The sequence below is a fragment of the Nannobrachium achirus genome (genome assembly GCF_963921795.1).
Source record: "Nannobrachium achirus genome assembly, chromosome: 11".
In the NCBI taxonomy this organism is placed as follows: domain Eukaryota; kingdom Metazoa; phylum Chordata; class Actinopteri; order Myctophiformes; family Myctophidae; genus Nannobrachium; species Nannobrachium achirus.
Window position 1 is genome coordinate 40,999,043 of NC_137820.1, and position 72,089 is coordinate 41,071,131.

The window sequence follows — 72,089 nt, forward strand, 5'->3', positions numbered from 1 at the left end:
TTTTCATACACGGCACCCCTGAGTTACTCTGTTAATTTTTTTAATCTTACATCATCACGGAGAAATATCCGTTTCCATCAGAACTGACTGAAAATAAAGTTATACTTGACGCTTATAACCACTTGAACCTCAGCATGCTTATTCTGGGGGAAAGGTTCACCAAAAATAGCCAATCTACAAGTTGTGACACGTTGTGAGCTTGTAGATCTGCTATTTTTGGTGAAGAGAGTTAAAAAAATAAAAAATAAAACTCATCAAGTAAGTAGGCTACAGTGCAAATCAGGTCTGTTTTACTAAGCATAGTGAAGTGATATTGATGTAGTGATATTGATGAATTCCAAATCTTATCAAATTATCTCGCAGCACCCCTGGACTGGCATCACGGCACCCCAGGGTGCCCCGTCACCCACTTTGAAAACCCCTGCTGTACTTGGTGCGTTCTTTTATCTTCACCAAATCTCTTATAGATAGCAGATCTACATCTTACTTGTGAGCTTGAGTGGCTATTGTTGTGTTGCTGACGGTCTGGTAGACATATTCAAATAATTTTTTTAATAATAGTGTGACCTTTGGAGGTTGTTGTAGGACGATAATTAATTTTGACACTGACTGTAAAATGTAAAAAAAAGTACGTACATACTGACACTCACACACACAAGCACGCACACACGGGTGCATGCACACACACACACACATGCACACACACACACACACACACACACACACACACACACACACACACACACACACACACACACACACACACACTCTCTCTCTCTCTCTCTCTCTCTCTCTTCTGCCCGATTTATGATCCTACATAAGGATTTGCCTTAGAAAACAGCAAAAGCTGTCCAACAGCGCCCTCTAGTGTAAGATAACTTTATGAATCTGAAGGTTTCAACTGATTAGGTTAATCTGTGCATTTATTGGTGACTTTTGTTATTATTGCGACCGTCAGGTCGCAGTTACTATCAAAACCTCCACAAACTGTGAGTCCGTCAGTCAGTCCGTCCGTCCGTCCGTCCGTCCGTCCGTCCGTCAGTCAGTCAGTCTGTCACACGTCACATGTCACACTTTTGCCCTGCTCATATCTCCGCAACCGTTGCCCCGATCCATGCCAGATTTTGCACACACACTCCTTGCCTGCCAAACTACAACCTCCAAGGACCCCCGGAGCTCTGGGGGACCCCCAGATGTAAAAAATGACCAAATGTGCAAAAATGACCAAATGACCACCCCAACGGGGCTGCTCACGGGGAATTCCCGGGGACCACCGACTCCTGGTGCTCCAGAACGGATGCAAAAGTGGTGGCGCCCCCAGTGGAGGACCCCCTGCCACTGCAGCGTACATAAAATGCCGTAACTCGGGCTAGGAGCAACCGGGAGAGCCGGGGCCGGTACCTATTCGTCCGCCTCGGTGGCGCGGAGACCCCACCCCTCATTTCTCACATGGCCCTCTTCTAGCGCCACCATGTGGCGGATTCTTGCAAAACACATTTTTGGACACTGCTCCTACAATTTTTGCCCTAAAATCACTCAAATCGGTACACAGTATGTCTACACTCATGTCATCAACATGGATCTGTCCCATATAGCGCCACCTTCAGGCCGATTTTTTCAAACACATTCTTGGACACTGCTCCTACAGATTTTGCCCTATAATCACACAAATCGGTACACACTATGTCTACACTCAGCGCCACCATCAGGCCGATTTTTTTCAACCACATTTTTGGACACTGCTCCTACACATTTTGCCCTAAAATCACGCTGCGACCTGACGGTCGCTTATCTCCCGATTAAGGAGTCTTACTGGTGTATTTAGTGGGGGGAAACCTTTCGAGCTTCTTCCTGGTGAAGTGGCCATACATTCCATAATGGAATCTATACTGTTCTGTACTGTAGGCCTACTGTAAATATATTCAGTCAGTTGAAACATTGCATCTAAGAGAAATAGCCTATATTCATCTTAACCAAAATATTGTACTGGGACCTTACATTAACCCAATTACATCCAGAACTACAAGCTAAACAACTCGCACTGCAAGGCATTGTGAGCTTGTAGGTCGGCTAATTTCACAATCTTAATAGGCCTACTATACGTATAATATTTGACAATTTAGACAGTTTGGTAGGCCTTCTTCTGGATAGACATATACCATGGCCTAACATGAGCGAATCTAGCATGGTTTAGAATTCACAAATTCTAAAAAGAAAAAGAAAAAAAAAGTCAGATCTGAAGGGGAGGAGGTTGAGAAGGTCTCCAGTTTTAAATTCCTCGGCTCGCAGTGCACATCTCAGAGGACCTGACTTGGAGCATCAACAGTCCAGTCAATTTTCTCCATTGACTTTAATCAAACATTTAATGTTCCCCAAATATGGAGATGACTGGCATCATATACCAATATTGATGACATCAAGGATCTCCGTATATGGGCATGAAAGGGACAGGGACTGAGACTGACACAGAGATCTCCATATATGGCCATTAATGTATTTTCCTCTGAGGAGTAACAATGGGTAACATTCAAGTGGTCGAGAAGACGGAATTAATTTGCGTCACACTTGCAATTTCTTTCTAGTTTAATACATTCGTAAGATTTATTGTATGTCTTATGGATGTTTTTATTTGAAAGTAGACTATGATGACTTGACTATGACAGACTAACAGTTTATGTTGCTCTATCTGTAAATCTGTATTGATGTTGCTATTTGTTATGCACTAAAACAACTTGTGTTGTTCCATACAGTTACAAAAAACATCTCATCTTTAAGTTCCTATTTATCTGTATCACAATGAATACTACATTTTCAACGTTTAAAAGAAAACCATCAATGTTATATTGTCATTAAAATCCTTTTGCCAAAGATTATTGTGTTTTGACAATTATTTGGGGGCCCACTTGCAATATCCTCATGACTAACTGCTTTAGAATATCTATCAATTTATGATTATGATGTCATGACTGATTATATGGTGATCTGGATCTTAGGGATGGATATTGGCAAGGATCTCGCGATGCAATACGTATCACGATACTTGGGTCACGATGCAATAGTATCACGATATATTGCGAATCTTTCTGATACAATACTATTGGGATATATCAGCTTTAAAAGCTGAAGGCGCTGCTCTAATGTTGTTGTTTTCGTTGTTCGCAGCCATTTTCTCGAGAGACCTCACTCACTGAACCGTGGGAGGGGGAAGTAGCTACTATAGTACAGCGACATCAAGAGGCAGCGGAGTGTCAGGACTGGACTTCTACCAATGGTTCCTATGCATGGGAACATATTTTATTTTCCTCAAAGTATCGCGATACTATGGCCTGAAGTATCGATACAGTATTGGCAAATAAACTATCGCAATGTATTTTCATATGGATTATATTGCCCACCCCTACTGGATCTCCTGATTGTTTTTACGTTTATGTATGTTTATTATTGTGTCTCTTAACCCAGATATAGAACAACATGAAGAAAATATTTTTCACCCAGTCAGATTGTGTTGTAGGAGGCATTAGCAGATGATAATAAAGTGCAACATTTTTATATTTTTGTAAGGTTTTATTGAAATGTTTACAACGTTGGGTGAAGAGGGCAGCAGAATTCCCTATAGGCCATGTGTACTCATTGTCTGAACAACATTATCCACGTTTTTACTTCAGTATAACAATTAAAGGTGTAGTTCACCCCTAAAATTACTTTTTTTCTATGGATTACTCACCCCATGGAGACATGAGTTCAATAATATTTTAGTTGTTTGTCACATTCCTAAGACAATAATTTGATTACAATAAATTTACCCCCATTGATTCCGGAATCAATGGGGATAAATTTAATAAAATCCAATTTGTGTCTTAGGAATGTGACTAATACAAAAACATATCATTGAACTCAAGTCTCCATGGCGTGAGTAATCAATAGAAAAAAAGTCCTTTTGGGGGTGAACTACTCCTTTAAGGGTTTGTTTGCATGCTGATAGCTTGTCACCCTGAACAGTAGATACTATGAATTATAATAATAATTGTCATATTTTTATTGTTGATGATATTTTATTTTTATAAGAAATGAAAAACATGCATCTTCAGCATCTTCCCAGGGTGGGCTATATACAGAAGGTGGCTTTGCATATGATTTTGTTATGACATCGTTTCACATTACTTGTTGTTCACAGTGTAGGAAATAGAAAACAATCTGTACAACACTGTTTGTGTGAGTGTGTTCTTCATTGTCGTCATCTAGAAACCAGCTTGCAGGTACAGACTGTGTTCATTTGCAGTGAAAGTCCGAGAAACAGTTCTTGACGTCTGAAAAGCAGAGACGCACATCACACTTGCGGCATTGCGTGGTGGTGTACCCATTAGGGCAATGCCTGCAGCGCCCTCTCGTCGTCTTCATTGGTAAATGCCCAATCTGGTCCTGGCGTACATCCAGTGGCAGGTGTCCACATGATCTTTTGTGCGGGGCGCTGGTTGCTCCAGAGGATGGCCTCTTCCCAGTGACTGGGCTTCCATTGTCTGAAGATGGTCGTCCTCTCTTTGGAGTTTGTTTGACTGTGTCCACCTGATTAGAACAAAATCAATTAATATACATGTCAAAGAAACATTACACACTGAGATATTGCATACATCTAAATCAGGGGTCTTCAACAGGGGGTCCGGGACCCCTAGGGGGTCCTCAGAGTTACTAGAGGGGGTCCTCCAAATCTTTGTGCGATATAAACTTTTTTCTCCTTTTTTATATTAACCACTTGAACCCCTAGCATCCATATTCTGAGAACTTTAGCAAAAAATAGCAGATCTATAAGCTCACAACGCCTCGCAGCGCGAGGTGTTGTGAGCTTGTAGATCAGCTATTTTCGGCAAAGAGGTTTGGTGTAGAAGGGGAAAAGAGCAGACTAAGTACAGAGTGAAAGGTCAAGTTTATTAAGTATTGACGGTTAAATATCTGAAAACACAAATTGACATATGACTCCAAAATACACTGATGATTGTGCTGTCAAACAATGAAACTATATGGAATCAATGAAAAGGTTGTGGGGTTCCCTGCTTCACCTCTCTCAGTTAAGGGGTCCTCGGCCTGAAAACTTTGAAGACCCCTGATCTAAATATTAAAAAGTATGACACGTGGTAAATAACAGAAATTGATTCGTACCAGAATGAGAGAGGCTGCTAGCTGTGCCTGGAACCTTCTCAGGTTCAACTCAGGTTTTTCCTTCAGAGCTTGGCAGTCCCGCTTGTAGAGGAGCCAGGCGTTGACCACAGCAAGCGTGATGGTGTGCCAGAAGAAGTATGTGTACCAGCGGCGGGATTTCAGGCGGTACTTGTATTTTGCTGTGAACGACGAGTCCAACAAATCCACGCCTCCCGTGTCTTGATTGTAGTTGCCCACAATGTACGGCCTTTCAACTTCAATGTGGGTCTTGTCCACCGAATCGTGCTCTTCTGGAACCACCTGCAAACCCTTCTCTCTGAATGAATCAAACCATGGTCTGATTTTCCAGAGTTTGTCCTTCTTTTCCGTCTCGGACACTGTCAAGTTGTTGACTAAATGTAAGGATGTCAACATAGACTGGAATCTGTTGCGCGGCATCACATCAGCAACAGGGGGGTATCGTGTCTCTGTCTCCCAGTACATTCGACATGCATCCATTTGTACGAGGCCCATCCTCAGATACATGCCCAGCATCTTCTCTATTTCCTTTGTATTGGTGTTTACAGATGTTCCCTTTGTCTGACGGCTGTATTCATTTGTGTTCGTTACCAGAGACTGAATCATGTCTTTGGACACAAACTGGCGGAAGTATTCCAGCGGTGCTCGTAGGGAGGTCACATCTTCAGTGGGAGGTGGACCAGAAAAATCAGTATTGGGGCTGGTAAAATATTTTTTCTGCCCGCGATATCTTTCACGGGGCTTGGCATATGTGGCCAGGCGCGGCTCAATGTCTGCATTGGCGGGGCAGTCAGCGGGTGGTTGGTTTTCTTCATCCAGTTCTCCACAGGGTTCTTCATCTGAGTCTTCATCAGTTTCACCATCAAATTCTATTTCCACATCACTCTCTCCATCCTGGACAGCGTCTATGACATCCTGCACACTGTAGTGATGCTGTCTCCTTGACATTCTGAAATGAGGAAAAATACAATTGGATCAGTATGGGTGGTGGCTGGTGGGGCAAAATGATTCCACATTACACTAAAGTAATCTACACAAATCAAACAATACTGTCTGACTGACTACCAGTGGTGGAAAAAAAGTACTACTTTTTTTACTCAAGTAAAAGTATCAATACTGCATTATAGAAATACTTTGTTACTGGACTTCAAAATGTACAAAAAAAGTACAAAAATATTTGAAAATTACAGATCTAAAAGCTCACGACGTGTCGCGTTGCGACATGTTGTGAGCTTGTAGATTGGCTATTTTCAAATAGCCTATGTATAAGAGAGGGCAAGTGGTTAATGTATGTTTTATAATATTATAATTTATATCTGCAAAGTAACTATTGTAACTAATGTTTTGTAACTAATGTTTTCAAATAAAAGTAGTGGAGTAAAAGTACAATATTTGGATCTGAGATGTAGTGCAGCAGTAAAAGTATTGGAAATTGGAAATACTCAAGTAAAGTCAAAAATTTCAACTGCAGCTTTAGCATCACACTACACGACACTACACCACACCACATAAAAATATCTACATTTTCCATGACACGAAAGTACCCCTATCGGTAAGAAACAAATTTACCCACAATATAAATGTGTATTACAACTATGCTAATTATAATACACTATAATGGATAATTGATGTAATTTGACCACAAAATAATTATAATAGACTATAAAGTATTAATGTATTACTATGATAACTATAATACACTATAATAGATTATAATAGTGGTTATAAGACAACATAATCTATTATCATGTATTACAACTATCCTGGTGGTCTAAATGAAAGTCAGTGAGTGATCAGTCATTATGAAGTGTTTGGCCCAGTTTGGCCTAGTTCAGACCTACTCTAAAGACCATTTTCCACAACGGTGTGGTGTAGTGTGGTGCGACTGCGGTGTGGTGCTAAAGCTGCAGTCGAAAAGGGGCTTAACTTTTTGGTACCCCGTTTAGTACCACTTTCACACCAGTCTACCGAGGTCCTTGTAGTGGAAAACCTGGCACAAGTGGGCAGTGTGGACTGTGGAGTGGTGTGGTGTTGGGCCATGTCAGTGGAAAAGGGGCTTTAGTTACTTTACACCACTGCTGACCACCCTATTACCATCCTAAATAGCCGGGGAGCCACAGGCCCAAAAGCTCAAAGAATAGGGTTTTACCTGTGATGTCATGACATACTTTTTATTTTTGTTTTTTCTATTAATTTGGTCATTAAGGTACACAGAATGAGAGGCCTGCTCTGCCGGAAACTCTTCAAAAAAAAGTTATGGCCATTTGTATATTCACTCCATCGACTTCAATATACAGGAAAGAAACACACCAAAAAAAATATGCTTTAAGTAGCATGTGAGGGGTCAAACTAGGGGTTCCTGATAATTCTGAATCCATTGCAAGCATTTGTTTTGCATGAAAAACATTCCTTGGGCTAGAAAACGGACCAAAATAACGGTGAAAAGTGATGACTCATCACTTTTTACAGGTTTGAGAGGCTGAAATCTAACCCAAGGAATGTTTTTCATGCAAAACAAATGCTTGCAATGGATTCAGAATCATGAAGAACCCTTAGTTTGACCCCTCACATGCTACTTTTTTGGTGTGTTTTTTTTCAGTATAGTGAAGTCAATGGGAGAAAAAAAATTCGCAGTGTCTCTGGCAGAGCAGGCCTCTCATTCTGTGTACCTTATTGACCAAATTAATAGGAACAACTAAAATTTGGTGTATGTCATGACATCACAGGTCTTCTCTCATTTTGGCACAGTGGCTCCCCGGCTAAAAGGGAAATTCATGCAGTCCCCCATTCAGGACCTTGCATTCCTGAGTGTACATGTTCTACCTGTACACAACACCATCCCAGAAGAAGAACAAAAGAACCTGTTTTACCAAGTAGCAGGAGGCATATAGTACCAACACCATCCCAGAAGAAGAACAAAAGAACCTGTTTTACCAAGTTGCAGTAGGCATATACCCAGCTACATTAGCAATCTGCTGCGCATATGAAAACATCCACCCAGAACTAACTGTTTTTGAGCAGTGGTCACACCACTCCTATCTATCTATCTATGTATGTAGCCTGAGCATGATGCAATACCGCTGGTGACCAAGTGGCGCCAAACAAACACACACGCAAACGCACAGACATATGACCCTGAAATATACTGACACACACACACACACACACACACACACACACACACACACACACACACACACACACACACACACACACACACACACACACACACACACACACACACACACACACACACACACACACACACACACACACACACACACACACACACACACACACACACACACACACACACACACACACACACACACACACACACACACACACACACACACACACACACACACACACACACACACACACACACAACCGTTCACTTCAAACTTTGGATTTTTTTCTTCTTTTGCATAAGTAATGTGCACAAACACAAGGAGAACTTTGAACTCAGCTTCTAGGATAATGTGTTTGGATTAGAAATTAAAGTAAAAATACATATATTTCCTACACTGTGTAATAATTATCTAGAAATGGAATGTGTAGAAAGTGTGTGTAATTTAGAATATATTGTAGATCCCTGACAAAAGCCTAACCCTAAACCCTGACAAAACAAGTCTAGACTACACTTAATATCCAGGTATGTAAACTGGCAACATGCTATTTTCCGCCTGCCCCAAACATGTGGCATGACTGGCATCTAAAACATTGTGTAATTTATAGAAAGCTAAGAAAACTATTAAAGGCATTTTACTTACTTTGATTTGGTTGATTTGGTGATCTGGTCCAATGAAACAAAGCGTCAACACTCTGCAAAGTTATGCAAGTTGTGGTAGATTCAGGACCTTGTGGGTAGCCTACTTATAGGCCTATACAAATGTCCTATCCAATAGCATTGTGAGAATGAACAATAGGAGCTATGCATGTTAATGTGGTGGGGGTGTTGTAATTCTGAAACAGCGGCTGGAATCCATATAAAAGAATAGAAGAGGGAGCCTGACAATGGCCAAAATGATTATTTTATCTTTTTTTTTTTGCTTTTTGTGGTCATATTTTGAAAAGAAACACATGAAGCTTAATTTAATTGTTTTATAAAATATTTTCGAAACATTATTTTTATTTGAGCATCCGTTTTTCAAGAAAAAGTTGACTATAGCTCCTTTAACTGCTTTGCTGCAGCACAACTTGCCCAGTTTGGGATATAATAAACTGTCTGCCCATGTATTTTGTTCTATTCTATGTATGTTTATTGTCTCTTAACCCAGATATAGAAACACATAAACAAAACATTTTTCAACCTGTCAGTTGGTGTTGTAGGAGGCATTTGGAGGTGATAATGAAGTGGAAATGTTTTAGTCTATATTTTTGTAAGGTTTTATCTGAACAACATGGTCCACATGTTTTTTTACATGACTGATTATTATGGTGTTCTGGATCTTGTGATGTTTGCTCTGGTCTATGTATGTTTATTGTTTCTCTTAAGATGTCTTAACTGCTTTGCTGCAGCACAAATTGCCCAGTTTGGAATATAATACACTTAACTAACCATGAACTTTTTATAATTCTCACAAGGCTGTAATTTTGTCTGCAGACCACACTGAACCTAGCCTACACTGAACCCATGGCACACTAGGCTAGAAAGAACAATTGTGCCATCTGGTGGTGGCGAGCAAGTGTTACAGTTATGTACAAGCTCCACCTCTTTACTTCCTTTGTAAAACGTTGTTATTTACTGGAAACAAATAGACGTGTTGTTTAATCTCGTGACTTAATATGAGTTGGAATATTACCAACTAGGACTACTATAAAAGCGAAAAGGAAAAGGAAGTAAGGCATGGAACACAACACAGCAGATGACGTTTTGACGTGAACTTTGATTCTTGAACTGAACTGACAGACTCAGTCCATGCACTACTGAAGTCCATGCACTACTGAAGTGACACTGTTGATCGACAGCAACAGCCTACTGCGTATTCCCAGGCTCACAGCTCAACATTTATCCTGCCACATTTCTTTCTACCTTTTAACTTGTATTAGACTTGATTGTTTGAAGATGGAGAAGACATCAACTCGCCCTTTGCTCTCTGTGCAGCCGTTAAGGGGGCTGGTGGATGAAAGGGTGACTGTACTGGTGCGGAACATGGCACCATGTCAACACCTGACCCTACACTCTCTGCTGCAGTCAGATGATGGGGACTCCTGGGAGGCTTTTGGTCATTACACCAGTGATGCCAGAGGAGATGTGAATGGTAGGCTTTAATTAAGCAATGGTGTGAAAAGTTAAGCAACTCACTTGTTCTTTTTTTTTTAAGTAAAAATGTAGAAATACTCTGGTACAAGTAGAAGTATTGTGTTGGTATCATTCTGAAATGTACTTAAAGTACCATAAGTGGGCAACTCATTGTGCTCGAATGTCCAATTTCTCAAGTTCAGAATGTATAAATATCTTTAGAAAATAGCTGGCTATTTTCAAATGGCCGAACTGTTGTATGTTTGGCAATAATAATCAAAATCTGCATTCAAGTAGCCTATTCAAATAATTGTAGTGGAGTAAAAATACAATATTTGCTTCTGAGATTTAGTGGAGTAGAAGTAAAAGTACTGAAAGTTGGAAATACTCCAGTAAAGTAAAAGCACCTCAAAACTACTTAAATACAGTACTTGAGTAAATGTACTTAGTTACTTGACACCACTGATGGTAGGCATTAATGAATGCATTATAAAGTAGGCCTGTCTATCAAGGTTCCTTGCTGTAGTGGAAATGTGATTTAGGGATCATGGTAACAATATTGTATTGGATTCCTTCCCATGCTTTATAGTTGTCAGCGATGTGTGTTTGGGGGGGACCTATGATGGAGTGGAACCCATGGGTCTGATTTGGAGCATGAGACCAGTACCAGGCAGTAGAACTGGACTACGGTAAGCTAATTCATTCAGTAATGGAATTCAATATAACCATATAAAAATACATCCATCCATCTTCAACCGCTTATCCGGAATCGGGTCGCGGGGGTAACAGTTCCAACTGAGACCTCCAGATTTCCTTATCCCGAGCAACTTCCTCCACTCCCGCAGGGAGTATACTGAGACGTTCCCAAGCCAGTTTGGAGATAGAATCCCTCCATCTGGTCTTTGGTCTGCCACGGGTGCTTTTCCCAGTGGGACGCACATCGACGACCTTCCTGGGAAGGCGCTCGGGGGGCATCCGTACTAAATGCCCGAACCACCTAAGCTGACTCCTTTCCAAGTGTAGGAGCAGCGGTTCTAATCCAAGTCTCTCTCGGGTGACTGAACTTCTCACCCTATCTCTAAGGGAGAAACCAGCCACCCGTTGGAGGAAACCCATTTCGGCCGCTTGCACCCGAAGATTGAACGAAGATTGCTCGGTAGACAGAGAGCTACACATACATCTATATAAGATATATATAGATCACTTGCATTATGCCATGTAGATATTTAAATCGGAAAACCACCAATTTTCAACATTGAACTATGTCATTTTGTGAGTTGTGTGGAAATAAGAAAAAAAGTCCCCCCCCCCTCCTTCTGTGTTGCCTAGAACTGGAGGATTGATTGTGGGGTTTGGCTTGCAAAGTACACATGACCCCACAATCAATCCTCTGTACAGTATCAGAGTCATGGCGGTCCTTGAAATCTGATTATGGTATGAGAACCACCGGTATTCAGTGATGTGTTCTAGATTTTTTTAGGCCATACTATAATTATTCGGCGCGTGCAGACGTGTTCACTGTTCACAGAATGAAATATCTGTGTGTCACTTATATATGCATGCATCCACACATAAGTGAGAGCATGCAGTAAGACTGGGTATAATTACAATATGCTTTGTGTTTCTAATGTTAATCGCCCTGCAACATACTTCATTAGTATTCATTGTCAGGTCTATTGTTAAGTTACTGTGTGAATTGCTTCAATACTAACGACTGCGGCCATTCATTATCACCTCAATAAGACAATACTGAATAGCCACACTTTCCTATTGAATAGCCACACATTCCTTCACATAAGACGATAGGCAACATTACCACTTTTTTGCTGCCCCCACCCCCTCCTGTGTATCAGATCTCACTACGTATGGTGCGTTACACAGTAGAACACACCCTGCTGGTATTGTAATTAGTATGGCAGAAGTGAAGTCCACATCACTAGCTCTGACAGTGTGAACAAAATAAATCATAATGTTTCAGAAACGTTTCCAAATGTGATGGAACCGATTCCCCTTCCTCGATGTTCCAATTCCTCTGGTTCTGGATCTCAACCCTAAATCAGTGGTTCTCAACCTTTTCAGGGCCGCGACCCCCAAAATAATCATATTTTAACTACCCCCCTCCCCACCCTGACGAACACTGTAAGAGTTGAGGCTTTACATTTTATATGACATGGTTCTATTGTGAAAATAGCAGATCTACATGCTCACAACGCCTCACAATGCGAGGCGTTGTGAGCATGTAGATCTGCTATTTTCACAATTTCTCCAATGTATAATTTGTCATTTTGGAGGTATTAAAACGTTCTTAAATTGTCAGATACCCTCTATCTATACACTTAAACTTTATGTTGGTTTGTTCACTCTTGAGTGAGAAAACAATGTTGCACATTATGTTGATCATCTGGGGACCCCCCCAAAATAATGTGGGGACCCCCCTGGGGGTCCCGACCCACAGGCTGAGAACCACTGCCCTAAATGACGTAACACGTCTCTTGAGTGAATACAGGTTTAGGAAACAGCATGTCCAGAAGCCCACGGTGATCACCATCTCACTGTACAAACACCATGTGAGTGAGGGCTTTAAGGAGGAGGCAGCCTTAGCCAGCGTTATCACAGAGCGCTGGTACCTGGCTCCTGGAGTCCGTAGGGTTGATGTCACCGAGAGTGGACTCACAGGAACCCTCTTTCTGCCACCAGGTACATAAACCAGTGGTTCTCAAACTTTTTGGGGGCTCAGGGCACCCCTGTAAATAACTGTTTCGTCCATGGCATCCTGAATTACATTGTTGCTTTACAGTACATTACATTTATGTCACAAGGAAAACCTGGGAGAATATCTGTTTCCATTAGGACAGATTGGAAATTACTTTTATACTTGGTGTTTAATCACTTAAACCCCAGCATCCATATACCCTACATTCACAAATAGCCGGTCTACAAGCTGGTGTTGTGACGCGTTGTGAGTTTGTAGATCTGCTATTTTTGGTGAAGAGACTTGGTGTACTGTAGGCTGAAAAAGATCGCACCAAGTACAGTGCAACTCAGGTCTTTTTTACAAAGTGTAAGTGGTCATTTTATCAAATATTATCAAAGTATTCTGCGGCACCCCTGGACCCCTAGTTACTCCCGGTGATCAGGTTGGTGCCTTGCATGGTTTCCACCGTCATCGGTGTATGAATGTGTGTGAGAATGGGTGAATGTAATGCACATTGTAAAGCGGCTTGGATAAAGGCGCTATATAAATGCACCATTTACCATTTACCTCATTACACAGGTACTGTAAATTCATTCTGCCCACAAGTGATTGTTGACTGGTTTGGTTTGGTTCTCTAAGGCCCTGGACCTTTCCCAGGCATGTTGGACTTGTGGGGGGGAGGCGGGGGGAGGCCAGAGTATCGCTCTGCCCTCCTGGCATCTCATGGCTACGCGTCTTTCACCCTGGATTACATGGCCCCCAGAACCATTGGAGGCACAACTGCTCATGTGGGGAACGACTACTTTGAGGTACGTACCGTAGGTGTTTGTGTGGTTTTTATGAGAGTGTGAGCATGTTAGAGTGTGTTTGTGAGGGTGTGTAGGTTTATTGCGACCGTCAGGGAGCAGTTTACTATGAAAACCCCCACAGGCCGTCCGTCACACCTTTGTGACCATCAACAAACGTCACACCTTTGTTGATGTTTAAATCGAAGAGACTTGGTCAAATACTTCTGTTGGTTTCTGCACTGATCATTTATACAATTCAGCTGTGTTTGCTCGTGTCATCATGATGAGGTCATAAATCAGCCATGCCCAAATATAGATTTTACGGGTTTACATGGTTACTCAGTTATTCGTTATGTGAAAGTCCTATGACGTCTATGATATCTGACATCATCATACATACATTCCCTTTTATGCCCATAAATGGAGATCCCCTCTGTAGAACCAGCCACTGACATCACTGTAATGTCAGGGGAACCAAATCCCTTTTATGCCCATATATGGAGATCCCTGTGATGCCAGGGGAACCAAATCCCTTTTATGCCCATATATGGAGATATGGAGATCCCCGTGTTGCCAGGGTAACCAAATCCATTTATGCCCATATATGGAGATCCCTGTGATGCCAGGGGAACCAAATCCCTTTTACGCCCATATATGGAGATCCCTTATGTCATCAATATTAAGCCCATATCTGTGAATATCTTTGGGTACCAGATGTCTCCATATATGGTTAAATGGTCCGATATACATCACTGGCCAGAAGACCAAGAAATGGTGCAACCTCGCCCTTTGCTTTTCTCCCTATAGGCATCTTACTGGTAGGTAGTTTAATGAGGAATGCAGTATGGTGGTAGGTAGGTAGTTATGGCCTTTGATGTAAGATTTTCACTTTCTAGGATAACTATATTTGCTATTCCCAGATGATGCCCTTTTAGGGTACCCCTCATGCCCATATATGGAGATCCCCAGGCTTTACTAATTAACATAAGTTTTATGCCCATATATGGAGATCAGTGTCCCAATGTCATCAGATATATGGGCATAAATGGACACAGGCAAACTAGATGGGCTGTATGGATATCCAGATGTGTGATGTAAGTGTTTTATTCCAAATGTGGCACCCCACAGACATATTTCCAGAAACAAAATCCCTTTCATGCCCATATATGGAGATTTCTGATGTCATCAATCCCAGGCCCTGTAAAAAACATGGTTGCTATGGAATGAGCAACTTATGTCTCCATATATGGAGATTCAACTTCAATGAGTAACCATGGCAAACTGTCAACTGCCCGTATGTCTTGATAATTGGTAAAACAAACTTTTGGCCTATTTGTGGAGATAAGCGACCAACGGTCGCTTATCTCCCGATTAGGGAGTCTTACTGGTGTATGATGTCTATGCAGTACAGCATGATTGCGACCGTAGGTCGCATTTACTACCAAAACCTCCACGGGCTGTCTGTGCGTCAGTCAGTCAGTCCGTCAGTCCGTCAGTCACACTTTTGCCCTGCTCATATCTCCACAACCGTTGCCCCCATCCATGCCAAATTTTGCACACACACTCCTTGACTGCCAAACTACAACCTCCAAGGACCCCCGGAGCCCAGGGACCCCCTGGGGGACCCCCAGATGTAAAAAATGACCAAATGTGCTCACACGTCACACGTCACACTTTTTCCCTGCTTATATCTCCGCACCCGTTGACCCGATCCATGCCAGATTTTACACACACACTCCTTGCCTGCCAAACTACAACCTCCAAGGACCCCCGGAGCCCCAGGGACCCCCAGGTCCCTGGGGGACCCCCAGATGTAAAAAATGACCAAATGTGCAAAAATGACCAAATGACCACCCCAACGGGGCTGCTCACGGGGAATTCCCGGGGACCACCGACTCCTGGTGCTCCAGAACGGATGCAAAAGTGGTGGCGCCCCCAGTGGAGGACCCCCTGCCACTGCAGCGCACATAAAATGCCGTAACTCGGGCTAGGAGCGTCCGGGAGAGCCGGGGCCGGTACCTATTCGTCCGCCAAGGCAACGCGGAGACCCCACCCCTCATTTCTCACATGGCCCTATTCTAGCGCCACCTTCAGGCCGATTTTTAAAACACATTTTTGGACACTGCTCCTACAGTTTTTGCCCTAAAATCACGAATATCACTACACAGCATGGCTAGACTCATGTCATCAACATGGATCAGGAAGATTTGGGAAAAACACATTTTTGCCCTATTTGTGGAGATAAGCCACCTACGGTCGCTTATCTCCCGATTAGGGAGTCTTACTGGTAATATATACGGTATATATGCACACACACACACACACACACACACACACACACACACACACACACACACACACACACCGTATATATCACATACCCAGCCTTTATTTGCCTGGGTGATACACTCACTGCTTGGTCACCCTCTTTATTGTATTCTTTTATATAGATTATTGGGTATGGCATGAAGTACAAAATATTCAACCTTGATTAGAGCTGTGGTCCTCGACCTTTTCAGGCTTTCACCCCCAAAATAATCATATTTTAACTGGCGACCTCCCCCACCCTGACGAGCACTTGGAGTTACATTTTGTATAACACAGTTCTATTGTGAAAATAGCAGATCTTGAGCATGTAGATTGTCTATTTTCATAATTTCTGCCTCTAATATTAGACAATTTGACCAATGTTTAATTTGTCATTTTAGAGGTATTAAAAAGTCACTGTCATTGTCACTTTAGATACCCTCTATACTAGATTTAAACTTTCCGTTGGTTTGTTTACTGTTGAGTGAGAAAACAATGTTGCACATTAAGTTAATCATCTGGGGACCCCCCCTGGGGGTCCCGACCCACAGGTTGATAACCATTGGATTAGAGCATGCTTGGAGGAGGGGCTTGTCTGCAGTGAATAAACATAAAACTTGCTCACAAGTTCATTGACTCCTCTGACCCCTGCTCTGCACAGCCACTCCTTCACCTTATCTGGACTTTTTATGACTACCCTTGTTTGACTGAAATGCAAATGACACATTCACACAACATGATTTAAAAGTGTAATATTAGCCTGGCATGGCCAGACTGTATATCACGGCGTAGATATTATTCTGGAATATCTGTCGAGAACCTGCATTTCCAATAAACCCGACCGATGTTTGCATACTGGTCCCTGTTGTACCTTGTGAAGTGCTGCCCCACAACTTCAGGAGCAGCAAAATCCAATAACGACCAGTGGTGTAAAGTAACTAATAGATTCACTTAAGTACTGTACTTAAGTAAAACTTTGAGGTATTTGTACTTGAGTTTTAATTCTTCTCCACTACATCTCAGATCCAAATATTGTACTTTTACTCCACTACATTTATTTGAATTTTTTGTTACTAGTTACTTTGCAGATATAAATGATTGCATTATAAAATATACATGAATCCACTTAAGCCCTATTTTATACGTAGGCTATTTGAAAATAGCCAATCTCCAAGCTCACAACATGTCGCATCCCAATTCGTATTGTGAGCTTGTAGATCTGCTATTTTTTTTTTAACTTTTGGTACTTTAAGTATATTTTGATGCCAATACGTTTGTACTTTTACTCAAGTAAATTTGGAATTCCGGACATTTACTTTTAACGGAGTATTTCTGCATTGGAGTATTGATACTTTTACTTCAGTAAAACTTTTGAGTACTTTTTCCACCACTGATAATAACTGAGCGGGGTCAGACTAATCTGCTGAGGGCTTTAGTTTATTTCTTCTTTTATTTTTTATTTTATTTTTTATTTTATTATTTTATTTATAATGTTTTGCAATGGCAGATTCGTCTGGTTTTCCAGGCTAGTGTAACATAATATAATTACAAAGATAGCCAAGGTTGATTTACAGAGCCATGACTCAGGTTTGTTGACAATGTGATGTAATAACTCCCCAGCAGACTGAGTATCCTGTTGCCTAAAGCTGGATAGGTTTTAATTTTTTACCTCATGCAATGTTTTTAATCATAGTAGTCATAGGCTAACAGCAATCATACCATTTGTGAGTGTCCAGTACAACAGTGAGTGTATACGTAATCCATGAAAACAAGTGGAGGGCTAGCAACTAACTGTTCACTGCTCCCAATTTTTATTCACAGCAGCACGTTAACGTATAATAATACCATGTTTTGACCTTGCAGTCTTTTTCAACGTAATTGAAAAAGGCCGCAAGGTCGAAACGGGGAATTATAATGTGCTGCTGTGAATAAAAATTGGAAGCAGTGAAAAGTTAGTTGCCAGCCCTCCTCTTGTTTTCATCATTCCGTATTTGCCGTTTGGCTTGGCACCAAAAAACGGAGGCTTTGCATTCCTTTTTCTTTTAATGTATACTTAAACCACACATGTTGTAAGAACCACTTAACACGCATAGAGTTGCAGGAATCTGGACACTGTGGACAGTGGTCTCTTGTACTTGTAAATGGATTGTGCACTACCCCCTTCATCAAAAGTGCCATTGGTTATCTTTAACACATTCTTTTCACCCATTGTCAATTGTCTAATGTAATCCTGGGCGCTACACTCCCTCTGCCAACCTGGGGAGAGCCCTCTGTGCATGAGGAGTCCAAGCCACTTATTTTCACCTGACTGGGGGGAGTTTCCCCGGTTGGACATAGCGTGTGGAAGGAACACGTTATTCCAACCATAAAAGTAATAATTAAAGTTTATTCGAATTTTGAAGTGTTTTATGGAAACGCCACTACTGTCTTAATGGCTGGAGTTGAGAACCAGTGATTCAACATAACTACATCAGTGGTTCTCAAAGTGGATTTCAGGGTCTCTCTAGGTTCCTTTATGGGGGTCTAAATTGACCCTTACAAGTCTGTAATTTTGACAGTGAACAAATGTTAGGGTGTTAGGGTCCAGTTGGTTCAATTTGTACATTGTCAAAGTTAAAGGGGTATTTCACTTTTTTGATTTATTTTTAATAATTCTTAAATAATAAATAATGACAAAATTGAAAAATGATTAAATACAATAAAACATTATTAAAAATAAATGAAAAAAAGTTATCAAAAAGACACGGCCTGCTCACGTATTAGGACGGTATTATGATTCACCAGAAAAAAAATAATGAGTGTTTTTAATTAATCTATCATGGTTAAAATGGAGTTTGAAGTTACAATGTGTGTGTATGGGGAGGCGTCCTGCAGGAGGAGGGCCTGGTAACATTTACATCAAATATCTAAATATTGAATGAAGCAAATTACAAACTGCTCAGTGTGTTCATAAAAGCCTGATTAGCAGAACATTTACCAAAAGTTTTTTTGAAAATGAAATATCCCTATAGGGGAGTCCTTCAAATTCGTTTGAGAAAGAAAAGTTTGAGAACCAGTGTCTTACATGAATTGCTGGGGTGTTTTTCTCCTGCCTTTCTCCTCAGACTGCATTCACGTTCCTAACAGAGCATCCTCAGGTGTGCAGTGACAGGATTGCCATAATGGGCTTGTCTTTCGGTACCTCTGTGATGTTGGGAATGGCTGTGTACTCCACAGTCATAAAGGTATGGACGCGCTCTGAACATGCAGGGCCCTATTTTCATCTATGCTTTACCCCTTATCGCTAAACGTCTTTCCTTTTGAAAAAACATTTTAAATAGTCCAAATAGCTGATCTACAAGCTCATAATGTGTTGATTAGTGTAGATTAGCTTGAAGTATTTTAAAATGTTTTTCAAAATAGTACAAAAAGGCAAAGAGGTTTAGGGACAAGGGGTAAGGCATGGACAAAAATATAGGTCACAGTCTCATGTTTGTTGTTCTGGGCCCTTATGATTATGATTCTAAATGTTGCATTCATGTGTCATATTGTTACGGTACAGTATCACGTTGAAGAAGAAAGAGAAAACTAGACTGCACTCTGTCGAGGTGCCAACTTGCGTCTCGTGCACTCATAGTCACTTTCCGAAGAGAACAAGTGCGACCAGCAGAGGGTGATGAGTGTCAGTATGTGGGTGGGTATGTATGGCCACATACAGTATTGGTTGGTGGTGACATCACCAAGAACGCTGCTCCCTCATTGGCTAAAGGCCTTGCCTTTGTACTGTCAGCCACATACTGACAGCACTCATCACCCGACTTGCACGCTCTGCTGGCACAAGTAAATACTGGGTATAATAACAGCATAGCCTTCCATGTGGATCTCGAGCATCATGTGGTCACTAGTATTGACGTCATTACTGTGACATCAGTACCGTGATGTCACACCACAGGCTGCTCACATGAAGGCTACAAGATAAAAAATGTTTTAGCTGTGCTAGCTGCTCCAATATGTGCATTTCTGTGTCCATGTGTGTATGTCTATGCAAAATGGACAGTGTGTCAAATACTTATGTATCCGTATGTCCCTTTTCTGAGAGGAGAATATAAGGATGTCATGTGGGTCTATCAGCAGCAGCGCTCATTTCACACAGGTGTTCTTTTCTTTTTTCTGCACACAATTGCATATTAGTAGAGTCTCAAACTGAGGTTCTGTGACCATCCTCTGGGAAGGATGTTTTGATGATTGATTTGACCTCTATGGACCCTTTATAAAAGATTTAGCCCCCAGGTCCCTCGCAAAAATCCCGGCATTTTTTGCTAAAGGGTCTAATTCAAAATGGCGCCCGGCGCCATCTCTAAAAATGAACTTTTGATCCAGATGACCTAGAATCATGTATGAAGACACTTTTTCAAACAAGTCAACCGTGAGGATTCCAAATCTGACACCATTTTAATCATAACCATGGCATCACCCGACCTGAGTGAGTGGGAGGGGGGTGCGGTGTTGGAGGAACATTAAACTGGAATGAACCTTATGCTGTTTAATAGTTGGCACCCCCCCCCCCCCTCCTGCCCCCAAACTCCCTCACTGCAAACATGTTATTGTTGACACTGGGTGTTGACACTTCTCCAACAGGATCTGGCATGTCCGGGTACCTGTGCCTCCCTCGAGGCTCAAGATCAAGTTTTCTAGGAGCCCTGGCCCAACGCCAGTGAGAACAGGACGCAAATAACAGCATTGTTCTTCAGCATCTCCCCCTCCCCATTGGATTGGTTAACTCGATGCTTTTCTTCTTCCTCACCCTGTCTTTTGGTCTGCATCCTGTGTCACACTGTTCTCTTTGGATCTGCGTTTTTCCTCCTCCTGATAAATCATACTTTTTCTTGGAGACATATTATATACTAATATATAGTTTTATATATTGAAATATAGGTTGTCCAGTCTCTATGGCAATATTATTCATATCCATCGCTAGTAATACTTGAACTGAATGATCTGCAGATAACTCAACTCAATAGGTCATTAGTTATCGTCATATAAGGACGACCCTAGAGCATAGCTGTTTTATCATTCTTCCATATGTGCATATCGGTTATGTCTGTATTAGGATGTATTAGACAATTTAGGCATGAAAACTTTGAAAAACGTTAGATTATTCATCATGTACTGTAGGTCTATTGAAGGTAGCCTGTAACGCGGCCATGCCCTGGAGATATTGTGATATCACATGAAGCATTCTCGCCCTTAGGGCATCTTACTGGTAATAATCTGCAATCTGTTGATTACAGTAAGGCTGGTCCACTGCGTGTAGTATACATTGTTGTCTTTGTCCAAAAGTGTCACTGTAGATCACGCAGGGAACTGTCCAGCTGATCCAACTCTAAATCTGGATCTGGACCGCATGTGGTCTATGTGTCCCGGTTCTCCACATTGGTAGCAGCCAGAGCATAGTGACTGTAATGACTCACCATCACTTTCCCCACAATTGGCTTGTCTGGTATAGGCAGGGACAGTCAAGGATGGCAACTTTCTGCTTCCTTGAGGGCATTGAGGCAATGGGGCATGGATATGCTCTCTAAAACGGCCAGGAAGGAGTCCTTGAACAAAGGCTCGTGTCACCAATTCCTCATGGAAATTATACAAATTGTGATAGCTGCATTGGATTAGACAATTTAACTTGATGGCATAGGCTCATATGCTCTATTTTTCTCTGCCTACTGGACAATTGCCATCCGCAAAGGCAGACTGGCCAAAGGCTCCTCTTGTCTGAGGCTTGGTCTGAGGCATAGCGTCTGTCCTAATGCCAAGGCAATTAAGGTGGGCAGATGTTTCATTCTCAGACAGACCAGCCAGAGTTGATCCACTATTTCAACCTGGAGGCACTAGATGATGATTGACCTATTCCCGTTAGGTAAGGTAACATGGCACCACATAGACATCAAATCAATCATCAAAACATCCTTCCCAGAGGATGGTCACAGAACTTCAGATTGTGACTCTACTATATTGAAAATGTATTTCTGTTTCTATCCTGAATGAAGAAGAATGAAGCCAAATAGTGTTTGTTTGTGAGTGTGTGCGTGTCCATTGTGTAGCTGCTTACTGTACCGTAACTGTTTTTTGGTTTCTGCTAGCTCAAAGATGTACAGTATGGAAACGAGCTGTATGACTCATGTATTCATTATTTATATGTGTGTATCTTCCAGCCCAGGTGTTTGGTGAGTGTGAGTGGGAGTCATGTGCAGCCTGTCAGAGGAACCCTCTCTGAAATCCTTCATGAATATAATAAGTATGATGTTTCAAACTGCTTTTCTGCCTACTAACTTATTCTGTGCTGTGCTGCAGAAAGTTTGCTGCATGCCTTAAGTTTATTTTTTGTCACGTGTGTTAATAATTCGATGACCGGCAGGAGTCTCCTATTGACCGATGAGCACTGCCCCCCCCCCCCCCCCCCCCCCCCCTTTTTAGGCACAGACACGCAATACAAACACTACAGGTCCAACACCTGAATTAGGCTACATCATTACACCTACTGTAACATGAAACATAATTGTAGGCTAATCATAAAGGAAATATGATCTATAATAAGCCTTCATATTGTTCATTGTTCCATAATGATGGTAAGGGTAAGCAGTAGGGCTATCAGAATCACCTATAAGATAAGTTAAGATGTTTATGGTCACTGTACAATAGGGTTGTCACGATACACTGTGTTTTTGGTGCGAGCACAACACCGAGCGAGCACCGGCTCTTTTAAATGAACGATGGGATCCGGTTCGCAGTACTGAGTCAGTGTCGAGACTCGAGAACAGAATCAACGGATCATCCACAGGGGGTGGCACATCCCATGCACGTTCTAGCTAGCAGTGTGGAGTGGACATGGAAGCGTTGCGACGAGTCGCTCCATGTCAACAGACAAACAGTGCACAAACAGCATGGATTACACTGACACAAACACACTGGAACAATTCAGAAGCACCTAATTAGAAAATGTAAATAGTAACACTTGTGTATGTTAATCTGACATTAGTAGATTGTTTACTTCTTGGGCGTGCATTTGTGGCAGGTTATTTAATATGGGATTTTGACAGCTTGCTTCATCCTCCTCTTAACGGAACGCCGACCCATGATCCGGTCATCAAATTATTGGCTTAAGAATGTGACAAAAACAAAAACATCTCCATGAATTCATGGCTTTATGGTGTGTGTAATTGATCGAAAATAACTACATTTTTGGAGTGAACTACCTGTACTAGAAACAAACTAGAAAAAACACCCACATGCACAGCATTAGCAGTAAAATATGGAAGGGATAATACCCGCTCCACCGGTTGTTGCTGACAAATAACTCCCGATATTAATAAATTGACCCAAAAGTAACGAAGTATTTCCTTGCTTACAGTAGTGAAAGAAAATATCACTCCATTATGTGTTTTTTTTTTGTTTTGTTTTTTTACATTCCTGACATGTTGGATACAGCATAAAATTCACGCAGTGCAGCAAGTGCTCTGAGCCTTTGATTAGACATTGGTCTGTTAATAATTCAAACATGCTGTGTAATAAAAGTGAGCTAGTGCATGAGTGCTGTGGCAATTGCCCAAATTAAAACCATAACATACATGAATGTCTATATCAGTCAACCCAGGTTTTGGCTGTCTCTTTCTCATTGTAGCCTATACTGCTGCACAGTGCTGCAGCCATAGTGGCCAGAGAAAGAACTCCATGGGCAACTGGCAGATTTTATATTATTGGGGGCAGGACACTAAAATTCAATACAATTATTTAATTGGATGCAAAAATCAGTAGATGCCTCTTATGTGTCATCAATATTTTGTTTGTCTTCCATGAAAATTCTAAAATACCATTACAGCTACCAACAACGTAGCAGTTCAGCACAAGAATTATGTGATACAGTACACAAACCATAGATTTTGATGTCACAGGCTCTATATTATACCAATCAACAGTGTGTACACACACACACACACACACACACACACACATTGATTTCAACAACAAAAAAAGTCCCATACTAGAGCCATGGCATTGCTCTGCCTGGTCTATCAAACGTTTAACTTTTCTTGTGGCGTCAGGACCTGAACTGACTTAACAACAGACCCTGTGTAACCAAAGTTTCATCCAACTAGAAATGCCAAGAACACACGACATGATGAGAAGAATCGAGTTATCTGGCACGATCTGCTTCTGCCCATTCCAACTGATCCCTCCAAGAAAGTGGATGTAAGTCTGTGTGCTAACATGACATGTTTTTATCCCTGCTTTTGGTCAGACTGAATTAAATGCATGCACTTTCTTTTGGAAATGTGGACTGTCTGGTACATTTTGATAATGTAATTTAACGGTTTACTCTGGTGTCCAGGTGTCATCATCAACATGTCCGTACACGGACAAATCTGTCCGTGGCAAGACTTGTCCTTGTCCATGGACAATTTTTGATTGTGTTTACAAGATATACCAGGTTTTCTTCAGAACATGTATGACACTAATTTACTATAACACTATGGCACATTATGAGCCAGTAGGCTACAGTGCTTCTCAAACTTTTTATTTTCAAGGACCCCCCATAACTCTGAATGTGTACAAATAGAACCAAATGGACCTGTATTTTTACACTCTCAGAGTTACACTGAAGTTCCCTCAAACCACTTTGAGGACCACACCACTATTTGTATACATTTTAGGACTAGCTCTGTTTTTGGTAATATTTGCATGCCTCCATGGCAAAAATGTTGACAAAAATGGCCACCACAAGCCGTCATGGCAATGAACCCTGCTTGTGTTCCTAATTTGGGATAAGAAGATATGCCCATCCCTCTGTTTTTAGTTTAGTTTAGTTTTAGTTTTGTCAAAGGGACCTCTCATTCAACTCAAGGACACAGTGCAAAACATTTCATGTGCAGATGAGGGACACACGTCAAAATGCTAGACAGAGAAAACCCAGTAAAAACTTGATGGGTGTTTCTCCACACTCCTTTACTCGTGCATTGTTGGTTTCTTCCAGTCGTTCTCAAAGTGGATTCCAGGGACTCATACAAGTCTGTAACTCTGACAGTGTACATAAGGTCCATTTGGTTTAATTGAGTACACTATCAGAGGGATCTATTATGATCCAGGTCTTATGCCTTATGCCTTAACTTCTTTGCCTTTTTTTTACTATATATACACAATTTTTTTAATATTTCAAATAGCTGATCTGCAAGCTCACAACGTGCAGATGTAGATCAGCATTTGAAGTATTTAAAAATGTTTTTCAAAATAGTAAAAAAAAGGCAAAGAAGTTAAGGCATAAGGCATAAGACCTGGATCATAATAGAGCCCTGAGTTAAGGGAAGACCTTGAAATGTGAAAGTTTAAGAAAAACAGGTGTATTCTACCAGGTTGGCCAGCTGGAGTGTCCTCTTCTACTGCTGGTGGGTGAGGATGACCAGAACTGGGCTGCCGCAGAATCAGCTGCAGATGTGAGTTCCTGCCTTTACATACTTATAACATGTAACCATAAATAGTCATCTGGATTAACCAGGGCTGAAATATGGAACTAGAATGTGCTAGAATAGAATAAATTACTCATAACGACAAGTAAGTATAGCCTTGGGAATGAACAATTCCAGAGCCATGTGGCCATAGTTCAGGAGCCTATTTTGTGTTTCTGTAGCTTGAAGCAGCTTACTACGTACACTCCCTGAACATGACGCTAGTATGGCGCAGAGACTTACCCCCGATCCAATCAATCCAACCCTTTATACTGAGTGCCAAGCAGGGGAGGCATTGGGTCCCATTTTTTAGAGTCTTTGGTATGATCCAGCCAGGGGATTGAACCACAAGGCCACTGACCAGTGAAACCATGTATACCAAATATATGTGTGCTAATGTTAGCTTGGGGCTTTAATTCATAATACAAATACAATTAAAATAAAATTCACCTTGTGAGGACCGTTTCTATAGACTGTTCACTGGGAGTCTGCACCAGTCTATCAGGAGGACTTCTGTCCCCTAGTATGTGGATTTAATTCAAAGCCATATTGATTATGCAGCTAGTTTGTGGTATTATGGCCTAGCTCAACGTATCACGCATATAATACAAACAGCACAAATCAAACTGTTTCAAAACTCCTATCCTATCAATCCTCATTTTAAGGAACTAAAATGGTTTAAAGTAGATGAACAGGTCAGAGATTACTTAGACTTACATAAAAGGTACTCCATGCTTGGCAAATTGATTTACTTGTGTTAGGGACATTATCCATTATCACTTTATACCCATTCAATGCAAGAGCTTAATGGAGAAAAATATAGTATTTGTTTCTTTATACACGGTTCACTGCGGTTCATTAGAACTGACTAAAATCAGTTACTTTCAAAAACAACGTGGCTGATTAATAGTTTTAGGGCGTATCATTTTATAATAAGGCCAATCTGCTGCCTGTCTCAACTGTATTGCCATGTCATGTCATGTCCATCTGCAGTATTTTGATGGGGACCACATTCTGTTTTGTCTTTGTCTTTTTTCCATGTTTATATCCTTTCTTTTATTGAATATTGTTTGCCGTTACTGTAATTATTAAACTGACAAATGAATAAATGCATGAATGAATGAATTGTTAATTAATTAATTGAACAACCCAAACAGATACTGAAAAACAGGCTGACCTACTAGGGCTTCAACCAGTTGAAGAGCCTAAATCAGGGGTCTTCAACAGGGGGTCCGGCCCCTAGGGGGTCCTCAGAGTTACAACAGGGGGTCCTCCAAATTTGTATTAACCACTTGAACCCCAAAATAGCAGATCTACAAGCTCAGAACGCCTCGCGCTGCAAGGCATTGTGAGCTTGTAGATCGGCTATTTTCAGCAAAGAGGTTTAGTGTAGTGAGGGCACACTAAGAGCACACTAAGTACAGTGTGCACACTAAGTACAGCAGGGGTATTCAACAAAATTGTCCAGGGGGCCACATTGACAGAAACCCAAGGGGCCGGGGGCCGCACTAACGTACCCCCCCCCCCCAGCTATTAATCTAATGAACACTTGAAACAACGGGCACGACCACATTTTCAGAATACTTTTCATGTTAATGTGCTAAATTTCTGTTCAACAAGTTGACAACTGTACACATGCTTTCTTGTTTAAAACCTAGTGCTAACTACATCACACTAGTGATGGCCAACCTGGCTTTGATGCTATCTTAGAGTAGATGTCGACCTTATTGACAGTGCACACACAATTGCCTTCTTTGATGCTTTAACGATGCTCAACGAGAATCAGATGGGTCGCAGACACACACACTCCACTCTGCTGCAGTGCTCTGACTGGAGTCTCTTCACTTGAATATGATGGAATATGATTAGGGATTACTGTGATTATGGTAAGATGAAGCTCACGTTTCATATCGCGCAAACCATACCTATAACGTTCATTAGTCTCCCAAAAAAAACGATTTTGGATTTTTTTTTTTTTTTTCAAAATCTTTTTTTTTTTTTTTTTTTTTCAAAATTGCTCCAGGGGCCACAAGGAAGGTCCCCGCGGGCCGCATTTGGCCCGCGGGCCGCCAGTTGAATACCCATGAAGTACAGAGTGAAAGGTCAAGTTTATTAAGCTTTGACAGTTCAAGTGGTTACATATCTGAAAACACAAACTGACATGAATCCGGGGGTCCCTGCTTCATTTCTCTCTCAGCTAAGGGGTCCTTGGCCTGAAAACGTTGAAGACACCTGGCCTAAATGAATAACGGCCAAAGGTTTGAGGTGTGTTTTAAGATGTTTTTGAAGCACAGTTTGCTATGAAGATACATCCTCTTCTTTCCCCAGATGAAAGAGATGATGGAGAAGGCAGGCAACAGTCACCTGTTAACCATCCTGTCTTACCCCAGGACAGGCCATCTGATCGAGCCTCCTTATAGCCCTCACACCCGCTCCAGTAACTTCATAGCAGGCGGTTTAACGAAGAAATGTAAGATCATTTATTTAAGGCACTCACGTCAAGACGGAAACCATTAATTGCAATGATATTGCGCTGTACTATAAAATAAGCTGCGAAAGCACGAGACAGACTCTGACATCACAACCCCCCTGAAGCAGAGCCTAAATACACAGATACACAGTTATTACATTGATATCGTCACTGTCAGGCTTGTATCTCCATAATTCAACCGCTATTTTTGAAAAATCATGAAAGTTAAATTGAAAGTCTTTCTGTGGGTTTTATAATACATTAATTAGACTAATTGGAACAAGGATTATTTATTTTCTAACGATACAGATATTAAAAGAACATGATAACTTGCATTGAATGACATGCTGACATAGTAAAAACCTAAATGCCACGACACGTGTACTTGACTTTACCACTAGTTACTGTGAGGGGCAACTGGGTCAACTTTAGTCTGATGCATGCGTGATAAAACAAAGTGCAGAGCTCTTAATCGCTTTGGAGTTGATGATCCATTTATTGAAACAATTCTGTGCCAATCACGTGTATACACGTGATATATTAGCGCATCCCACAGTGCCAATCACGTGTATACACGTGATTCAAAAAAAAAAAAAAAAAAATTTTTGAAAGTTTTTTTTAGAAATTTTTTTTTTGGACCCCATCAAAACTAGTGAACATGATTTCAATCGCGATTTTGCATGTTTAACCCCCATACAACCCCCATACAACTCAGGTAGCAGACCTCCAAGCTCACAACAGTGTAAAACATAATGGCTATTATCTCAAGAATGCCTGAACGGATTTCCAATCGGATTTTTTTGTTTGAAAGCTGTGAACAAACTGCACAAACCCACAACAATGCAATCCAGGATTGCATTGGATTTTTTAGAGCTCATTCTTCTCTGTTTTTTTCCCATGCATGAGGTGTGCAAGGTTTAATCATGGCTAAGTTGACGAAAATAAGGCTTTTAAAATGCTTGGTAGCCAATAGCTAACTTCAAGCTAACTTCATCCTCTTCCTGTACATGCACAAAGGAAAGTGTTTAGGCAAGTCATGGCTGCAGGGCTTCTGCATATACCAGCATATCTCTATGGGATTGTCTGTGGCACACTTGGCCCCCTCTAGTGGTGAAAGGGTGGCATTAAATGAGTTAATGGTTGCTATCATGCCGTTATTATTACCGTTTGTAACTTCGTATACATTTCTTTCCAATCAAAATCATTAAGATAGACAATCAACAAAACAGACACTGAAAGTAAACGCGTCCTGGTGTGGCATACAGTGTACACACAGTCAAACACTGTTTGGCTTCCCCCAAGTGCGTGCCTGGCTCAAATCACTCATTTCCAGGTATATACATATTCGTGTGGTGTGATTAACCTTTGGTGGTTAATACAACCGCACCTACTGTACATCCCATGATTTACATAAAGAAGTGAATGTCAGTCTGCTTAAATTGATAGCATAGATTGAACCATTGGATAGTTTGGGAGGGTATATGAGCGTACGTACATATCCGTCTATACATACAGTATACGTCGTTGTCGTATACAGTCGGTCTGGTACAAGTAATAGCACAGAAATACTATCTGGGGGCTGCAGAAATAGGGCTACATCAGTGCGTAGATGCATCAGAAACACCGCTCACCCCGTGGTCAAAGTGAAAATATTCATCCGGCCCTGGACAGAGCCAAATAGAGAGACACTGACAGACGAAGAGAGGCAGAGTTAAAACCCTCTCAGTGCATGGGATTGAACCATACATGTAAGTGGTGCTGTGTGAGTCTCCATTGTGGCAGATCATGCATAGTTGATTACAAGCTCTGCCTATCACAGATACGTTGCTTTACAGATGGCCTCTGGCGTCACAATTAAAATGCCCTCAATGCTTGTTTCCATTGCAGTGGTAGTTCTGTGGGGAGGGGAGACAAAGCCCCACAGCCATGCACAGGAAGATGCCTGGAACAAGACACTGCGCTTCCTGGAGGAGAACCTCTATGGCAGCACAGACCTGAACACCTCCATGCCTTCATCATGTCTGTGACGATGACACAATGAACACCTCCATGCCTTCATCATGTCTGTGACGATGACACAATGAACACCTCCATGCCTTCATCGTGTCTGTGACGATGACACAATGAAAACCTCCATGCCTTCATCATGTCTGTGACGATGACATAATGAACACCTCCATGCCTTCATTATGTCTGTGACGATGATAGAATGGACTTGTAGAGAATAGATGTAGAGAGGCAAGACCAAAACTACAGAAACTATGTTCTTTATTATATACATATATAAAATATAGAATCACACAGAATGATTAAATTGTGTGTGATGTTCTCTACCAGACATCTATTTTTTCCGCAGATGCAGTCAGTCGGTCAGACACAGCATCGTGGAGTAGAAATGTAAATTATTGAAACGTGGAGTCAATCATCTAAATGTACCCCAATTACACTAAAGTACTTCAGTACTTACTTTGTTTGTTTGATTTAGCCTTTATCAGGCTGTTAATGAATGTTAATTTGTTGGAAGGATATTCATCCAACAATATCCGTCCAACAAATACATAATAAGTGGTTCTCAAATGTTTTCATGCCAAGGACCAAAGTAACATTTGGCCACAGACCCCCCTCTCACAATAGTTTGTGCTAGGGACCCCATATTATGTTCAAAGATTCTTAGCTATAATGACATGACAAAACTATGCTAGGTTTAAAAGCCAAATAAATTAGATAGAAAGAGACTGTTTAATCATGTACTCCAGTACAAATTTGACAAACCATCTTTCACTTGTAGTTGAGTAATATTTGACCAGTAGTTACTAAACTGTGACTCAAGAACTGAGATTGAGTACTTTGTCCACCACTGCTGTGTGTATGTTTTTTACAGGAATGTTCAGCTCAAAATAATGGTTAATGATGTTCTTCTTCTGTGCTGCTGCTGAGCAGGGAGAAAATGTAGCAGAGCCAAACGCCAAATTAAATGTGACATACACACTTGTATACTCATTAATAATAAACATAAACATTGCTCAATATATCGTGAGTTACCTGACTGAAATCACAATTATTTTTTGCCACAACAATCATTACATTTAATTTACAGTATATATCGTACCATTCCCTAGTTCAGCTCACATGGCAGAGAGCAGGAAGCCAGTGAACGTGGTGAGGGTGTAATGGTTGTTATCAAACAGCTGATGGTACGGAGGCAGACTCAGGTAGACCACGTCTCCGTCCTCCAGCTCTAGAGTGAACGCGTTAGACAGGCGGACGTAGTCCTGAGTGGGCTGGTTGTTGTAGACGATCATCTTTTCGTTATGGTACACGCTCACACCCGTCAGCTCAGAGGAGAGGTAGTTAAACGCTGTGAACGCGAAGTAATACACTCCTCTCACTGGGGCCGTGAACACTCCTAGTATCACAGGAGGACAGGCACACATTAGTGATGCTGGATTCAGTTAATAGTAACATTTATAATAGCAGTTAACATTTAGAATAACATTTCATGATGTTTACGATATATATATTTTTTGTTTTCCTAAATGTATTTTTCATTATATGCAATTCAATTCAATTCAAAGGAGCTTTATTGGCATGAGAAAACATACGTTTACAGTGCCAAAGAAAGTGTCAAAATGAAATCAAAATATGCACAATTTTTTTTAAACCAAATTCTTTTATATCATGCAAAAATAACAATCTGTATGTGTGTGCTTGTAGGTCGGCTATTTTCAAATAGCTAAATACATTTATTGGGCTAATGTTTTGTTGCCCAAATTAAACATAATAGGACATTTAATAATTACACAGTTACTGTGTAATAAATACCAGTAAGACTCCCTAATCGGGAGATAAGCGACCGTTGGAGGTTTGGATAGTATAGAAGCATGAGTGGTGACTAATTATATGTGTGGAAATGTTGGCATGGATCGGGCCAACGGTGGCGGAGATATGAGTAGGGGGAAAGTGTAACGTGTGACGAGTGACGTGACGGAGGGACAGACGGACGGACGGACTGACAGCCGGTGGAGGTTTGGATAGTATAGAAGTAACTGCGACCTACGGTCGTAATAAACATCTGAAAAGCCAAACCTATGCACTATGCACATCACTTTCTTTAAGGACCACTTCACCGATCTGATTTTTAATCTGATCTTCATATAATTAGTCACCACTCATGCTCATTACAAGATCCATTTCTGTCTACGTCTGTGTCTCAGAGGAGGACTGTGGACAGTTCAGAAAACTAAGAACAGGGACATCATCGTAGGCAGTTTCTTTTTCTTTTTTTAAAAAGATTTCAAACGCTTTATTTATTATCTTATTATTATTGAGCGGTGGTCCCACCGTTTCCATAGCGTGGCCGTGTGTGTATCTGTCCGTGTGTGTCTGTATGTAGTCTGCAATATTGTTGAGTGACCAGAGAGGTGCTGTTGAGCAGCCTTGAAATGTACATGCACGCGCACACACACACACACACACACACACACACACACACACACACACACACACACAGCCTTGAAATGAATGGCCACCACACTCGGTTCACACTGGTGTGATTTTTATTTTCTATTAAAGTGGCCCTTAAAGGTTGAAAGACAAAAACTAAATACGGATTCATTGCAGTCTTATGCATTGATCCAGATTGTGTAGAAGAGAATGGTACTGTCCTACCTGTATCTGGATTGTAGGCCTGGCCGATGTTGGTAAAAATGTTTTTGAAAACCAGTGTGGTTTCGTTGTTGAAGGGTCCAACATTTCCTACGTCTGTGCTCAGCCCAGCGGAGAACGCTACCTGTGGTCTCTCTGGGAACAAAGGTCAGTGGTGGAAAAAAGTACTCACATGTTTTACTTGGTAAAAGCATAAGTACTGCAATGTAGAAATACTCTGTTACAAGTAAAAGACCGGAATTCACAATGTACTTGAGTAAAAGTACAAAAGTAATAGCATCAAAATGTACTTAAATTACCAAAAGTAAAAGTAGGCCTACTCGTGATGCAGAATGTCCCATTTCAAGTATTCAAATGTGTAAAAATATTTTGAAAACAGCAGATCTACAAGCTCACAATGCGTTGCATCGTGACATCCTCTGAGCTTGTAGATCAGCTATTTTCAAATGGCCAAAATGTATATAGGGCTGAAGTGGTAAATGTTTGTTTGTAATAACAACCAAAATCTCCAAAGTAACTAGTAACTAAAGTTTTTAAATACATGTAGTGGAGTAAAAGTACAATGTTTGGATCCACGATGTAGTCGAGCAGAAGTAAAAGTATATTACTCAAAATATATACTCAAGTAAAGTACAAATACATCAAAATTGTACTTAAAGGAGCTATAGTCAACTTTTTCTTGAAAAACGGATGCTAAAATAAAAATAATGTTTCGAAAATATTTTATAAAAAAATAAGCTTCATATATGTGTTTCAATTAAAAAATGACCACAAAAAGCGGAAAAATAATGATAAAATAATCATTTTGGTCCTTTGTTTACATTTACAGGGCCCGTAAATGTAAACAAAGGGCCGAAATGATTATTTTATCATTATTTTTCCGCTTTTTGTGGTCATTTTTTAATTGAAACACATATATGAAGCTTATTTTTTTATAAAATATTTTCGAAACATTATTTTTATTTTAGCATCCGTTTTTCAAGAAAAAGTTGACTATAGCTCCTTTAAGTACAGTACTTAAGTAAATGTACTTAGTTACTTTACAGCACTGATTATGTATATTGGACTGTTGAAGAAAGTGTTCAGATATAAAACAATGAATTCACCTGACTTCTCTCTCTTCAGGTTCAACACATCATTCTTTAATGCTGTAAACACACATTAATTTAAACTTTTATATGCATTTAAATAATCTTTTCGTGTGGTAAACACAAGCAGCAAGACACAAATAAAATGGGTTCACCTGAGTTCTCAGTCTTCAAGGCTGACACGTCATCCTGCAGTGCTGTTGTGTAAACACACATCAATTGAACATTGAAATAATCTTTTTCATATAGTAAATATAAACGGAATATAAACGGAACAGGGCCACACATAAAAATACCCCTCTCTACAGATTGCATACCAGCTCAAAGCACAACTACAGTCATAATTGTATGCAGAATGGACAACAGCACTGTTGTGGGACTGATACAAGATGGCCAAAAGTCTGCTTACGGGGATGGCATTCACAACCTGTCAGAGTAGTGCTCAGTTAACAACTTGCCATTTAATACCTCCAAGGCAAGAGTGAGAGCTCATAATTGACGTAAGGAAAAAGAAACAGGAACATGCTTATAAACAGCTAGGCCATCTTTCAGGAGGCCAAAGGGGGAAATAAACTCGCCTCTCCCATAGAAAGGTGATGGCATTCACTGCTTACACCTACAGTGTTTCATATTTGTTTTATTTTGGCAAGGATTACATATTTCAAGAGTGAAAAATCACAGCATCTGAACATTTGATGGAATGCATCTTTAAACGTGTGCCATCCATTGCATCCTATGAGCGGTGGGGTTCATTTGGAGCCGAACCTGCGTGCGCATACTGTTTTATCAGTGTGGCGTGGACCATTATGGCATCTATATGACTATTAGAATGCTATCAATGCACTGAATGGGAATTTGTCACATGTATTTATTTTTTATTTTTTTTAGATTTGTTTTTGGGCTTTTATGCCTTTATTGAATAGGACAGTAGACTGACAGGAAATGGGGGGAGAGACGGGGAATGACATGCGGCAAAGGCCGAATTGAACAGGCGACGCCGTCAGGCATCAATGCCTATGTGTTATGCACCTGGACCAGTAGGCCAGCGGGCGGCCGTGTATTCAGACCATTGAATGGTGCAGTAGCTGAGCATGCACGTTTTTCAGGACGGCTCCGGAAGTACAGCTGTTATGACGCAATTGCCGTAGCAGTCAAAATTGTTAAGCAAACAGCCGTCAGCTACGGGTTCCCACCCCTTTTACTGAACTCTTTGGTTCCCATGGTGACCCGTCTATGCAGCAGACGTTGTAGAGTAGACGTTACGTGGAAAGGTAGTTTCTGCCGTAGTAGGAAAGGCTGCGATGGCAAGCAGGTATCGAGCACTGATCCATTTCCGGTTACCTTGGCGGACTGCCGTAGCCGTCCTTGCTTAAAGTCCCTACTGACCTACCGACGGGCGTTGTAGCTTCATTGTCATCATTCAATGGGTTGATGGCAGTAGGTTTTTGTCATCATTCAGTGGGTTGACAAAAGTCAGGGAGACGATGATTTGCGATTCTGGCCCTCTGGTTTACAGCTTCTAACGGCACTCGACACAGCGACTTGCTCGCTTTAGCTTGCTCGGTGGTGTCTCGGCGGTGCCTCCGTCATGGTGAATAACTATACTTGATACAGCAGCTACTGAGCCCCGTCGGTAGGTCAGTATCTCACAATCAATGGTGTGATTAATACTTCCGTTCGCTCAGTATGTCAGCTAATGCATCATTCAATGGTCTGAATACACGTGACAAATTCTCATTCAGTGCATTGATATCATTCGAAACGGTTTTCTCACTTTTCAGGGCAGACATTTCCTTCTGCAGTGCTGAGAATACATTTATCAATTTAAATGTTTCACAAAACAGGGCAAGGCCACACGTAAAAAAGAAACTAGAAAAAAATATACTGGATACACTAATTTGATCCTTAGTAGAATGCTGGACCCTGAAACCAACACTAAAGATGTCTCTAGACAGGTGCTGCACCAGAATGTTTAGTGCAGTACTTAACATCAGCCAGAGTACACATGTTACTGACAAATAGCAGCCAAAGACACCAAGAGCTGCCAGCCACAATAGAGTCTGTCTGCAGTGGGAACTTAACATACGGGCACCAGTCACAAGGACGTCCCAGTCCCACAGTAACATGCTGTACTGTCATGGGTGTCGCACCAGATTCTGGGCCCTGGGTGCTTTAACTATTGAAATAGCAGATATTCAAAAATAGCAGATATGCAAGCTCACAGCGCGGAAATCGTGAAAATTTGTGCAAGTCTTTGAATATTTCAAATCCTTCTAAGGATTTTTGAAAAACCTATGTTTCTATGTCAGGTGCTCAAACCTTTTCATGTGAAGGACCACCAAAATGATATGTGTTTGGCCACGGACCCCCCATCTCAAAATATTTAGTTCCAGGGACCCCCAGAAGCAAAATGTTAGTGTCTAAATGTTTGCTTAAAAAATACATATACAGGTATACAAAGATTTGCACACATTTTCACGACTTTTCAAAAATAGCAGATGTAGCAGATGTGTAGCAGATCTACACTGAGGACGACCTAGACCATAGGCGATTTTAAGGGGTGTCCTAGGGTGCACGTGCAACCCCTGGCCGCCAGGCGGCCATTTTGATTTTTTTTTTTTTTGTAATGTAACTTTACATCCACTCAGACCGAATACAACAACACCCCCTAGTGGTAGTGATAGAGGCTGGCAGCTCCAGGCAGCCCCCCCCTCCCCTCCTGATGTGATGTCATATCCACGCGCCAGTATTGAAATTGAAAACAACATCTGTTAAAAATAAAGCATGGAGTTCGAGCTCTTCACTACTATGGACGTGACTACCGGTAGATATTATAATATAGCTGCTTGCCCTGAAACATCACATGGAGAGGATCATTTTGTACCTGACTTTCCTCTACAAAACACAGACCTCAGGCTCTATCAGCCAGGACTCTTGTCTCACTGTGCGTGACTGAACCATTTCCTCCTGACCAGCCCAAGGTAAGACTAAGACAGTCAGATCATGCTTTTATAAACCCTATAATATTAAGCCCAAAATGGTTCTGCCGCCGTGTAGAACCGAACCGATTTTAACTTGAAAAAATGCATAATTTGCCCGCAAATAACCGATAACCGCAAGTAACTTATTTTTACATTTGGGTACAAAATTAACTGCAGAAATCCGCTAAAACAACATTACAAAACCGCTAATATCCGCAATTTTTTTCGCGCGCGCGAACGTCGTACACGCGCGCTGTGCGCGCGTGCATGAGGTAATAGAGGTCGTGCACCCCTTGCTGGAAGAGGCTAGAGTCGCCTATGACCTAGACCTTGGGAGAAAACATGTTTTCTTTAATCTTACCTGCATTCTCTGTCTCCAGCTGTACCAGCCTGCTCCTCTGCTCCGTCACGTCATCTCTCAGTCTCACCAGTTCGCTCCAGAGGTCATGGGTTGAGGTGGAGCTGCTTTCTCCGCCTGTCTCCATGTCGCTGACGGTTCCATGGTGGGCTTGGTGGCGTCCCTGAACCACTGCCCCAGACAAACACCACAGCAACACCAGTAGCAGGTAAACAACAGTGGCCTTCATCCTCATATCTCACCGGAGATTTGTTTCACCCCAGGGACGGACTGGGTGGTTTCTCTTTATACATCTCAGCACAAGGTCATGAATATTTAATTTTGTGCCAACTTCTGTCAATAGTTTGTGGGAAAGCCTGCTGCTGCTGCCAGGGGTGTCACAGCAAATTCTGGGTCCTGGGTACAAGGATTCACTGTGGGCCCCCCATGAATGTTCTCCATAGAGGGAGAGGGTTTAACCCATTTAGACTGGGAACGCATGGTTACGCATTATTTTGTGCCAGATCTACTATTCTGCTATTTTTTTTAAATCGTGAAAATGTGTGAAAGTCTTTGAATATTTGAAATCCTCCTAAGGTTTTTTGAAAAACCTATGTTTATATGTCAGTGGTGCTCAAACATTTTCATGTGAAGGACCCCCAAAATGATATGTATTTGGCCATGGACCCCCATCTCGAAATATTTAGTTCCAGGGACCCCCCAGAAGCAAAGTTTTAGTTACAAATGTTCGCTTAAAAAATATGTATATTAAAAGATTTGCCCACATTTTCACAACTTTTCTGTGAGCTTGTATATCTGCTATTTTTCAATAGCTAAAGTATAAAATAATTAAGGCCTTGGGCTCTATAGTAACTCAGTCCCACTTTCCCCCCCTTGTGAAGCCCCTTTCTGCTGCTGCTGCTGCGTTTTCCCATTTAAGTTTTAAGAGATGTACTTTTCCTCAAAAAATAAGCCAGGATAATCAATGAAGCCAGCTATTCTTAATCTTTACTAGTAAAGTTAAAGATTAATCACCTGTGTTTGACTTGGTTTCCTCTGACACGGATATCGTGGAGCTGTTGCCATCTGTGCACTTTTAAATTTTCCATAAGTCAAAGATATCCCGTCGCTCTCGTGGGGCTTTTGCACCTGTCCTAAATATTTGTGTCCAAATGCAAGGCTGAGTTATTTGGCCTCAATGCGGTGCAATCGTTTGGAGAAATCCTAAAACTTGCATTGTGGTTTATGGCTGCTTTGCTGCCTCAGAACCGCACCAGTTTATCATCACGATAGAACCATCCATGTGGCAGAATATATTGGTCCTGTCCAGGGGCGTCACAAGGGGTAGGAAAGTGGGACTGAGTTACTAGGGCCCAAGGTGGTGGAGGGGCCTTAAGTATTTTATACTTTAGCTATTGAAAAATAGCAGATCTACAAGCTCACAGCGCGCTGCGAGCTTGTAGATCTGCTATTTTTGAAAAGTCGTGAAAATGTGTGCAAATCTATGAATATATGTATTTTTTAAGCGAACATTTGTAACTCAAATTTTGCTTCTGGGGGGTCCCTGGAACTCAATATTTTGAGATGGGGTTCCGTGGCCAAATACATACCATTTTGGGGGTCCTTCACATGAAAAGGTTTGAGCTCCACTGACATTTTCATGATTTTTCAAAAATAGCAGATCTACAAGCTCACAGCGCGGCACTCGGTGCCGCGCTGTGAGCTTGTATATCTGCTATTTTTCAATAGTTAAAGCACAGGGCCCCGCAGTGAATCCTTGTACCCGGGGCCCAGAATTTGGTGCGACACCCCTGGTCCTGTCACAGTCCGCTCCTCATAGTCCTAACTTAGCTGTGTTTAAAGGTCTGTTTTTGTTTTAGTTCTCTTCTGTTCTTGTTTCGTCTGGTTTAGGTGTTTAGTCATATTCAGTATCTGTATATGCTCTATTTCAGTATGTTCTGTGTCTTGGTCTGTAGTTCTGTTGGTCTGTATACGGGTGTCTCTTCTTGTGTACTATATCTTATTTTGTAGTAATGTTGTTGTGCTTCCTGTTGTTGTTACATGCATTGTCTTGCCCATAGCTTTCATCTCCCTCAGAAACACTGGATATGAACCAAGATTCAAAAAAGAAAGAATACTATCTACGGTTTACCGAATCAGCTTCACTCAATCTACTTCACTCTAGAGCAGGGGTGGGCAACTTTGATGATGGAAAGGGCCGCTATATTTTCACATTTACTCCAGAGGGCCACAATGCATAAAGCCAAAAATAGCAAAAATATCCGATCTACAAGCTCAAAACGCGTCGCAATATTTTTGGCTATTTTTGAATTGGAATCCAGAAAAATAACATTTTTTTCTTTAATTTCAAATGCATTTATATGTTAACTTTATGAACTTAAATACAAATTAATGATAATTCATTAAAAGACTAATGCTAAGTCATTAAAATACTAATATAGACTGATGTAATTAAAGCCAGTCATGTGTGCATGTTTGGAATTGTAACAGCTTAATTCAATACTATATCAGTATTACAATATTAACCTGCGGGCCGCATTAAGTGAAGGTGGGGGCCGCATGTGGCCCCTGGGCCACCTGTTGCCCATGTATGCTCTAGTCTAGAGTGAAGTAGAGGGAGGCCTTTTTAGGAGACCGGAAGCAGGTCAGAGTCTTTTATTTCCAATGGAAGAGTGAGCATGAACACATAGCCTCTGAACCATTATCCCCATGGTCACTGAACTAAATTATTGGACCCGATCGTCACAAGCCACACGATCTTCCCCAGATATTCGTACTAAAATGGCTTTTTGCAGAGAGATAAAATCAAGCGAAATCTGCTTTATTATCAACCTTTCTCTGTCCCGGCAACACGCTCTCGCGGGTGATCTGGTACCAGTAAACATCGGATGTTCACAAAATCAGACAGCGCCTAGCCTAGTTCCAGACCCTGAATCGCTAGCCACACCCCTTTAAATTTTTTGTTTTGGCGATTCAGGGGTCTAGAAGTGCTCTCATTGAAGAGGCCTTCCTCGGTTGAAAATCCGATCGGCGAATCAGCGTTGTGAATCAGCGTCTTGTGATCAGCGTGGGTGGGGGTTTCCCAGAACACGTGTGTTTCCAAGTACACCAGCCGCCGTACCGTACCGCGCATCCCGTTGCGGTAAAATGCGGTAAAATGCGATCGTATCGATCTCGCTATGAAACACCAGTAGCAGGCATGTTATGTTGTGTTTGATTACTAGTTCGTAGTGCTCCTATTCTGACTGTTTCTTTGGTTAGCAAGTAGCACTAGCAAGCAACAGGCTAGCCACTTGCCAGCCACACATAACAACCATGATAACAACACTATGTCATGTGTTGGTCGGTGAACCAATCGCTGAAGACTGCCTCTTTTTGGCAACGCCCATCCCTGCAATCGCCCTGGGGGGAAGCACTTTCAGACTGAATAATGAAGTGAAATGAAATGTCAATTCAGGCTGAGTGTCAGGCTAGACAGCGCCCACTTAGGAGACCATTTGTAGGATTTGCCTCTAGTGGCACCAATTGGGATGGTCTATATTTAATATCGTTATGGGTGAAATGTCATAACCTACAGAATACCATTAAGCTCACCTTGTGAGTATTACGTACATGGTGTTATTCCTCTGTTTGGCATTCGGTCAAAAAAATGTGTCCAAATGGATTTAAGAGAGTGATAAAGTAGATTTCTAACTAGATTAAAAAACATATTTAAAGGTGAAGTTTTATCATCTATGTTTTGTAGTAATCATTTGCTATAGAGTGTTCAGTTCTTTCCAGCTCTAAACAGAAAAATATATGTTCAGGTGGGTTGCCAATTTCATCCAATCAGGAAAGAGCAGCCAACTTCAAGTGTTACAGTTTAAATTTTGTGTGCTAATTTCTTAGTGTCATCACTTACGATTTCCCTTGTTTATCCTGTATCCTGTGTGCATGGGTTCTCTCTCCTGATTGGATAAAATTGGTGTCCTGATCTGAAAATATATTTTCTGCTTACAAAGATCTGGAGAGATGGGGTCATGCACCCCTGTTACTGAACAAACTCTCTAAATATAGAGCTATTTCTCACCTTTCATGGGGTGTGTATTACTTTTTCACAGCAACACATGCGTGCGCGCGCACGCACGCACGCACTCGCACACACACACACACACACACACACACACACACACACACACACACAGTAGGGCAAGCTTGTGTGTGAGAACACAACACATGTCTCTGACAAATGAAAACACCAGCATTCTGAGGCAGAAAACTTGTAGGTTACAACAATTTTATGCTTCCAAAAAAATGTACACATTGCAGATCACACTGCTATTTTGACTATTTTTGAACATCATTGAAAATGTATGTGAACATGCATCCAACATTTTCAAATTTAGTTTTTGCCCTAAATGCCCAACATAGGAATGCTAGTGTGCATCATGCATGTTATATAACACAAATGGTTAAAAGAATAGGGATGCTCGGTGATCAGAGGCTAGTCGACAAGTATAGACAACCTTGGTGACTAGCCAACAAGGATGGCTATAGTCAACATGACAGTGTTGACTAGCCAACCTCCAAAGACACAGGTCAGAAGCTGGAGATCTAGCCTCTCTCAAACTTTCCATGTTTTGCGATGTTTGTGCGATCTAACATAATCATACTATATTCACACATTCATTTATTTGTTGATTTGTTTGTTTGTTCATTCATTGAGTTTGTTTGATTTAAAATAAAAAATAATAAGAGTTAATTTCATCAAGCGTCTCGCTAGCCAATCACAGCACGTCCTGCGAAGCTTGGCCAAAGGGACCCTGGGCGTACAACAAACCTTGAGCCGTTGGTACCAAGATGTAGGCCATATTATCTAGGCCAGATGCAGGCCATGCTTCAGTTTACCTAAGCCCCGGGCATTGGGCGTACAACAAACCTTGAGCCGTTTGTGCCAAGATAAGCCATATCTAGGCCAGATGTAGGCCACGCTTCAGTTAAGCCACATGGCTGCAGTTTCCACCCGAGTCCTGCCACAAATTTAAAAAAAAAGAAAAATCACACCTGTGTGAAGTGAGCGGTGCTGATGATGATAATCAAATACTGATCACATGATGCCATGGGAAAACCCTTGGAAAAACAGATGGCGTAAAACACAAAGCCAAGTAAGGAGCGGTTAGCCACTTTCACATTTGGGATTGTAACATGAAGCCCCCTCCCCCCGGCCAGTAGTCCCAGGCTAACCTGCCGCTGCGGGTGAACGCTAATCTGTCGACGCGGGTGAACGCTAATCTGTCGACGCGGGTGAACGCTAATCTGTCGACGCGGGTGAATGCTAACCTGCCGACGCAGGTGAATGCTAACCTGGTGAATGCTAATGCCTAAACCTTAACTCTAACCCTAACCGGAGTACTGGGGATTTGAAACAGTGTGACATCGAAACATCGATGTCACGCTGTTAGCCCCTCCAGCTGGGCGGGCTGGCTAATGCTTTATCCTCAAGCTGCTATTTTCTGCGAGTGATGCCGGAGTGTAAACTAACCATAATAATAGATGGATGGGACAGGGGACATGCTCATTAGATGGGATACTTTAGAAAGCACCCATTGCAGGCTGACAGCAACTTGATGACGGCCCAGCAGTAGGCTAGTCGTTTAAAAGTATTTTTGAAATCTTGTCAAAGTCTTGTAGTGTGAGGTAGACATAAAAAGAGGTCAAGAAAGGCACTTGTGAGCTGGGCAGAAGTGTGTGTGTGTGTGTGTGTGTGTGTGTGTGTGTGTGTGTGTGTGTGTGTGTGTGTGTGTGTGTGTGTGTGTGTGTGTAAATGACAATTAAGATCATACATACTAGGTTTCAGAAAGATCTATTCAAATATTGGTTCTCAGCCTAATTCATCAATTTGGGGCGGCTAGCATCTCCTTGAATGCAGTAAAATCTATAAATGCATGGAATTAATGAATATCTGCGCAGAACCAAAAATCGAATATCTCTGTATACACCATATGTCTCTCCACCTGTCTGTCTGCTCTTTTATGCCCATGTAAGGAGATCTCTGATGTCACCAATATGACATCATAGTATTGTCAGGCTGGCCTCCAAGTACTTTGACAATGGGTATTGCACTATGGGTATGATGGATACAATGGGTATTGCTTAAGGAGAGGGGAATGTGCTCCTAACTCCATTTAGAACATAGCCTAGTCTTCCCAGAGAACATTAGGGACCACTGGGAAAAAAGATCAGGTTAAAAAAAAAATGCTGGTGACTTGCATCATGATGGGAGGAGGGGACATGTGTCACTTCCCTGATAAACCAACCAGTAGAGGTCACCAGCGACAAGGGACTACACTACAAGGGTAAGGAGAATCTCAGGACCTAAAATGGGACAAAACGGGGGAAAGCTAAGGATTGGGGGAAAACAAGCATTGGAATAAACCCTTGACGGGGGTTGACACAATGTGGTTTCCACCCAGTGCAATCAAGTAGGCTAAACCTAAATACTGTATGACTCAATTAAATAACTAAATTACACATTGTGTATTACTCTGCCATGATGTCAATATTACCACGGTTATCTCCAGTCGTTACTCTGTAAACTAAAAATGTAAAAGGCACTCTGTCTTAGCACAGCAAATGCAAAAACACAAACAAAAAACTAACAAAAAAAAAGATTCTGACAATTTCCTAATATTACAAAACCCAGATAAGGGATTTTTTGTTTAGTTTTGGTTTTTATTATAAATAGGCCTAAAAAAATTCAACTTCGTGTTTATTGACTTCACTATTTGAATTCAAATCAATCTGTATCACCAGATCCGGATGTTCTTCCAAATTCAAATAGTGTCTTTGCAGAGATTGTCCAGCGAGAGGGATTCCATGGGTTTCATGCAATCTGAACAGTCATGGATGTTCATCTCTGGGGTCTCATATACATTTTAAAGAAACGGTGAGGCACAGAGTGTCTCTAATTTTTTTGGGGGTAAACCCCCGTGGACCCGGCGTTGAGAACCAGTGTCCAATACTGGAAACCAAATTCAGCAGGCTGCTCCGTCCAAAGCTTGTGCATAAGATAATCTGGGGCCGGGCTTCTTGGTAACTATCAGCACGGCCGAAGGCACCAGGCCCAGCTCTTTGAGGGGCTTCTCCATGTCCATTTCGGTGTACACGTGGTGCGGGTAGGCCGACAGCAGGTTGAAGTCCTGGCCCTCTGGACCGGACTTGGTCTGCACATAGACGCGCACCGCCGCCAGAGACTCCTGGGCCTTGAAGACCGCCGTGATGGCCGAGCCGTCCAGCAGACGCACCTGGATCCTGCTCTCGTCATACTCCTTTTTGGCGGACAGAGGAGGAGGACCCTCACTGCTGCTGGTGATGGGCGGCGGTGACGTGTCCAAGGTAGGGGAAGACGGCGGTCCGCCGACACACTTGCGCATCCTCTCTGCCCGGTCGCGCGCTATCTTCTCCTGCACCCGCTGCTTGGCAATCTTGTCCTCCATCTTCTCTCTCCGCTGCAAATCGACCAGCTTCATCCTCTCCTCGTCCATCATCCTCTGTCGGACCTGCGTCAGCTCCTGGCCTTGCTTCCTCCGCTGCTTCTCCCTCTCCACCTCCTCCACCCGCTCCCTCTCGATGCGCTCGGCTTGTTTCGCTCGCATGAGCTCCTCCAGCTTTTTGACCTTCTCGCGTTTCTCCATCTCCATCACGTCCACGCTGTCCTTTGTCGCCCCTTCAGCGGTGCCTGCTGCCGTGGGCTGTGCTGCCGTGCTGGCCTGGCTGTCCGCTGCTGCTGCAGGCCTGAGGACATTCCCTACAGGAGGCACGTAGGGCTCGTCGATGTCCGGGTCATTCTGGTGCTCCTGTAACCAGTCCATGGCCCGTTCGATTCCCTGGTTCCCTGTGTTTGCCACTGCCTTCTCCGCGCTGTTCTTCCCAAAGCCCATCTCCAACAGGGACTCTAGTGTTGTTTGTTCTGCCATCTTTGGATCTGGAGCTGAAAATGTTCCAGTTTTTTTTATATGATCGTTTTGCTGTGATGTAACTGTCCATATTTGGTCACTGCAGGCTGCAGCTGTAGAGGACATCCACATTTGGACGTCATACGTCGCATGACATAGAGGGAGAGAGCACGTACTACGTAGTAATGCTGTCAACATGGTCTACTGTAGGTCCTATGAGACTATAGCTGTACCTCACCACAACAATGGTGGCGTAAGAGATTCCCTAAAATGAATATTATTTTTACATGCACCGATTATCAAGTATATGCAATGGTGTAGTTTCATTAGCTCCTTTCGGAAACCTGAGGGAGAGGTTCCGAAAGGAGCTATAGTTGCATGCTATTTGGGGGAACTGTTTTCTTTTACTTGTAACAGAGTATTTCTGCTTTGCCTCTATAGATCGTCCTCAGACAAGCCCTCCATCGTCACCTCCAGCCATGGTTCTCCATACTGTGTACATCTTGTCAGCTCGGCAGTACTTAATTGTTCTCCTGCATCTTTCTTATGTAGGTCCCTGTAAGCGAGTTTATGTTCTGTAGGGTGGAAACGGGATAACCATGCCCCAAAACCATTTTTTAAGCTTGTGATTGGCTGAACCGGAGGTAGGGAGCGCTCCATTGTGGTCACTTGGACAGCGCAGAGGTGCACCTAAACCTAACCTTAAAGGCCCAGTTCAGGGAAATAAGCTATTTGTTTATATACATATTGTACATGTAGAATAGTTGTTTCTAAATCCCTGTTAAAAAAATTGGAACTGTATCTTACAGCATTGTAGAATAAGACCACTTAACTTTTTTTTAATCATGTCTGGGATAGCATATTTTCAGGCTTTCAACCTCGTACGTATCACGGTAATACTGTAATATGTAATGAGCCTACTGTACTTTTATGCGCCAGTTCATGCTTGTATGGTTGGGTTGCTATAAAGCTAATCTGTGCTGATGAGCCTGTGTTCTGTGGCTCTCTTCCGTCCTTTTACACACACACACACACACACACACACACACACACACACGACACGGCACAGCGGCACTGTCGGTACAGACAGAGACAGAAAGAGAGAGGGAGACAGGAGAAAGTGGAGCAGCTTGCTAGCACGCACACACACACGCGCGCGCGCGTGCGGATGTGCGTGCGTGTGCCTGCATTAATCCACCACGGATCCGCGGAGTTCGGTTAGCATAGGCTATGCTAAGCATAGCTTAGCTAGCTAAGCATAGCCTAGCTATGCTAACTCTAACTGCTAGCAAGCTCCACTTTCTGCTGTCTCCCTCTCTCTCTTTCGCTCTCTTTCTGTCTGTGCCGCTGCGCCGTGTCGTGTGTGTGTGTGTGTGTGTGTGTGTGTGTGTGTGTGTGTGTGTGTGTACGCGCGCGTGCATGCCTGCCTCCCTCTGGCGCAGCCCCACTGACACTATGTAGCCAATCACAATACAACGTGTGTGTGACAGTGGTGGAAAAAGTACTCAAATGTTTTACTTGAGTAAAAGTATCACTACTGCAATTTAGAAGTACTCTGTTACAAGTAAACGTCCAGGATTCAATTCCATTTATTTGAGGAAAGGAATTGTATTGGTATTGGAAAAAGTATTGGTATCCTAAAACGTTTTTAAAAATACTTATTATGCAGTATGTCTCATTTAAAGTTTTCAAATGTATAAAAATATTTTGAAATCAGATCTACAAGCAAGCCCGACACATTGTGAGCTTTTTACTTAAAAAAAAAAAATCACACCCGTGTGAAGTGGAGCTGTGTGTGTGTGTGTGTGTGTGTGTGTGTGTGTGTGTGTGTGTGTGTGTGTGTGTGTGTGTGTGTGGTTCATGTGTACCGATTTTTGTGACATTTGAAGAAAATATGTAGGAAAAGGAGCAAAAAGTGTGTTTTGGAGAAAATTCAAGATGGCGGAAAATCTATCATGGCGCAAATGGGCGTGGGAGGGAAAAAATATTTTTAATTTTCCGACCTACGGTTCAAGAGTTACAGGCCAAAACGTAAAGTGGGGTGTTATGGCGCCACCATGCGGCCAAATGACACAATTATTTTTTATTTAATCCTTGAAATCATTATGAACCTCCTCTCCAAGTCTTGAAACTCTAGCCCCTATGGTTTGCGAGAGACAAATAATTGAATGTGAGTTTTTGCAATTCCCATTATAAGTCAATGGGGAAAATTAATTCACTAATAAATTAATATCAATTAAACTATAGAACCTTTCTCTTAGAAAAGTAATAGCCCACGATTCCCGAGTAAGCCGGTCGATTTGACATATGGCGCGAGTGTGTGGTGGCAAAACTGTGGGACTAGTGGCGTGCCGAAGTTTAGGAAGTTCAGGCTACATACACACAGACACACACACAGACAGACAGACAGACACACACACACACACACACACACACAGACCCACACGGCCACGTATAGGGAGCCTGTGTTTCACACAGCTCCAAAAATTGAAAATAATAATAATAATACTCAAGTAAAGACAAAATACCTGAGTACAAAGTACTTGAGTAAATGTACTTAATTACTTTATTTTTGAGTAAATGTACTTTAGTGCCTTTTTTTTTTTTTTTTTTTTTACATCACTGAAAACTAAAGCAGACACCTCTGTGAATGGGCGTGGCTTCATACTGCACATAGGCCACGCCCCTACAGTCCTTGGCCAGAAAGGCCAGAAAAATATGTATTGGATTTGACAGATTTTGAAACAAAATTTTTCATGATTAAAATTGTGTCTGTTGGTTAATAATACATTACTCTGTTGTGTGACAAACTGGGAATACACTTGTTATCATCTTTATTTGACTGAACAACCCCTTTAACCCTAACCCTAACCTCAGTAAAACTAACGCGGTGAATGCTATGCTGGTGAAATGCTAACCTGCCGACACTGGTGAGTAGCTAACCTGCAGACGCTGGTGAGTAGCTAACCTGCCGACGCTGGTGAGTAGCTAACCTGCCGATCTCCACCGAAAACGAGCACTCTATCCTGTTTCCAACCAACAGAACGTAATTTAGCCCCCTGTAACCGGTGCCCATGTGTTGCTTTTTATTTTCCTTAATGGGGCACTGGGACCTTATGTTGATACAAGTACAAGTATGTTACTTATCAATCTGGCTAGCCATCGTAAAAGAAAAGGTCCTTTTGTCCTTTTCACTGGAGCTCAGTTGTAACTCCAGTTAGTCTGTTCTTGAGAGACTAGTTACTTATAAACTGCTATGTGAAGTAACAGTTTTGGACGTATGAGGTGCCTCCGTGGGGTGAGTAGCGATACCTGCCGACGCTCCATTGTCGAAATGATGTGCGTTCGAAAAAGCGAGATTTCCCCATATGAGGTTTCCATACAACAGCAACGGTAGGCTGACTGATCTCACTCACTCCATGACAAAATGTTCTAATTTAACCCAAAGTGAAATGGCTTAAGTAGGACCATGCACCCCATTAGAATTCAGTGGCTCCCGAAAGCTCATTTCTGCTGCTTTTTATTCATTATGGTCATTTGCTTTATCTGCTTAATATTGTATGGGTGAGCACTGAGCACGGAGCCAGGGACACATGATTAGTGGCCATTAATTGCCATAATGTTTTTGTATTATAAAGAGAATTGGTGTGCATTAGTTATACATTTTGTCTTCTTACAATAAATGCGAGAAGTCTCTGTGAGTGTGTGTGTATGAAATCCGCGTATCTCGAGAACCGTTCGTCCCACCGGCTTCAGATTCGGCGCGCGCGTGGGGCGAGATGCCACAGGGCATAAACGGACACAGACAGACAGATACAGAGATCTCTATATACGGGCATAAAATGGACGCAGACAGACAGATACTGATATCTCCATATATGGGCATAAATCGACACAGGCAAACAGATGGTCAAAACAGGTCCTATGACAACAGGTATAATGGAGTTTGCATTAAAGGGTTAGGGTTCATTCCCTATTTACATCGTTCCCAAGTAGGCCGGACCTCGACTAGACGCTCGGCCGCCCGTCAGGCAGATATAGAGATCTCCATATATGGGCATAAAATGGACGTAGACAGACAGATATCTCCATATATGGGCATAAATGGACACAGGCAAACAGATGGTCAAAACGGGTTCTATGACAACAGGTATAATGGGGTTTGCATTAAAGGGCGGGGAATTCATTCCCCATTTACGGTACATCGTTCCCGAGTTGGCCAGGTCGCCGACTAGGCGCTCAGCTGCCCGAAGAGCGGCCGAGCTTCTAGTACTTAAAGTTAAGCTTCATATACAAGCTCAGGCTAGTGCATGAGACAGCCAAGTACAACAAAATGAGTTGTTGTGATTACTCACTGTGTTAGTCGTGTTTAAGTCTATTTTTGTTTAGTTTTATGTAACTTTTTGTAACCTTTGAAGATGCTGTCAGTATCTGACGGCATCCATCTTCCGCGGTCACTCCAGCTGCAAGGGCAGCGGCCTGTGACGGAGACGGGGCCGCGACAGTCCATCCGCCTGCATGTCCTCTCTCACCGCATCCATAAACTAGGGGTGTCTTTTCCTCTTCTCCTCTTGCCTGGCAGCTGCATCTTCAGCATGGCAGTGTAACCCCACATCGCTCGTCGCACACGTCCAAAACTGCTTTATCCCCAAACCTTCTAACCTGGGCTGACCATCTAATGCAGTCAGTGACTGGGTTAGAAAAATAAATATTTAAACAGGATCTACAAAGTATCCAAAGAGTGTATATATACTCTTTGAATAAACAATTATGCCCTTTGACCCGGAAAGAAAATCAGTCTTGTAGGCTATATATATTGAAACATACATACACTAGTTTGCACAGTAGCCTATCTATAATGCATTAGGATTGGATTAAACTCCCTTCTCTGGTTGGTTGCAAGTATCTATAATGTCTTGTGAATCCTCCCACAGGCTACTTTCTTGGTGGTCGACCTTTTAGCCCACTGGTTCTCAAAGTAAGGTATTGGGACCACCAGAGGAGCAAATGGACCCTTAGAGCTAGGTCTGTAATTCTGAGAGTGTACAAATGGAAACCTGGACCTGTATGTTCCATTTTGTACACTCTCAGAGTTATGGGGGTGTTTGACGTTAAAAGAGTCGCAAAGTCGCATTACACTGGACCCTAGCCTGGCAAGCCAGACTCATACTGTGCATTCACTCACTCGTTCCTTCCCAGTTCCCACAATATGAAACTGGACTTTGGCCTATAGGCAGCTTAAAAGGTGGGCGGGAGTACTTGCCTTGACAGACAGACTCCTCTAACCAATCAGCGTAGCAAAACATCTGACGTCATCACAGTGCAGCAGGTCGGAAGAGCGGCAAACACATCTTTTCGGCCGATGAGCTCCACTAGTGCATACACCTGTTCCTTTTTAATTGTTGTAATTGATTCAAACTCTGAAATAACTTCACTTATTGCTTGTTTTATCGTTTCAGCGTTAACTGTTACACTTTTTGCATAAAGGGCAGCCATTGTTGTTTTTAAAATGCCAAAGTATGTATTCTACAGTACATCACCATCTACTAATGGATCAACCAGGGGAAGCTTTCACTTGTTGTGCGGACAGCAGTTGAAACGCAGTCACTGATTGGCCCCGATCATTTTCTGATTTCTCATACTCGGTGCCTATAGGCCAAAGTCCAGACCTGATACTGGGGAAGGAATGAGTGAGCACAGGCTACTGGACCCCAGAAGGCAAAGTGCCACGGATATACAAAAATATAATAATATATTACCAGAAACACATAAAGAGCCCTGAATGGCCATATTATGTCTCTAATATAACTCTGAGAGTGTACAAATGGAACCGAATTTGGTTCCATTTGTAGTTTTGTACCCTCTCAGAATTAAGGGGGTCCTTGCAAATAACCCATTAACCTCTAGTAGTCACATTCCTAATATGCCATAGTGTCGTAGTAAACTAGAACTGCACTCTGTCGAGGTGCCAACTTGCACGCTCTGCTGGCGCTCAGAACTGCACCTTTCTAGTTGGGTATTATGATCAAAACGAGAACATTATAACGGTGTGTAAAAAAAGAAAAGGTTTGCCACGGACAAGGACTAAGTCTTTGCCACGGACACATTCATCTGGGTATGGACATAATGACGATCCCAGAAGGCAAAAGAAAGAGAGGGAGGCCTAAAATAATATGCCATAAGAAGGAACTGCAGCAACACCATAGAGGGACCATAGAGAAGATGATCAAAGACAGATGGAAGTGGAGAGACTTTGTTGCTGCCCAATGTGCCAGCCGGCATAATGCGGATAAGTAAGTATACGTTGAAGTTAAAAGTTTGAGAACCACTGGTCTAATGCCTATCAAACAGGGCGCCCTTGAAATTCAAAAGGTTGAGAATTTGATAACATGTATATCAAATATCTGACTACTGAATGAAACAAATTAAAATCTGTCCAGGGTGGTCACAAAAGCCTGATTAGACAATGCTATTTCCCAAAAAAAGTGAAATGTACCTTTAATGCTGCTCTCACTCTCGTTTTACACTTTTGAGTAATGGCATCTTCTTCTTTAGTGCCTGAATGCTTTTAAGGAGGTTTGTTCCGGTCTTAAAGCTCTCCTGGAGAGTATTAAAAAGAGTCCATTACAACCTAACTTCAAAGATTATTGGGATCAGGGGCGTCACAAGGGGTAGGAAAGTGGGACTGAGACCAGGACCCGAGGTGGAGGGGCCCTAGTAACTTTAGCTATTGAAAAATAGCAGATATACAAGCTCACAGCGCGGCACCGAGTGCCGCGCTGCGAGCTTGTAGATCTGCTATTTTTGAAAAGTCGTGAAAATGTGCGCAAATCTTTGAATATATGTATTTTTTAAGTGAACATTTGTAACTCAAATTTTGCTTCTGGGGGGTCCCTGGAACTAAATATTTTGAGATGGGGGGGTCCTTCACATGAAAAAGTTTGAGCATCACTGACATGGAAACATAGGTTTCTTGGCACACATTTTCACGATTTTTCAAAAATAGCAGATCTACAAGCTCGCAGCGCGGCACTCGGTATATCTGCTATTTTTCAATAGTTAACATTAATGGGGGGCCCGCAGTGAATCCTTGTACACAGGGCCCAGAATTTGGTGTGACGCCCCTGATTGGGATTACCATAGGCCAGTAAACACTTTGGTCTTTATTCTCGGAATGCTGTTATGTCGGGTGCCCACAGGGAGGCGCCCTTTAGCCAGTAAAGTCTTTGTCCGTTTTGATTAAACGAAAGCAAGATTTTCCTCAAGTTCAAAACACCACGGGACCCTGGCTGGCTGGCACACAGAATAATATCCTATTAGCGAGTGTCTAGTCTGGGCTATAGCTATAGGACAAAATACATACCGTCACCTTGGTGTATGACCTGCCCTGCTGGCTGCTTTACATCACAGCTTGTGAGACATCCTTGATCAGTAGGCTATCATGACAGGCTTACCTTACAAAATCAACTTTCCAGACACATTAAATACACCACTGGGACCAGAAGGTCTTTTAGGCTCTTTTGGGCTCTCTATACCATTAGCAATACATTGCCTAATATACAAATTACGCACTTAAGTCATCATTAAATGGTTTTAATCAGCGCACGTGCTCAAAAACATGTAATGAGCACACTGCCTCTCTTACTTGTGTGTGTGTGTGTGTGTGTGTGTGCGTGCGTGCGTGCCTGCGTGCGTGTGTGTGTGTGTGTGTGTGTGTGTGTGTGTTCCCGCTTGTATTACAATACTTGTGAGGACCAAACACCTTATGTCCCCATCGAATTTGAGAAATAGACATTGTTGTAATAATATTTTTAGAATTTGGTGTGCAATTAAGAACATTGGCAAGAATGTATGAAATGGCATTCATCACTATACAATAGGCCTATGTGAGGGAGAGAGAGAGAGAGAGAGAGAATGAGCCAATGAATGAATGAATGAATGAATGAATGAAAGCGAGATAATGAGAGAGATAATGAAAGCGAGAGAATGAGAGAGAGTGAGAGAATGAGAGGGGGAAGAGAGGCAAAAAGAGAGAAATGAGAGAGAACACGAGAGAGGAAGAAAGGGGAGAGAGGGGGCTAGCCGTGTGCGCGTGTCGCGCGCGCGGGAACAAGTGGACGATTCCACGGATGAGACGGAGACGCTCTCTCTCTCTCTCTCTCTCTCTCTCTCTCTCTCTCTCTCTCTCTCTCTCTCAGTGGTGATGCGGAGCTGTCCTTTCAGCACCAGTAGGAGAGGCTCGCCTCAGCGCAGCGTATAGAGCAAGCCTTTTGGCTTCGGGAGTAGCAGGGAGAAAACCAAAAAGAGAAATGGACCCTATGATCTCACCCGCTGAACAGGTAAGATGTTTTTGACATATTTAAATAGACTGCCTGGGCTTCTCAAACGGTTACTTGTCAAGGAGGAGGACCCCTCCCCAATGCACACATAACTCTGAGAGTGGAACCAAATGGACCGTGAGGGGTCCATTTGGTTCCATTTTGTGCACTCTCAGAGAAACAAGACATGCGAGGGTCCATTTGGTTCCATTCTGTGCATGCACCTCAGAGTTACAAGACACGTGAGGGTACATATAATTTGCAACGCCCTGAAGGAACACCCAGCCAGGGGTCCCCACACACGGATCCCCACTTTGAGAACCACTGGTCTAACTTAATTCAACATGTTTGCAGACTGTATCGTTGCCACTGATTTATAGCCTGACTATATCCATCTTTAGATCAATCAGTCTAGCTTGCAGTCTAGTATAGGCTACAATAAAACAAGCATAGGTCTATATTTTGCTCGTGTTATTATAGCCTAATGCATTTCAGTTGAATTGAATAGCTATTCGTTGTCAGCTCAGCTGTGCATGCCGGAGACTATCCTATATCCCTGCACCAGGGGAATGTGGTTTGAAGTGATAAGATATGCCTCCTTGTGCGTGTGCGTGTGCGTGCGTGTTTCAGCATGCAGTGAGTGCTGAGTTGTTGTTGTTGTTGTTGTTGTTTTGGTTTTGTGTCGTTACAAAAAGGAGTGAACAAACATGTTTTTTGAAAACTTGAACGTATAGCCTACCCTTGATATTAAATTAAACTTCTGTTTTTACTTCAGAGACCCATATATGCCGTTTGCTTTCATATTAATCATTATTCTATTTGCTTCAATTGTCAGATGTGCCTATAGTGGATTAGTGGTTCATTCATGTGGTTAACTTAGGGTTCATTTGAGAAAAATAAGTAGCTTAAGTGTCAGTGGAATTAGGATACTATAGGCCTATACATCACTGGATTATTTTTAGGCATTCTTTTTACAGTGCAATATTGAAATTCAATACGTTCGAATTCCCGTGTGAATGTGCGCGCGACATAGCCCTCGCTGGAAATAGACAGACAGACAGACAGACAGACAGACAGACAGACAGACAGACAGACAGACAGAGAAACAGACAGAGAGAAATACACACACACACACACACACACACACACACACACACACACAGAGAGAGAGAAAGAGAGAGAGAGAGAGGGGGGGGGGGGGGACTATTTCAGTATTGGCCAGACTACAGACTACTAATGCAGCTAACTAACTGCAGTATTGTTTAGTTGTGCTAGGCTACTATTTCAGTGCTGTAAAATCAAACGTTTCAGAGGCCATATCAAGTGTGACGCCACACTTCATGTGAGAATGAACCATTATAACCGGTTAAACAACGTGACCAGCTGCACGTCATTATGTCGCCGTCGGCTGCACAGGTGCGCCTTAGCTGCCTTGATAATGAGGCACCCAGCGCCACACGAGGGCGTTTATTGAAGCGGCAGCTCTGGTGACAGGCAGCGCCAAGTCATTACAATAAACGATTGCTTTTTTTTTTTATGACAGCGCGTCTCCCCTGACAGCGTTGGGGGTGTCGTGTGTGTCCGTGTGTTATGAGTCCGTCCTACGTGATTTTTTCTTTTTTTTTTTTCTCCCACGATTTTGTAACCCATTTTTCACCCAGTGCCGATTGCCTAAACTGTAATCCTGGGTGCTACTTTCCCTCTGCGGCTCTGCCAACCTGTGGAGAGCCCCGAACTGAGCTCCCTTCAGAGGAGAGACAGGCCGCTTCTTTCCCAGTTGGACGTAGCGCATGGAAGGAACACTTTAACAATTCCCCCCTCCATAGAGACCAGGATTATTGCATGTTTTTGTGAGGGTAGCAGGGTAGGCCTACCTACCCTAGGAGATACAGGGGGAACATGCAACTCCACACAGAAAGGCCCTTCCCCAACCCCACCTAGGCTACGTGACTGTTTTTTGAGTGAAGAAGTAGACTATTATTATTGGCCTAGATTAATCTTATTAAAAATGTCTTTGAAAACGTTCAAAGCTGCTTTGCGCCAGTCTCTGGAAACGACTGATAGGCCTAATTCAGTTGTTGTTGTTTTGCTTCATTTTTTTCTTTTCTTTTTACCCTTCAGTTCAGTTTCAAACCGGTAAGAGCCCCACTTAATTGCTTCCACAGTAGCCTGTGAGTTTGTTAGAGATAGTTTGTATCTCATTTGGCACATTAAATTCATATCAAATCAAACGTATAATTAGGAAATGAGTCAGACCCATTGCAAATGTGTTAATTAAAATGTAATTTAATGTGACACTAGACAGTTATTTTGTCAGTAATGTTGCAATCATGGATGTGTGGAGAGAGAGAGAGAGAGAGAGAGAGAGAGAGAGAGAGAGAGAGAGAGATTCCTAGATATAAATATATACGGTAAGCTAGATTCTGTGATAGACATATGAATACTGTACCATACATAAGCAGATGAAAGCTCTCTGGAATTGGGTCAGTAGATTGGGTTGTGTGTGTGGTGCGTAGAGGTATAGGCATCTTTTATGAGCATTTCTCTTTGTCTTTATTTCAAACAGGCTCCTATAAGGATGTAAGACCCCAGCCTCTTGGGTGAGACCCTCGCCTCCTCTCTTCAGCAACCAGACCTCCCTGAAACTGCAGCCCCCCGGTAGCCTATTCCCAAACCCCCCCAGTGATGCTTCAGGCCCAGTAGCCCACCACTCCTCCCCCTCTCCTCAAAGTGACGCCTGGAACACCAATCGGAAGCTTTACACACCTCCGATAGGTCACACCCGCTTAGGTGGGACACTTGTCCCCTCCCCAGTCCTACCCCTGAGCAGGGGGACGCTTGTCCCCTGTCCTAACCCTTAGGGGGGAGACCATGTTCTGCTGGCTTGGCCATTGACGCACAACACATCCAGGACCGCCGTCTCCACATACCGCCACCACCGGTCGTCTCACAGTCAAACGCGTGGCCAAAACACCCCCACCCCTCCGTCGCACCGGGCGCCCCTGCGTGCCCCGAACATGGCGTCCCATCATCGCCCCCATGGCCACCACCCCATCCTCTCGCTGCTGGTGATCGAGAGCTGCTGGCTGCTGGCGTGGGCCAACCAGAAGCCCGGTGCCGCCGCCACGGTGGTGGTGACGGCCGTGGACGGGCCGCCGCCGCCGCTGCAGCCGGAGTACGCCCACTCCATCCGCCTGGACGGCGACATCATGCTGGGCGGGCTGTTCCCCGTGCACTCGCGCGGCGAGCGCGGCGCGCCCTGCGGCGAGCTGAAGAAGGAGAAGGGCATCCACCGGCTGGAGGCCATGCTGTTCGCCATCGACCTCATCAACAAGGACCCCGAGCTGCTGCCCAACGTGACGCTGGGCGCGCGCATCCTGGACACGTGCTCGCGCGACACCTACGCCCTGGAGCAGTCGCTCACCTTCGTGCAGGCGCTCATCGAGCGCGACGCCTCGGACGTGCGCTGCGCCAACGGCGACCCGCCCATCTTCGCCAAGCCGGACAAGGTGGTGGGGGTGATCGGCGCGGCGGCCAGCTCCGTGTCCATCATGGTGGCCAACATCCTCCGGCTGTTCAAGGTAAAGAGCTCCCGTTTTTTCATTCGTTCACGACCAGCGGAGTCTCCGGTAGGGGACTTGCAGAGTCTCCATTTCGGGAATGGAGACACCTCTCAATTCCGAAAAACTGCCTTTCCGAACAATGGAAGTCAATCTTTGGAATTCCGAAGATTGTGGGTAGAGGTGGTTGCGGGTGGGTGGAGGTGGATGAAAGTGGGTGGAGGTGGGTGAAAGTGAGTAGAGATGGGTGGGTGAAAGTGGGTGGGATGTGGGTGAAAGTGGCTGGGGGTGGGTGGGTGTGCGTTATTTTTCGGAATGGCAGGGTTTCTGGAATGGCGGTGTTTAGGAATGGCAGGGTTTCAGAATGGAGACCTGCCCCCACTGGCTTCATGGGGTGATAGAAAATAAATAATTTTGGGGGCTGAACTACTCCTTTAAATCAGTGGTTCTCAACCTTTGTAATTCCATGGACCCCCAGTGCCTGAGACCCTTACCCACACTGCAAAATCCTCAGTGTTAATTGAACTCGGAGAGTGTACAATTGGGTCCATTTTGGTTCCATGTGTACACACTCTGAGTTACAGACCCATTTCATTGTTATCTCTAAACCTGCAGTACACAGACAGTAAACGCATTCTGGACCAAATGACAGACAAAATCAGACCAAATCATGTCTAACAATAGGTTCCATCAAATGGGGGTCTGTGAGGTCCTTGGAATGTAAGTTTGAGAATCATGGGTTTAGATGTCTCTGTACACAGTTGAATTCCTCATTGTCAACCAAAGGGACCCTTACAGTGCCATGTGGTCCCATTTGTACACTTTCTGAGTCAAATGAGCACTCAGGACTTTACTTTGTCGTCTGGGGTTGTTGACCCCACACACCCAGAACAGCGCTGGATTTACAATGGCTGTTGTTCCACCTAAGTGGGCAATTAATGCACCTGGCTGAAGCGTGACTAAAATATGACTTCTGTATTTACATGCAGTACAAGGTGCATCACATGTGTTTTCCTCCCTGACCCGGAATAAAGACCCAGTTACAAAGGCTTTTACGGCAGAGTCCCCTCAAGGGAGTCGGTGATCGACGACCAGAACGGTGGCAGTGTCGACACACAAGTCTATAGGGCTACATTGTTTAGTTTACACAGGGGACCCTGGTGTGCCATTAAGTCTTTCTTCGCTGTTGCTAACAGTAGTGGGTTGGCTCCTTTTATGAGAAGGTCAGAAAAGTGCGGTGGCGTTTTTGGTTAGTATGCAGGCTCAGATGGCTCCGGTCGTCGTTAGCATGCACCGGACGTGACAGCTTTTCCCCTGGGCGCCGTGGGAAGTCATCTTAGCCGCTTTCAACCAGGCGGCCCCAATTTGGGCATGGTACTATAGGTGGAAATACTCACACACACAAACAAAAGAACAATGTTCCAATGAAAAAAATAAGTTATTATTTTTTATTTGGATTTTTTACACTTTTCTAATTAAACAATGTTCAACAATATCGGAAGAAATGGCAGCTCACAACATGTCACATATTTGCAACGCATGGTGCGCTTGTCACTCAACATCATTGTCTGAAGTATACAAAATTAGGCTTAAGTGGAAGATTGGACGGCTGTATTGGTCTCATTTTGCTAGCCACTGGTCTTTTGTAAGGAACTGTGCGATTTTTATTGACGCAAGTCTCTTTTCAAAAGGCCACACTCACACGTCAATGGATGGATGTATAGTGACGGAGGCAGGCCGGGGCGCTGACATTTCCTTTATGGTGTGGAGACATTAAGGCGACACACACACGCATGGCTGGCTCATCGTTTAGGCTGATGGAGCTCAATTATGACAGCCCGTTAGAATTAAAGGCAGCGTTATTGCAGTTCATGCCATGTCTCAAGGGACGGAGCAGCTACACATGGGTGATCGTCCAAATTAGCTTGGAAAGAAATTGGCCTCTGTTGGATTCTGAAAGTATTTTTTCTCTAACCACCTCCATTCGTAGTAAAAGGGACCTGAGTTGCAAACACGTTTGCCGTCTACAACAAATCTCTTTTCCAAAAATAGCCGACCCACAAGCTCACAACAGCTTGAGCTGTGAGCTTGTAGATCTGCTATATTTGGCGATTGTTCCCCCCAGAATATTGCTGGGGTTATACGGTAGTCACATTGTGAATTCGGTATTTTGTTCATGTATGTACATTTGCTCAGCACATACATTTTTCACCAGTGTCCTGCTTTATATTCATACATCTACAGTATATACATTTCAGTGTTGGTAACTGACTATGGCAGGTACATGAAATATATCCTAACACTATTGAAACACTAATACAAAGGAATGTAGTAGCACTCAATTCTCCTGTGGGGTGAAAGGAAGCCACATACACAGTAAAAAGTTAAAAAAATAACCATAAAGGCTTCATGCAATCAACCATCTTGCACCAAGTGAGTTGGGACGTTGTACTTTCTCTATTTTTAAGTACACTAGTCCTGTGCCCGGGGGTGTGTGCATAGGGGTGTGCACAGTATCTGAGGGAATGAATGTAGGAGTCTCAGAAGTAATGTTGGAGTGCCTGTTGGGCAGATCTTTATGCCCTTATACAGTATGCTGTTCCATGTTGGACTGCCCATTGGGCAGGTCTTTATGCCCATACATGGTGTTCCGTGTCCAGGGCCAGGCCAGTCTGTGATGTCAGTACTATGACGTCAGAGTATGATGTCAGAGTACTGCAGGCAGTGATGTCAGCATGAAGACAGGCAGTTACCATGGCGGCGAAACTGTGTATTATCAGTGATGTCAGACATTCGTTAAAATGAATCGTTAGATGTATCTATATCTATAAATGCAACAAATCTCTGCGTTCGTGTCTGTCTGTAATCCGCGTATCTCGAGAACCGTTCGTCCCACCGGCTTCAGATTCGGCACGTGCGTTCCCCTAACCCGACGCGCGGTTTTCCCGAACCGGCGCGAAACGTTCGGAATCTCCTTATGCGGAGCTGATTGTTGACATCAGGCTGTTCCGGAGGAAATCGGCGCAAGCGCTGACTCATTGTGACATCACTTCATAAAAGGCTCTGACATCACGTACACCACATGAGTCAATGGGCATAAATGGACACAGGCAAACAGATGGTCAAAACGGGTCCTATGACAACAGGTATAATGGGGTTTGCATTAAAGGGGGAACCGGCACTGTGTCTGCAACACAGTCGGAGGCACAGACAGATACAGAGATCTCCATAATGGGCATAAAGGGACACAGACAAACAGATGCAGAGATCTCCATATATGGGCATAAAACTATGACAACAGGTATAATGGGGTTTGCATTAAAGGGGGAACCGGCACTGTGTCTGCAACACAGTCGGAGGCACATGTGGTGGGTCGTAGACCGCCGCACAGTGTGATAGTCGCAGCCCCAGCCTGAAGCCTCAAAAGTCTAGTATCTGCTCTCGTTCCATAGGGATGTCCCTTTGGAGTGATGGTTAAGATATTGGACTTTCACGCGGTAGACCCGGGTTCGAAACCGGGTGGGGAGGTTCTGATCACCTTCGTTACATTGGTGCCGTGACCCGGATCTGGCTTCCCCGTAGGAGGAGGTCAAAGTGTGGTGGTGGGTCGTAGACCGCCGCACAGTGTGATAGTCGCATCCCCAGCCTGAAGCCTCAAAAGTCTAGTATCTGCTCTCGTTCCATAGGGATGTCCCTTTGCAGTGATGGGTAAGATATTGGACTTTCACGTGGGAGACCCGGGTTCGAAACCAGGTGGGGAGGTTCGAATCACCTCCGTTACACACAGACAGATACAGAGATCTCTGTGATGGGCATAAAGGGACACAGACAAACAGATACAGAGATCTCCATATATGGGCATAAAATGGATGCAGACAGACAGATACAGATATCTCCATATATGAGCATAAATAGACAAAGGCAAACAGATGGTCAATACGGGTCCTACAGAGATCTCCATATATGGGCATAAAATGGACGCAGACAGACAGACAGACAGACAGATAACTCCATATATGGGCATAAATGGACACAGGCAAACAGATGGTCAAAACGGGTCCTACAGAGATCTCCATATATGGGCATAAAATGGATGTAGACAGACAGATATCTCCATATATGGGCATAAATGGACACACGCAAACAGATGGTCAAAACAGATCCTATGACAACAGGTATAATGGGGTTTGCATTAAAGGGCGGGGCATTCATTCCCTATTTACATTGTTCCCGAGTTTTCGGGCGGCCGAGCTTCTAGTACTATAGAATGATATATTTGTTTTTGGCTGATAGTGATATGATAAAGAGCGAGCGCTGATATGTGGAGCGTGCTAGTGGTCTACCAGTTAGGATAGTACAGGGTCGTGCAGAGAATGTTAGAGTGGCAGGGGCTGACATTTCTAAAACTATCGAAAATAGCCGACCTCCAAGCTCATGACGCGTCGCAGCATTTTCGATGCTTGATTTCTACACAGAGAGGACCATTCTTTCAACATAAGATGCTACATTCAAGTTCAGGAGAATTTGGACAAGGCATTTCTCTTGAATGCTGCCTTTAGGTGTGACATGGGGCATTTGCATTTCTTTCACCGTGTAGTAAAAACGGCATTCATGGTCTGGAGAGGGCACTTTTTACAGACGTATAAAATAGCAGGGGCTCAAGCCCCTTTTTATGTCTATGTGTGCACGTGCCTGGGGAAGCATATTCTTTGATCTCTCTATCTTTCTCTCTCTGTCTGTCTCTCTCTCTCTCTCTGTCTCTCTCTCTCTCTCGGTCTCTCTCTCTCTCCTATCTCTGTACGGTGGCTATTTGTGGCTTGTGCCGTTCAGCAAAAAGACAAAATATTTAATCACATGAACCCTGCATCCCGAAAATAGGATAACACTGGGCTAAAATAGCTGATATAGAAGATTGTGAGCTTCTGATGGATTGTTTTCAGTGAAGAGATTTGGCGTAGAGGGAAATGGGAGTAGATATGGACTACTAGAGGACCCCGTCAACAAAGTATGTGGGGGCTTAAGTGGTTAAAAAGGAGTGACATGGTGTGTCTGAAACCTCCGAACTCCAAAATGTTCATTTTCGGGAAAATGAGCTCAAGTGGAGTTAGGAGGTTTTGACCAAAGGGATTTTTACTACTTTTCATTGGTTCAATATTATTTTAACCAACACACAGACATAAAGGGTGTTCAATAGCACATATAAAAAAAAAAAAAAAAAAAGAGAGGGCCAATCAGGTGGAGTTAGCTGGTTTGGCAGAAAGTGTGGAGTTAGGAGGTTTTGTCTCAAGCTTTTTTTACTACTTTCCAACCGACACTCAGATGTAAATGGTGTTCAATAGCCATGATTTATGCCAAAAAAATCTAAAACCTCAAAATGGAGTTAAGAGGTCTTGGCCAGACAAACTCAATGTAACATATTATGGATTGAGTTGTATTCAAAATGGTTTCCTATGAGAAAATGTCACGTAAGCAAAGAGCTATTTGTGGCTCAGTAATCTACCGTATCTAAGGAAGAATATTTATGGGGCTTTGATTGACCCCTCTCAGGGGAGTAGTACTGTTCTTAGCAGCTTTCATCTTTGCCATGTCTTTATCGACATGCTAACTTTGTATCAGTAATGGCACAAATTGACTGTGTAAGGAGCCAGGAATAGAAGGCTCGCTGAGACATCATTGATGTGACAGCCATCCATGTGGGTGCTTTCCATCAACCATATCGTCACTGTCGGGCAGAAACCTTGTATAAGTTTCAAATGTGTTTGTTTTTTGGTAAATGAAAGTTCTAGTTCATCATACAAAAAGTCACAGAAAACTAGTGAAATTAGCAGATCTACAAGCACACAACGCCTCGCGGTGTGAGGCGTTGTGTGCTTGTAGATCGGCTATTTACACTAGTCTAAATCTTTTTTTTAAATGATAAATATAAAAAGAACGGTTATGGACTTTCGAGTTTTCCACCCGACAACAACGATATCTTAACACAGCCACTTGCTACTTTCATATCCACAGTGTATCGTGCAGGCCAGATAAGGAGGAAAGCGGAGACTATGAATAGTGCCCCCAATTGGGAGTTGGTGAATAAAGAGTGTTGGGGCTTGAATGATTTTGTGACAGAGAGGCATTGAGAGGCATATCAAATGATCCCAAGAAACAGTTGTAGAGGTCAAGAGCAGAGCATCTTTATCCACTTCTTAAGGTCTTTTCCAAAAATGGCAAACGTTTTCAAACAGCGAAAATAGCATATCTATAAGCTCACTGAGCTTGTAGATCGTCTATTTTAAGTATTTTAAGGCTTAGCCACTTATACACTATACGTTGTGTACTTGGCCCTCTCCTTTTCCCCTGTCCACCAAATCTCTTTGCCGAAAATTGCTGATCTACAAGCTCACTACGCCCCACATTGTGACGCATTGTGAGCTTGATGATCTGCTATTTTCGCCTATCATGACATGGCCAGAATAGGGACACTATAGAGTTCACGGGGTTTAGTGGAAAACAGTCAGTCGACATACTGTAGCAAGGTGCAGACCATGAAGTAGAACCATAATCCCTAGTTCTCAAATCAACGGTATAACTGTCCTTGTTCATCCACTCCAGATTGTCTCCGTTCTCCCACCCCTCCAATCAGCACCCTATAGGTGCTCATAACGGGACCTCTCTCCGCTCTGAGCGTCCTCCGTTGTGTCGTTGTCGTCCACATGGGTGGTTCTCAAACTGCGATACAGCAGCCATATTGGACAGAAGTTTGGTCTCTTCTCACTTCCTTCATCCAATAATAGGCTCTGTTCCATAGCACAGTGCTTCTCAAACCTTTTATTTCAAGGACCCCCATAACTCTGGGAGTGTACAAATGGAACAATGGAACAAAATCCAGCATCAAAACACAAAACTCGTCACGTGGCAGAGAATAAAATAAAACGGTGATCTGAAAATGCAACGCGGCTCACCCACCTGGCCGCTTATCGTGTTAAGTGGTCAGGTGGGGTGGGTCGCGGAACGCTGTCAAGACTTTCTCTGAACCACACGGACATGACGGGGGATGCGTTTACATACCGTGCTGTCTCCTCCGCATGACGGGAATAGATTTACATCCCGGACACGGAAGCTCACGTTTCACGCATCGCTGACTTACATAAACAGACTAACCTTGCCTGCTCTTTTACCATCGATCCACGTGCCACCGAGGCCCGACCCCATTACGATCTCAGTAACGCAATGGATATGCACACAGCGTCGTCCACATCTCACAGACCCGCGCATTGCAGTCGTGAACCCCGTTTGTATTACTACACTCGTGAGGACATCAGGTCTTTTTAGGACGTTTAGCCATCTTGTATTTTTGTTTATTTTAAATCCTTAAAGCCAAAAATAGACGATCTACAAGCTCGCAAACAACTCACGCTGTAGCACGTTGTGAGGTTGTAGATCAGCTATTTGCCTGTATGTATAAACCTATAGATGTCTATTTTTCACATTCTATTATATTGTGTGGACCTTTGGCTCTCAAGAGTATAGTAATACAAGTACACACACACACACACACACACACACACACACACACACACACACACACACTCGCACACAGATAAGCCCTGTGGGAGCGCGGCTTCGGCTATAAGCAGTGTGCGGCTATCAGCTTACATGGTCTCTCAGTGCAACCCTTTAACTGCAGGGGGTTGACGGACCTCGGTGACCGTAATGATGACCCGTCCATTGCTTTGGCTGTGTGTGTGTGTGTGTGTGTGTGTGTGTGTGTGTGTGTGTGTGTGTGTGTGTGTGTGTGTGTGTGTGCGTGTGCGTGTGTGTGAGGAAAACATGCCATGCCGATGACCTCACTAAACCTCTTTTCACAAAATGTCTAGGAGGAGCTGTGTGGGATTATGAACTCTCCAATTATTCAATGACGCTCTGATTGACATTTAAGCCCTAATAGACACTGTCGCTGTTGGTTGCATGGAAACCTCGCATGTCTGAAAACCCTTCTTTTCCACTGAGCCTATGTGGTATGCACCTGGACCGGTAGGCCAGTGCAGGGCGCCCCCACACCGCACTTTTATTCTATGAGGGTGAATTCTGCCAATGCATTTCAATGGGAATGGCGTGGTTCGATGGTCTTGCGCATCATTCCGTGTGCCGCGCAGACCTTGCGTTTATGCATTCTATATGCCTTGTCTATTTGAAGCAGATAAATGCTGCTTCCCCCCCCCCTCTATCCGAGGTGAGTCGAGGGCGGACGCAGGAAGCACAACTGGTTGTAGCTACGTGTGTTGTGTAGCTACTTGTGTTTTGTAGCTACGGGAGGGTCCTGAAAGTGAGTGACACGTGCGTCACTGGTAATTAGGACAGAATGCGCTGCAAGCTACTAAATTTTTTTAGGCTGCACACAAGACACAACCTGAGTTTATCATGGGGGCGGCAGTGGCTCAGGGGTAGAGAAACCGTCATTAGAACATGGAGGGTTCCCGAAGGGTTCCCAGTTCGAACCCGGTCTCCCCCAGAGTTAATGTTGAACTCCTAGTTGCTCCCGGTGAGCAGGTTGGTGCTTTGCATGGTTTCCTATGCCATCGGTGTATGAATGTGTGTGTTAATGTGTGAATTTAATGTGCAATCTATGTAAAGTGCCTTGGATAAAGGCGCTATTTAAATGCACCATTTGCCATTTACCATTTTCATCAGCCGGCAGCCATAGTTGGTGTGACCACGCCTTTACAGAACAGGCACGTGCACAGTGCACACATAGACATCAAAGGGGGCTTAATTGAGCCCCTGCCCTTTTATCCGTCTGTAAAAAGTGCCCTCTCCAGACCATAAATGCAGTTTTTACCATGGTGAAAGAAATGCAAAATGCCCTCTTTCCATGCCATACCTGAAGGCAGCATTCAAGAGAATTGCCTTGTCCAACTTTTCCTGAACTTGAATGAATCATCTGTTGAAAAAATGTACTTCATTGTGTAGAAATCCATGAAATCCATTGCCTATTTTATGCTTAGTTTAGTGTGGTATCAAGTACTGAAAATAGCCAACCTCCAAGCTCACAACACGTCACGACGCGTTGTGAGCTTGGAGGTCTGCTATTTTCAATATTTTCACCAAAAGTCCCTTTTTAGAAATGTCAGCCCCTGCCTCTCTAACATTCTCTGCACGTCCCCGTTACAGAATATTTCTACATTGCAGTATTGATACTTTTACACAAGTACTTTCTTTTGCACCACTGCTGTGAGCCAGGCAGGCAGAAGCTTGTCACTGCTGCAGCATGGTTGGATGCACCTCCACATGGCCTGGAGGTGCCTCATCCACATGGGCCATGGAGGGGCCACCCCAGTGCTCTGTGCTCCCTGACCTGAATGTCACTGTGGCAGTGTGCTCTCTGGAGCATGGGAGGCGCCTGAATCATCAGGATGTGTACGCTGTGACACGGATGGGTTCGGAATCATCCTGGGTCAAATAAATGAATGGGAAATGGTGCATTTATGCGCCGGCGCCTTTTATCCAAAGCACCTTTTAACACATTTCACATTCACACACCCCGACGGCGGAGGAAACCGTGCGAGGAGGCACCGACCTGCTCATCAAGAGCAGTTACAGGGTTTCTGGTTTCTTGCTCAAGGACACTTTGACACGTTGGCTTTATTCAGACGGCAGCATTGCAGGATAATCTGAGTTGTTTTCTCAAGTCCGATCCTCAGGGCTGACTGACTACTCACTGTTTTGCATGATCAGACATGATTTGTGTGTTTTTTAGACATTGTCAACCGATCAGCTTGGGTTGCCGTGGTAAGAAACTAAAAACATACTGTAGGCGCGAGCAGCGCTGTGTGATCTACACGCTCGCAATGTGACAAGGTGTGAGCTTTTACATCTGCTAGTTTGTGACATTTCTTTGAACAATTCTTAATTGTGAACAAAGCCCTATAGCCAGGAGGAGCTGGGAAATCGAACGAGGTTAACCTTCAGGTTTTCAAGCAGCCGCCCTATACGTTCTGAGTCACAGGGGTGTGCAGTCGGACATGGAGGGGTTTGACTGAATCATTATGGGATGTAGAGTGATAAAGGCCTCCGCCTTAACGATGTCATTTAATTTGTTTTCTGCCATTACAACAACCCTGGCGAGCCTCAGGCGCACGCCTATAGCTCCCCGTGCACACACCAACAACAACAGAAGCTGAAGGGACTCTCATTACTGCGGAATAGCCCCAAGTCTTTCAGTTTGATGTTGAAGCGCACATATCTTGGAAATCTCTCCACAATGAGTAATGGTCTGAGCCTATACGACGCATTGAAATACTGCTTTTTTTTTGCAACGCCGGGGAAGTAACTGAGGCGAATTATATAGCCGAAGGGCTTTGTATGGAAAAAACCTGGCTAACTACGCAGTAGCTATAGCTCGCTAAATTTGTAATGAGTTGCATGCTTCATCTTTATCGGATTCAGAGGACAGTCCGTGTTTGTTTCAAGTCAGGCATGTTTAATGAGCAGAGAAGGGCCCCCGACCAGCATCGGTTATCTAAAATTAGCTCAAAAAAACGACTCGGGGGAGGGAGACGAGGGTCTGCTGATGTGCAGGTTTTATTCTCATATACTGTACTGCCCGCCCGCCGACATTTTCACTGTACTGTATTTGACAGTAAAAGTACAAGAGCGAGGCTCACAACTTAGTCATTCTCCTGCCAAGGCACATTTCACCCAGTGATTTGATTCAGCGGTTTGCTGAAAATAGATGCTCTACAAGCTCATGAGACGTTGCTCCCACGATGCCTTGTGAGCTTGGCCTGTCACAATTGTCACATATTTGTCTAATCGCAATTATTTGAGATAATCACAATTATTGATTGATTGATTGAAGACTTTATTAGAAGTTTGCATAGGAAAAGGTACAGTTTCATCAGTTTCTGTACTCAGTGTCATCTACTCTGAGCCACCCCACTCTTAACTGATGAGTAGCGGTGAGGTGAGTCTGATAGGGAAGGTTAAGCAGGACCCTAATTAGTCATTATGACGTCATGATTGTTTCCATGTTGAAAAGTTTTCATACATTTTCCAAAAATGTATATATGAAAATGTACCAGCTATTTCTGTTATTTTTACTTTTTGAAAGTATCACATTTTTTAATAATAATGTCAGTAATTTCTTTGTATATTTAAGTTATTTGTCATATCTGCCCTGCAATTTTTGATAACAAAGACTAAATATGTTAAAATCTTTCAATGCCAAAAACACAATTAAATCGTTGTTCGCAATTATTTGTGTGACCATTAATCATAAACTTAAATGTGTTATCGTGACAGCCCTACTTGTAGATTGGCTATTTTCAGCGCATGGAAGCCGAGAAGAGCCAGAGCATAAATCATGTGGAATCGCCAAAAGGCTCGCTGGCCGGAGGCGGACGTTTATTATCGCCTTTTTGTATTGAACTTTCATCCCGTTACAGGTCCTTTAATATCATGTCATTGTTTATAAAGCGCTTTTTAACACTGCTTTTGAAAGGTGGTCCAGTAAGATGAGTTTATCTGAACGGTATTCTCAACTGCGACGCGTTGTGAGCTTGGAGGTCGGCTATTTTCAGTACTTGATACCACACTAAGCTAAGCATAAAAAAGGCAATACTGGAGACGTGGCATACAACATGGATTTCTACACAGTGAGGGCAATTCTTTCAACATAAGATGATGCATTTAGTTCAGGAGAGTTTGGACAAGGCAATTCTCTTGAATGCTGCCTTCATGTATGGCATGGAAAGAGGGGCATTTGCATTTCTTTCACCGTAGTAAAAACTGCATTCATGGTCTGGAAAGGGCACTTTTTTACAGACGGATAAAAGGGCAGGGGCTCAAGCCCCCTTTGATGTCTATGTGTGCACATGCCTGACTGCCACTTCATGTTCTGCAGACCTGACCTCTGTTCTGTTAATGGCTCTTCCCCCAGTAATAAAATGTTAATGAAATTCCATTCTTCTGGCCTGCACTGTTATTCCCTGGATGATTTACCCCTCCCTCCCCTTGGATGGGTTTCCCTTTTCCCTTTTTGTTAGTTCTTCCTGTGCTGCATCATCATGTTCAAAACCCTCACAGGCCATGGTGGAAATTAAGGCACACTACCACTAATTATAAGATGATGATGATTAACACATTGCCTTGTCCTAAGGTTCCTCTGTGCCCTTGTAAGGGTTTCAACAAGAGCGTAATCCTTTTTTTTCGCAGGAGAAGTAATAACTTCATTGATTAATTCATGGCCCGTGGGCTGGAGGGACTCGTTTTGAATAGTTGAGGTAATAAATGTTTGAAACGGTTACCGGGAACAGCGGGGCTCCTTAGCAAGGTTCACTGGTGTTGGAATTGTCTCAGACAACAGAGGGTGGGCGTGTGCATGTGCGTGTGCACGTGCGTGTGAAATATCGGTGTGGGCTGTGTGTGTGTGTGTGTACGTGCGTACACTGTACATGTGTGTTAATGCCTGCAGTGGTGCATGTGAACGTGCACACATGCTTTTATCAGTGGGTGCATGCACACATGATTCATCTTTCTGGATAGCGTGCGACGGCCACCCTCTGATTTCCATTATAGAATTAGATTGCAAGAGGTGTCGCACTGCAGTCTTAATCAATATGCCCTCCAACTGCGTGTGTGTGTGTGTGTGTGTGTGTGTGTGTGTGTGTGTGTGTGTGTGTGTGTGTGTGTGTGTGTGTGTGTGTGTGTGTGTGTGTGTGTGTGTGTGTGTGTGTGTGTGTGTGTGTGTGTGTGTGTGTGTGTGTGTGTGTGTGTGTGTGTGTGTGTGTGAACGTGAGTGGTGTGCGTGTGCATCAAATGTGGGATGGGGAAGATAAGGGGGAGGGGGTTCTTTTATTTGAGCATATAATTAGAGTTGCTCCTCAGCCCCCATCCCCCGACATTCGCACACACACATACATACATACACACACACACACACACACACACACACACACACACACACACACACACACACGCACTCTTCATCCAGTGACCCATCTCGACACTTCTGACTGCAATTATTGGGTCCGCCTGCTCGTTTTGAGGGGAGTCTGGAAATGGGGCGCACAGGGCCGGCTTCAATTAAGAGCCCAAATTGAAATGGGATGCCAGGAGGCTGCTTGGCCCCACGTATAGTCATCTCATCACGGAGAGAGAGAGTACCTTGCTGGAGGGATTTGCATGCACAAGTTTGTGTGTCATCAGGAAATTAATTAAGTTGTATTTCCAAAGAAACACTATACTGTGGCAACGATTTAAGTGAGAAGCACTTTATCCAATTAAGCCCTGTATACTTGGTCTGATGATGAAAGGCGAGAATAGCCGATCTACAAGCTCACAACGTTTGCCGAATTATGATGTTTTTTAATTTTGATACAATCTTGGAAGGGTTTTAAAGTGGTTCATTCCTATGTATATAAACATTTATCAGAATTCCACTTGGTGGCGTTTTAGTGGAGACCATTGGTACATACGCGGATGCGAGCTGCTGTGAGCTTGTAGATCGGCCACTTTTGGCACGCAAACACATTGTGATGAGGAAGGGTTAGCCACGGATGGCTTGACTCCGGGAGTGAAAACGGGAGAATGTACACACGGTCCGTGTCACTCTGTGTTGTTTTGTGGGCTATAAACGCTATACAATGGACGTTAAGCGGCACGGGAAAGTGTTAAGTTGGAGGACGATATGGACCCAGAACGTCATAATTTATTTGCATTTATTGCTGACCCGTTTCCATTCTCTAATGCGCATTTAGTTTGTTCGATAAAGCCTCAAAGTCCACCTCCTCCAAGCGGATAAAAGTTTTTGTAGATAATGAAAGTTTATTTGAATTTTGTGTTCCCATAAAAAGATTTTTGCGAATAAGCCTTAATGCGCATTAAGAGGCTTTATGGAAAACGCCACTAATGACAAACCCGACAAAGGTATAATCACTAGGAAATGTGAAGTCAGTAGCTCTGGCTCATTACAGCCGACTTTCGCTTGTTTGCTGCCGCTTTTTAGCGAAACCCCCCACAAGAAGTGTCAAGAACCACGGCACGCACCGCACGGCTTCCGCCGCGCTGACGAACGATTGCGAAAATAAATGGAGAAATGAAACCGCCTAACCACATCACAGTGGGGGGAAATCTAATTATCTTGCACAGTATCAGCACAGAACTGTCACTACGGCATGGAAATATGAGAATGGAGGGGAGCGCGCTCAAATTGTCCCGGCTGACTTCACCCCACAGGAGCACTTCCTAAACCTAACCCTGACTGTTTGTTGATGACAAAATAAATAATTACTTTTAAGAGGAAGTGTGGCCAGTTCCCTCAACCTTGGCATGTTTTTATTTAACGACAAATATGAGAGAGAGAGAGAGAGAGAGAGAGAGAGAGAGAGAGGAGAGAGAGAGAGAGAGAGAGAGAGAGAGAAGAGAGAGAGAGAGAGAGAGAGAGAGAGAGAGAGAGAGAGAAGAGAGAGAGAGAGAGAGAGAGAGACGAGAGAGAGAGAGAGAGAGAGAGAGAGAGAGAGAGAGACGGCAGATGTAAAAAAGAAATCTGGTATTCCTTCTCCTTCTTGAGAAGTTATTGACCTCCTACTTTCAGTAACAACTGCTGTCAGCTACAACTTGTTTTCAACTTGTGGTCCATGGAACACTAGTGGACCATGACATGATTAACGGGTGGTCCATGTCTGTCTCTTCTTGGCTATAGTGGAATCTCATGTCTCATGTCATTTTTTCAAGGCCCATGCAGGGCTGTGTCCCTGCTGCAGTGTTCATTTTGTCAGGACATTTTGATTTAGTCTTAGTCTTCTAAAAATTGTTTTAGTCTAGTTTTAACCACAAATTAGCAAAATCTTGTAGATGTAGTCTTTTAGTCTTAGTCTTAGTCAACAAAATTAACACTCCCCTGCTGCGAGAGACAAGCATTGCTTTCTGCATGCACCTCAGCTTTTTAACTGGACAGAGTAACAGCCCTGGACCCTTCCTAATAGATCAGAAAGTTGTTCGATAGTGTTTTTATTTATTTATTATTTTTTATTCCTTAATCCAGCCTGATA

At 43.1% G+C, this 72,089-nt stretch overlaps 4 protein-coding genes across 8 annotated transcripts in view; 2 read left to right on the plus strand and 2 right to left on the minus strand.

Moving 5' to 3' along the window:
* Positions 1 to 1,632: 1,632 nt before the first annotated feature.
* LOC308293480 (uncharacterized protein) lies at positions 1,633 to 9,098 on the minus strand. 2 transcript variants are annotated; one of them, XM_080736021.1, is made up of 3 exons: positions 8,946 to 9,098; positions 5,155 to 6,121; positions 1,633 to 4,563 (listed from the first exon to the last, which is right to left on the minus strand). In XM_080736021.1, exons 2-3 carry the CDS (start codon positions 6,118 to 6,120, stop codon positions 4,270 to 4,272), a joined length of 1,260 nt encoding a protein of 419 aa, XP_080592147.1. In that variant the 5' UTR covers position 6,121; positions 8,946 to 9,098; the 3' UTR covers positions 1,633 to 4,269. The 2 variants fall into 2 exon arrangements, with proteins under 2 accessions (XP_080592147.1, XP_080592148.1); XM_080736022.1 differs by lacking the exon at positions 8,946 to 9,098 and having other exon boundaries at positions 5,155 to 6,200.
* Positions 9,099 to 9,933: 835 nt separating this feature from the next.
* On the plus strand, positions 9,934 to 37,628 carry LOC308293479 (acyl-coenzyme A thioesterase 3-like). Of its 4 annotated transcripts, XR_013962475.1 has the most exons (12): positions 9,934 to 10,436; positions 11,007 to 11,106; positions 12,924 to 13,114; positions 13,752 to 13,921; positions 19,312 to 19,431; positions 22,396 to 22,478; positions 24,337 to 24,430; positions 25,588 to 25,668; positions 28,009 to 28,150; positions 30,038 to 30,298; positions 32,893 to 32,962; positions 37,265 to 37,628. XR_013962475.1 is itself a non-coding variant. In XM_080736019.1 (10 exons), exons 1-10 carry the CDS (start codon positions 10,241 to 10,243, stop codon positions 30,175 to 30,177), a joined length of 1,317 nt encoding a protein of 438 aa, XP_080592145.1. In that variant the 5' UTR covers positions 9,934 to 10,240; the 3' UTR covers positions 30,178 to 31,177. The 4 variants fall into 4 exon arrangements, 2 of the variants coding, with proteins under 2 accessions (XP_080592145.1, XP_080592146.1); XR_013962476.1 differs by lacking the exon at positions 32,893 to 32,962 and having other exon boundaries at positions 37,265 to 37,627; XM_080736019.1 differs by lacking the exons at positions 32,893 to 32,962; positions 37,265 to 37,628 and having other exon boundaries at positions 30,038 to 31,177.
* Positions 37,629 to 44,222: 6,594 nt separating this feature from the next.
* Positions 44,223 to 45,704, minus strand: LOC308293481 (UBX domain-containing protein 1-like). Its single transcript, XM_080736023.1, has one exon. The coding sequence runs from the start codon at positions 45,372 to 45,374 to the stop codon at positions 44,256 to 44,258; it is 1,119 nt and encodes a 372-aa protein (XP_080592149.1). The 5' UTR covers positions 45,375 to 45,704; the 3' UTR covers positions 44,223 to 44,255.
* Positions 45,705 to 56,511: 10,807 nt separating this feature from the next.
* Positions 56,512 to 72,089, plus strand: part of grm8b (glutamate receptor, metabotropic 8b) — a gene marked incomplete at both ends in the record, with an annotated part of 294,591 nt that continues 279,013 nt past the window's right edge. The window contains one exon of the mRNA XM_080737073.1: positions 56,512 to 57,075. Within this exon, the coding sequence (XP_080593199.1) occupies positions 56,512 to 57,075 (564 nt within the window). The remainder of the gene's footprint in view (positions 57,076 to 72,089) is intronic.

Excerpts from the sequence above, each read along its gene's own strand:
- LOC308293480 (XM_080736021.1), bottom strand. The coding sequence starts at position 6,120 with ATGTCAAGGAGACAGCATCACTACAGTGTGCAGGATGTCATAGACGCT. Across the intron at positions 4,564-5,154 it reads TAGCAGCCTCTCTCATTCTG|GTGGACACAGTCAAACAAAC; the intron begins GTACGAATCAAT and ends TGTTCTAATCAG.
- LOC308293479 (XM_080736019.1), top strand. The coding sequence starts at position 10,241 with ATGGAGAAGACATCAACTCGCCCTTTGCTCTCTGTGCAGCCGTTAAGG. Across the intron at positions 13,922-19,311 it reads TGGGGAACGACTACTTTGAG|ACTGCATTCACGTTCCTAAC; the intron begins GTACGTACCGTA and ends CTTTCTCCTCAG. Across the intron at positions 22,479-24,336 it reads ATCCTTCATGAATATAATAA|AAATGCCAAGAACACACGAC; the intron begins GTATGATGTTTC and ends TCATCCAACTAG.
- LOC308293481 (XM_080736023.1), bottom strand. The coding sequence starts at position 45,374 with ATGTTGACAGCATTACTACGTAGTACGTGCTCTCTCCCTCTATGTCAT.